Source organism: Telmatherina bonti, assembly GCF_933228915.1.
Source record: "Telmatherina bonti genome assembly, chromosome: 13".
NCBI classification, from domain to species: Eukaryota; Metazoa; Chordata; class Actinopteri; order Atheriniformes; family Telmatherinidae; genus Telmatherina; species Telmatherina bonti.
In genome coordinates, this window is record NC_136611.1 from 4,576,440 (window position 1) to 4,640,760 (window position 64,321).

At 44.5% G+C, this 64,321-nt stretch overlaps 2 protein-coding genes across 2 annotated transcripts in view; one reads left to right on the top strand and one right to left on the bottom strand.

The window, feature by feature from the left end:
- The window catches only part of LOC306764148 (GTPase IMAP family member 8-like), a gene marked incomplete at its 3' end in the record, with an annotated part of 29,239 nt that extends 13,414 nt beyond the window's left edge, over positions 1-15,825 (bottom strand). The window contains exons 1-2 of the mRNA XM_079251189.1: positions 15,778-15,825; positions 14,814-15,449 (exon numbers count right to left, since the gene is read on the bottom strand). Of these exons, the coding sequence (XP_079107315.1) occupies positions 14,814-15,449; positions 15,778-15,799 (658 nt within the window). The 5' untranslated portion in view covers positions 15,800-15,825. The remainder of the gene's footprint in view (positions 1-14,813; positions 15,450-15,777) is intronic.
- A 21,122-nt stretch (positions 15,826-36,947) lies between these two features.
- arid3c (AT rich interactive domain 3C (BRIGHT-like)) lies at positions 36,948-60,573 on the top strand (the record flags this gene model as incomplete). The annotated part of the gene is made up of 7 exons (XM_079251505.1): positions 36,948-37,469; positions 38,713-38,785; positions 47,153-47,336; positions 53,158-53,381; positions 55,763-56,035; positions 58,733-58,822; positions 60,419-60,573. The coding sequence occupies exons 1-7, from the start codon at positions 36,963-36,965 to the stop codon at positions 60,571-60,573; spliced, it is 1,506 nt and encodes a 501-aa protein (XP_079107631.1). The 5' UTR covers positions 36,948-36,962.
- Positions 60,574-64,321: the final 3,748 nt, after the last annotated feature.

Genomic DNA, 64,321 nt, shown 5'->3' on the forward strand with positions numbered 1-64,321 from the left:
AAGCAAAAAGAGCAGGTGAGGGATCGAGGTCCGGAACTCCGCGGGACCGATTTTAGTGTAAATAATCAGTTTCCCAAAGAGATTCTGGAGAGACGCAGGGTCCTGTTTCCCATCCGAAAAAAGCTCAGAGACGAAGGATCCCGTGCAGTCATCGCGGTGGACAAATTGTTCGTCAATGGACAGCTTTACCGTGACAAAAATACCCCCCCCCCCCGGCTCTACTAACCTCAGGTAATATCTATCACATATAATAATATCTATCATACAGCTAATCATTGTTAAATTTACATGTTAATCTGCTATAAGCACATTAATTATGGTAATTCAGAACTGTACATTTACTGCCAGTCTTTGTAAATTTGCTGTTGTTGTTGCTTTCGTTTTGTTCTGTTTTTGTTTTTTTGCCCCCCCCCTTTAGGGCTTTTGTTTTTGCTCTTTTGTTTGTGCTATTTCTTTTTATGTGTAGTTGTAGTTGTTTGCTTTTCTCACTCCTTTCCTTTCTAGCTGCTCTTTCATTCTATTATGCCATACCAACAATAATAGGTAGGGTACGCACGTACATCCACATGACACAGACACTAAATGTCATGCACATAACACACCTACAACACAGAGCACATTTAATCACATCAACACTCACCCCCAACTCTCACACACACTCTAAGCATGTGGACAGACATATAGGAACATTGTACACACAGATGAATTTATATACGCACACAATCTACACGCAGCATGCATGCATTAATGTGGGCTTGCACACACACAAACACACACATACTTTTATAGAAACACTTCAGTAGCTTGAGCATGACCACCCTGAGGTTTGTTACGTGGAATATACGGGGAGCTGGTTCCAGGGAGAAGAGGTTGAAGGTGTTTAGCAGATTGAATGATCTACAGGCAGACATTGTCCTGCTACAGGAGACTCATTTATTAAAAACAACAGCTAACGTACTCTCTACAGTACAGTTCCCTCACGTGTACTCGGCCTGCTTCAACTCAAGACAAAGAGGAGTAGCCATTCTGATAAACAGGAAAATTCATTTTACTGCTAATAATATAACTTTAGACCCAGGTGGAAGATTCATAATAATGACATTATCTATCCTAAACATGAAGTTATGCATTGCAAATATTTATGGCCCAAACACTGATGACCCCTCCTTTTTTCATTCCTTCTTCTCCTTACTATATGATCACCTTGATAATACACTTATCATTGGGGGCGACCTCAACATGACCTTAAACTCTGGGATGGACAAGGGGGGCGGAGCAGGGAAACACAGGGTCTGGCAGTCAGCAAGAGTTGTTAAACAATATATGGAGGATTTTGGTCTTTGTGATGTCTGGCGCTCACAACACCTCACTGCTAGAGAGTACACTTACTTTTCATCGGTCCACCACTCATACTCCAGAATAGACGACTTCCTCACTAACAGCTCTATGATGAACAGTATCTCAGAAACTAAAATCCATTCCATCACTATCAGTGATCACGCACCAGTATCATTTACCCTAATGAATAAGAAAACTAAACCATCTTATAGCAAATGGAGACTTAATACATCATTACTTAAAGATCCTGATTTTATCAGTTACTTCAAACGGGAGTGGTCTTTGTATATAGAAAACAATGACATACCAGGAACATCAGCATGTGTTCTTTGGGAGGCAGGAAAAGCAGTAATGAGAGGGAAAATAATTTCATTTTCATCACATAAGAAAAAGAAGGAGAGTTCAAAAATATCTGAACTAAAATAAAATCACTAGAAGATGCCTACAAGGCTTCTCCAGAAGAGCAAGTGCTGAATCACATAAGAAAGGCTAAACTAGAGCTGAATGAAATAATTAACCAAAAAACCCAGTTTTTGCTACAAAGACTTCGCTTAGAGAATTTTGAACATAGCAACAAATCTGGAAGATTTCTCGCAAATCAATTAAAAGCAAACAAGGAGAAAACAACCATCTCCTCTGTTAAAGATTCAAGAGGAAATATCCTCCATGATCTTGATGGAATAAATGACACATTTAGGGATTTCTATAAAACATTATATTCCTCAGAAACAGATCCATCAGACAACAGCATTGAGGAATTTCTCAGCTACCTCAATCTTCCAAAGTTACAACAGGATCAGGAAATGGTTTTGGACGCACCCATTTCAGTAGGGGAACTACATGAAGCTTTAAAACACATGCCCAGCAATAAAGCTCCAGGACCAGACGGTGTTCCAGTTGAATATTATAAAGAATTTTGGTCTATACTAGCACCCACTTTTTATAAAATGGCTTCAGAAATTAAGGAAAAAGGTTGAATATCTCAAAACATGAATTTGGCTAGTATTACAGTAATACTAAAACCAGGAAAAGACCCCAAACTCCCATCTAGTTATCGTCCAATATCACTAATGAACGTAGATCTTAAAATAATCAGTAAAGTGCTTGCTACAAGACTAGAAAAAATAACTCCACTTATCATACATCCTGATCAAACAGGATTTATCAAGGGACGACATTCCACCACTAATACACGCAGACTAATAAATCTAATTGATTATGCCACCATACATAACCTGGAAACTACAATAATCTCTCTAGATGCTGAAAAAGCATTTGACAGGGTGAACTGGAAATTCTTATTTGCAACATTAAGAAAATTCGGGTTTGGCTCATCGTTTATCGACTGGATAAAGATACTGTATAGCAATCCAAATGCATGCGTCAGGACAAATGATCAAACTTCTCACAGCTTCAGATTGCAGAGAGGCACCAGACAAGGCTGTCCACTCTCCCCCTCACTTTTTGCAATCTTTATTGAACCCTTAGCAGCTAGCATTAGACAAAACAAAGACATTAAAGGCATTAACTGTAGAAATATGGAGCATAAGACCAGTCTTTATGCTGATGATGTATTACTTTTCCTTCAAAATTCACAATCATCCATCTGTCTGACAATCGTACTCATCAATAAATTCTCATCAATTTCTGAATATTCCATTAATTGGTCTAAAACCACCGTTCTACCCATCAACTGTTCCTTCCATAATACTCCTGACACTGCTTTACAGTCAGGAGATATTAGATACTTGGGAATAAACATCTCACCCAGACTGTCAGACCTTATAAAGCTAAATTATGTCCCTCTACTAAAAACAGTTGAGGACGATCTCACACGGTGGAAATCTTTACCCATATCACTAATGGGAAGAGTTGCCACTATAAAAATGATGATTCTACCTAAAATCAATTATCTGTTTTCAATGATCCCCATTAAACCTCCCTCCACCTGGTTTAAATCGCTGGACTCTAATGTTACTAGATTTCTCTGGAAAGACAAACCACCACGGATTAGTCTAAAAACACTCCAGAAGACTAAAGATAGCGGTGGCTTAGACTTGCCTAATTTCCAAAATTACTTTATAAGCAACAGACTACAATACATCTCTAAATGGCTTAAACCTAGCTATCTAGATGAACCATGGCTTAATATAGAAGAAGCTATGTGTGAGGATATGGCAATTTCAGACCTGCCATTTATCAGCACAGCTGTCAAACGCCAAAAATGCTTTAAAAGCATTAATATCAGCTCCTCACTAATGGCCTGGTGGGAATTTCTTAAACTAACCAAATCCTTGCTTATTCCATGCAAACTTACACCTATTTGGAACAATCCCGACATCCAGCAAAACCGGAAAATGATAAACTTCCCTCAGTGGAAGAATAAAGGAATAAAACAGTTAGAACATTTAATAGAAAATGGGAACTTTCTCCCTTTTGATACAATTACTTCACGATATGAAATCAGCAGCACAAAATTCTTAGAATACCACCAACTTAAATCTATTATAGGTAAGAAATACACCCCTGATCAATTAAACTTGCAGCTACCTATCAGGGCTGCAGAATTCTTAAATCTCAATGCCCCGAAACTGTTATCCAAAATATATAGATTACTATCAAAGCTAGACGATTCCATATGTCTCCCAACTTCTAAATGGGAAGCAGACTTATCCAGTAACTTTGACCAAAATGAATGGTCACAAATCTGTTCAAATACATTTACAATGACTAAGAATTCAAACATGCAACTAATACAATTTAAAATTCTGCATAGAACTCATTATACAGGACACAGGATGTTCAGGATGGGTCTGTCACAATCAAACATCTGTCCACACTGCACTGGCAACACGACTGACAGCTACTACCATGCTTTGTGGTCTTGCCCACCTGTCCAGGAATTCTGGTTTCAGGTATGTAAAGATCTGTCAAATTGCTTCAAATGTAACATCCCTACAAACCCCAAACTGGGCCTACTGGGTCACTTGGGTGAAATTAACATAGAATTTAATTCTGCAAACTTAATCCTCACCAGTGTATGTATCGCAAAGAAAACTATCCTTCTAAACTGGAAAAGCAAACAAAGTCTGTGTATCCAGCAGTTCAGAAATCTCTTATTAGATCACATCAGTGTCGAGATGATGTCTGCCTCCTCAAGAGATCAGTCAGCTGAACTTTATTCCCTCTGGTCCCCTGTGATCAGCTCCATCACTTAGTATGGGGGGAGAATGTGACCTTATTGCGCTCGGGGTTGGTGGCCGGTTGGGGTTCTCTGGGGGCTGTGGGTCTGTGGTGGGCTCCTGGGGGGGATTTTGACTGCTCCATTGTTGGAGTGGCTAGATTTCTAGCCCTACTGTGGACCTGGATGGGCCAGCGGCTGGAGTTGCCGCGCAGCGGCGGGGCGAGGTCGCTGGCGGGGGATGGGTTGGCGGGCGTGACTCCATAACGGGCGCCTGTGCCGCCGTGGGGTGGGCTGGGCGGGGTCCCGGGCTCCGGTGCCCGGGGTTGTCCCCTGTCTCTTGGGGGTGGGGGGTCGGCTTGTGCCGGGGGGGGGCTGGGCTGACCTGGACCTGCCGCTGCGGCGGCGGGCAGGTACGTGCTCTGGTGCCTGGTTGCGACCCTGGGACTTGTTGAGTGGGGGGTGTTTGATAGTGTGGATGGGATGTGAGTGTGTATGGAGGGATGTGTGTAGGGGGTGTGCGTTGAGGACTGGTGGCGGTACATAGGTATGTGGATGTGTGTGGGTGGGGAAGTGTGATGATGCGTGTGTGGGGGGGGGGGGGGTGTCGTGGTGTCTGTGGGGGGGGTAGTGCCGTGTGTGTAGGGGAGTGGGGTGATGCGTGTATGTGGGGAGTGGCGGTGGTGCATGTATACGGGTGTGTGGGGGGGGGAGGGGGGGCGTGCTGTCTGTGTGTGTGTGGGGGGGGGGGGGGGGGGGCGGGGTTGTATGTATGGGGGAGTGGGTGGTGCATGTGTGTGGTAGGTTGGTGGATAAGTGTAGATATGATGGATGGGAGTGGGGGAGATTTGGATGTGACGTGGGGGTCAGGAGGATGGTTTTAAGGGTGGGCTGAACGGGTGGCTGGGTGGACCTGAATGTGTCCGGAAGTGTGTGTGTGTGTGGCTGTAGGTGTGTGCTGAGACAGTGTGAAGTGCCGATGTGTGGACAAGGGGGGACTTCATGTCCCCAGGTGGGGGTGTCCTCTGTGAGTGAGGGGGCGGTGGACAATCGGTCTGGGATTCCCCTTCTGCCGCCCCGCCTCCTCTTTGTCCTCGTGCCCCCCTTCTGCATGTGGTGAGTTGGTCCCCTCTTGGGTCGGTGATGACTCTCTGGTTAGAGTCGCCGAAGGCTCTGGTTACGGGGATGGCTGTCCCCGGCTTGTCCTGGTCCTTGGGGGGCCCTGGGAGTAGGGGGCGTGCCCAGTGCCGCGGGCGGCTCACCTTCTGGAGGAAAGCTCACTTTCCTCCAGACTTAAATCCCTCAACCCCTCTTCCTCCCCGCTCCCCATCACACACAGGCAGGGTATTGGGAGGTGTGCACGTGGCGCTGGGTGGTGGGAAAGGCCATCAAGGTGGTCTTGATCGCTGCACCCAGCCTCGGCTCACCTCCCAGTTTTAATTACACTTAGACACCAAACACCAAAACACTGACGACTCACATGATTAGGGGGAAGAGCATGCGGTGTATGGTGGGCGGGGCTGCTTAGGTGGTCCCTCTCCCAACACCGCGTGGCACTTCCCTCAGTTTTAATTGCAACTAATACATACTTCACAATCAGTCATAAGCGGGGGGGAGGCAGGGACGATAGGGTCTTCTCATGCCCCTGCTCTCGGGGCTTTACTGGGGGGGGGGTACGGGTGGGGGAAGAGTGCCGTCCATTAGGCCTAAGTCTGGGCTGGCCTGGCTGTAGGAGGGTTGTCGCCGGCCCTGGGGGGGTGCTGGGTCGGCTGCATCTGTGGGGTGGTGGGGACGCTGGGAGTGGTGGGCGGTAATTATGGGGGCCCTGATCGGGGCCATCCTGTCCTCTGCCCCCTCTGAGGTATCTCACATGGGACATGATGGAGGGGTGAGGTGAGGATGTGTGGGAGTGGGTGTATGGGGTTACAGATGGATGGTGGGATGGCTGGGGGGGGATTAGGGTTGGGGATATAGGTGGGTAGGGGATAGGGATGTGTGAGGATAAGTAGATGTGTGTGTGGAGGGGTATGTTGGCGCGTGGGTTGTATTGGGGTGTGCCTGTGTTGGAGGAGTGAGGGTATGTGTGTGTGTGTGTGTGTGTGTGTGTGTAGGGGGGGGTGTATATGCGGAATGGGATGTGTGAGTGAGGGTGAAGTTTGGAGGGGGGCTATGGGTGGTGGAGGGGTGTTTGGTGGGGCATGTGTGGTTGGGTAGAAGTAGAGGGATGGGGTGGCGGGGTGTGAGCGTGTGTGTGGGGGGGGTGAGCGTGTGTGTGTGTGTGTGTGTGTGGGGGGGGGGGTGTATATGCGGAATGGGATGTGTGAGTGAGGGTGAAGTTTGGAGGGGGGCTATGGGTGGTGGAGGGGTGTTTGGTGGGGCATGTGTGGTTGGGTAGAAGTAGAGGGATGGGGTGGCGGGGTGTGAGCGTGTGTGGGGGGGGGGGTGAGCGTGTGTGGGGGCGGGGGCGATTGGGGTTCGTGTGACTTGGTATGGGTGAGTGAGTAGAGGTGGGGTGGGGTTGTATATGTGATGGATGATGTGCATGGATTGCAGAGGGTTGTGTGGATGGGGGTTGAGAGGGGAGTGCGTGTTTGGGGGGGGGGGGGGGGGTATGCATGTATATGTGTGTGTGGTTTGGTGGTGGGGGGGTGGTGTCCTGTACCCGGGGGCGCAGCTGGTGCGCTGGGGTGCGACCTGGCTGCCGCTGGGTGGCGGTCTGGGGATCCTGGTCCTCCGTCGGTGTGGGCTGTGCCCTCTGCTTGCGGGGGCGGGGGGCTGCTCACGGGCTCTTGGGGCCCTGGGGCCCGCGCTCTGTCTGCCCTAGGTGGCCGGTGCCCGGCGGGATCGGCCCTTGCCGGCCTGGGCCTGCTGGGGCCTGTTCCCCCTGACTGCGGGGGACTCTGGTTGGGCACCTCCTTCGCCACCTCCTGGGCAGATGCATGGCTGGCTCTGGAGTGGGGGGGTTGGGATCTGTACCTGGGGGTGACTGTCGGTTACCCGGGTCTCTGGGTTCTCCTGGCCTTCCTCTAGCTGTAGGCGGGCGGGGTCACATTGGCATGATCACTCTTCTCTAAACACGTTCCACTCTGAATGTTCTGCATGAATGTTCTGCATGTGTCACAGTCACTGAGTCATCCAGCAAGTTTATTCACTAACAGCAGGTAGCTCTCTTTCTGTCTTTTTGACTTAACTTGCTAGTTTCTGGTCTTCATGATTGTCAACGGTTTTGTTCTCCACGAATCTAGAGTTGGCTTGTGTGGGTGTATATATTTATGTGTGTGGGTGTATATATTTATGTGTGTGTACTTATGTGTATGTGTATGTGTATGTATGTATGTGTATGGATATGTATATATGTATGCATATGTGTGAGTGTATGTGTATGTATGTATATGTATGCGTATGTGTGTGTATGTGTATATGTATGTGTATGTATGTGAGTATGTATATGTGTATATATGTATATATATATATATATATATATGTGTGTGTATGTATGTGTATATGTATGTATGTATGTATGTATATATGTATATATATAATGTATGTGCGAGTGTATATACATATATATGTAGGTGGGTATGTATGTGCATATACATGTATGCATTGATCTCTTTCTTTTGTTTTTTTTTTTGTTTTTTTATGTTCTCTTTTCTGTTCTCTTTCTGCCCCTTTCCTGTCCTTTCCGGTCGGGTCCAGCAGCATAAACTCTGTAATACAAGCTATTATCCAAAACAAATTGAAAAATAAAATAAGAATCAAGAAATACAAGGGGATCATTACATCTACAAAAGTTCCCCTTGGCAAAATAAATTTGCTCAGCAGAACACAGCATCCAGAACATCAGTCTGCTTGCTTAAATGCTGGACAAGACAAAAAAAAAAAAAAAAAAAAAAAAAAAAAAGGAAATGTTGAATTCAGCTCTGCTCCACTTCCTTATGGGATTCCACAGGGTCGATTTTAGAGCACTTGTTTTTTTTTTCTTTGTATTTGCTGCCACTGGGATCAATCCCGAGAAGGCATGACGTCTCATTTCACTTTTATGCTGATGATAGTCAGATATACATGCCTCTTAAAAAGAAAAATGCTTTCTCCATTGCACCTCTTTTAGCATGTCTGGAAGATATCAAAGCCTGGTTGGCGCTAAACTTCTTATATCTTAACCAGGGAAAAACTGCTTTTTCCACATCTGGCTAAAGTCAAACCTTTTCTTGTAAAACCAGTGCTTTAAGTGGGCCAGTATGCACCAGTACGCAGTACCGGCACTTTTAAATTCTATCCCTTTGCACACCGGGACTATTTTTTATAGTGCACACCGAGACTTTTACCGCTTTCTTCAGCAATCAATATACCCTCCTACGACTTCACCACATAGCTTTTAAAAATAAAAGAGAAAAAAGTCGCCTCCAAATAAATGTATTGTTCAGACCAGTTTAGACGCACAGCGCTTGCTGTAGCCTACAACGTCACGCTGCACTTCACGTTGTTCACTCGCTTCTTTGTTTGCATTGAAGTGGACGTGCTTTGAATGAGAGGAAAGGCGGAGAAAAAAAACCCATCGCAGCTGTCATGTTAGCCTGGCTCCAAAAGGGTTTGAGGACACGAACTGGAGCAGAGCTGAGTGATGACAGTAGTACTACTAACAGTCATTTACTACAGTAGTACTACTAACAGTCATTTACAACAGTAGTACTACTAACAGTCATTTACAACAGTAGTACTACTAACAGTCATTTACTACAGTAGTACTACTAACAGTCATTTACTACAGTAGTACTACTAACAGTCATTTACTACAGTAGTACTACTAACAGTCATTTACTACAGTAGTACTACTAAACAGTCATGTACTACAGTAGTACTACTAACAGTCATTTACTACAGCAGTACTACTAACAGTCATTTACTACAGTAGTACTACTAACAGTCATTTACTACAGTAGTACTACTAACAGTCATTTACTACAGTAGTACTACTAACAGTCATTTACTACAGTAGTACTACTAACAGTCATTTACTACAGTAGTACTACTAACAGTCATTTACTACAGTAGTACTACTAACAGTCATTTACTACAGTAGTACTACTAACAGTCATTTACTACGGTAGTACTACTAACAGTCATTTACTACGGTAGTACTACTAACAGTCATTTACTACAGTAGTACTACTAACAGTCATTTACTACAGTAGTACTACTAACAGTCATTTACTACAGTAGTACTACTAACAGTCATTTACTACAGTAGTACTACTAACAGTCATTTACTACGGTAGTACTACTAACAGTCATTTACTACGGTAGTACTACTAACAGTCATTTACTACAGTAGTACTACTAACAGTCATTTACTACAGTAATACTACTAACAGTCATTTACTACAGTAGTACTACTAACAGTCATTTACTACAGTAGTACTACTAACAGTCATTTACTACAGTAGTACTACTAACAGTCATTTACTACAGTAGTACTACTAACAGTCATTTACTACGGTAGTACTACTAACAGTCATTTACTACGGTAGTACTACTAACAGTCATTTACTACAGTAGTACTACTAACAGTCATTTACTACAGTAATACTACTAACAGTCATTTACTACAGTAGTACTACTAACAGTCATTTACTACAGTAATACTACTAACAGTCATTTACTACAGTAGTACTACTAACAGTCATTTACTACGGTAGTACTACTAACAGTCATTTACTACAGTAATACTACTAACAGTCATTTACTACAGTAGTACTACTAACAGTCATTTACTACAGTAGTACTACTAACAGTCATTTACTACAGTAGTACTACTAACAGTCATTTACTACAGTAGTACTACTAAACAGTCATGTACTACAGTAGTACTACTAACAGTCATTTACTACGGTAGTACTACTAACAGTCATTTACTACGGTAGTACTACTAACAGTCATTTACTACAGTAGTACTACTAACAGTCATTTACTACAGTAGTACTACTAACAGTCATTTACTACGGTAGTACTACTAACAGTCATTTACTACAGTAGTACTACTAACAGTCATTTACTACAGTAATACTACTAACAGTCATTTACTACAATAGTACTACTAACAGTCATTTACTACGGTAGTACTACTAACAGTCATTTACTACAGTAGTACTACTAACAGTCATTTACTACAGTAGTACTACTAACAGTCATTTACTACAGTAGTACTACTAACAGTCATTTACTACGGTAGTACTACTAACAGTCATTTACTACAGTAGTACTACTAACAGTCATTTACTACAGTAGTACTACTAACAGTCATTTACTACAGTAGTACTACTAACAGTCATTTACTACGGTAGTACTACTAACAGTCATTTACTACAGTAGTACTACTAACAGTCATTTACTACAGTAGTACTACTAACAGTCATTTACTACAGTAGTACTACTTAACAGTCATTTACTACAATAGTACTACTAACAGTCATTTACTACACCAGACAGTGAAGGTCCGATGCTGCAGACTAAGCGTACAGCTGGTCAGTATTTTGAGTTTTTGAAGATTATTTCTAGATTAAAGATGATATTGCTAAGTGTTATGGACCAGGCCTGATGCTGGGAAAAACATGTTTCACAGAGGAAAAGTGTAATAGTACTACACTAATAAATTAAACTGGTAATAAGCTAAATAAGTCTAAATATAGAACTTTGTTTTTAACCCTTTCATGTATAGTGGCCCTGTAGTGGGCACCTATTTACAAACTCCTTTTTTACATATTTTATTCATTAATGAGGATGGTATTTTTGTAAATAAACCACTTCAGTAGACGTTAGTGGGTCATCTAATACGTTTCCACTCACTAGAGAATAAATAAATATATGATGCAATTGAACATAATGTTTGTAAGCAACTTTGCCATTGCAATAAATAGGAAATGAAAATGATACAGCAATATTTTATAGAAGATTTCCATAATATAATTATATGTTCTATAACTATTTTGTGGCGTACATTAAATCATACAAAATTCTAAATATCACTAATTAACAAAAGAGTATTGCATATATGTAGAGGTAAAATACTGTATTTAGAAAAATGTTGCATTGTTCTTTTTTTTTTTTTATTAATTCATGCATGAAAGGGTTAATGAACTTTAAGTTTATGTATTTACTTTTCAGTGTTATTTTTAATGTCCAACAATGAGGCTTGAAGTTCATAAAAGTGTCTCCATGGCACTTTGAATTTGGCAAATGTGGATTTGATTTAGAACTTGCTTTGTTAGTTTTATAGCACAGAACTGACAAAAACAATTCATCTACAGATCAATTTATAGATCTACATGTAAGTATCATCCATGTTTTTGTCCCATATTTGCACGACAAACTGACAGCGAGTCATTAAGGGAGTACCACCACTTGTTTTGTTCCACTTAAAGCACTGTGGTAAACAGTAATCCATGCCTTCATTAAATCTCGGCTGGGGTAAACCAGTCCTCCTTTGCATGTCTCCAGTTGGTGCAAAATGTAGTTGCACGCCTCCTAACTGGAGAATGTAAAAGGGAGCACATAACACTTGTTCTGGCCTCCCTCCATTGGCTGCCAGGGAACTACAGAATTAATTTTTAAGATTCTTTTATTTGTTTCTAAATCTTTAATTGGTCTGGCCTCCCTCACCTCTCTGAGCTTCTCCACCCCCACACTCCTGCTCGGTGCCTCAGGTCAGCTGACCTGCTACTCCTGGATGTACCGAGATCCAAACGGAAGCTCAGTGGGGACAGAGCTTTTTCTGTTGCCGGTCCTGAACTGTGGAATGAGCTCCCCCTCCACATTAGACAAGCTTCCTCACAGTTGACAGCTCCGCCCCCCTCTTTCACTCAAGTGTCCAAGGCATGTGGCCGCAGGTCTGAGGTTACGACCACAAAATTGATCACTGAACTGCGGCCCAGGGAGTCCTGATGCCAGGTGTACATATAGACACTCTTATGTTCAAACATGGTGTTCGTTCCATGACGAGCACAGAAGTCCAATAAGAAAAAACACCATTTGAGTTTAGAGGGGGGACCATGCCTCCCAATCACTCCCCTCCAGGTCTCATTGTCATTGCCCACGTGAGCATTGAAGTCCCCCAGCAGAACAATGGAGTCCCCAGAAGGAGCACCCTCCAGCACTCCCTCCAAGGACTCCAGAAAGGGTGGGTACTCTGAACTGCTGTTCGGTGCATAAGCACAGACAACAGTCAGGACCCGTCCCCCCACCCGGAGGCGGAGGGAAACTACCCTTTCATCCACCGGGGTAAACCCCAACGTGCAGGCACCAAGCTGGGGGCCGATGAGAATGCCCACACCTGCTCGGCGCCTCTCACCATGAGCAACTCCAGAGTGGAAGAAGGTCCAGCCCCTCTCGAGGGTACTGGTTCCAGAGCCCAAGCCATGCGTCGAGGTGAGTCCAACTATATCTAGCCAGAACCGCTCAACCTCACGCACAAGCTCAGGCTCCTTCCCCACCAGAGAGGTGACGTTCCACGTCCCCAGAGCCAGCTTCTGCAGCCGGGGATCGGACCGCCAGGGTCCCCGCCCCTTGCTGCCGCCCAGCACACATTGCACCCGACCCCTACGGCTCCTCCCGCAGATGGTGAGCCCACAGGAGGTGGGGCCCATGTAACCCTTTCGGGCTGAGTCCGACCGGGCCCCATTGGCGAAGGTCCGGCCACCAGACGCTCGCTCTCGTTCCCCACCTCCAGGCCTGGCTCCAGAGGGGGGCCCTGGTGACCCACGTCCGGGCAAGAGAACCTTTCCACCCATGGTTGTTATCATCATAAAAGTCTTCGGGCCTCATTTAGTCTGGTCCCTCCCCTAGACACCTGTTTGCCATGGGTGACCCTACCAGGGGCACAAAGCTCCCGACAACATAGCTGCTAGGATCTTCAGGATGCACAAACCCCTCCACCACGATAAGATGACAGCTCGGGGAGGGCCAGTGTGTTATAGTTTGGTTTCAATTATTTATTTTATTTACTATTTATTCATTTTGTTTTATTGTTTTAATGTCTTATTCCTTGTATGACCTGTTGTTTTCATTTTTTTTATTTATTTGCCTTTTAACGTTTTTATTCTGTTATTTTGACTGATTATTACGGCACTTTGTTCCAACTCCGGTTGTTTTAAAGAGCTTTATAAATAAAGTTGAGCTGAGTCAGAGCTCAGCCCCATTTTATACACTCGGCTGGTAGGGCCCACCCAGTAGGTGGGCGTGGACTATAGTTTACAGTGCTAGGTGCATGCGCACACGGGGAAAAACCAACTAGCGATAGCTTGAAAGGGTGAAGCCTGTATGAAATGGAACTTACCTGTTGGCAAGCTCCGCCCACCTGTGATGTACCGGTCTGTACCTTTACTCCTGTACGTTACAGCGGTAAGTTCTGAGGATTGAATGGAGTAGTAGCTCCATCTAGTTGACAAAAGACGCAATGACATTATTCTGCACAACTCCAACAGTAGAGGTGCGAGGACCTTCATCGCTGCTTTGTTTATTTTATCCTCGTGTCTGCTGATCGGGTTTCTGACGTCCAGGAAATGTTGCAGTTTTTATGATTTATCACTCTGGAGGGAGAATCTGATCACAGACAATCTCATGCGGTGGAATTATGCGTATAGTGTGTAGTGGATAAATTCCACGACAAAGTTGTTTCCCAGTGATGGATGTGGAGCTTAATGCTGCATAATGTAGAGTTCTGTGTAGTTTAGTCATGGCTGGTTTAAATGTGGGCTGCACGGTGGCGTAATGGTTGGTACTGTGGTCACTGGTTTCAGCCTGAGCTGATGGGAGGCTTAAAGAGTAACCTTTGTCTGTGACCTGCTGACCTGTCCATATGTTCCTGCCTCTCACTCAGTAATAGCTGGGATAGACTCCAGCTTCCTGAGACCCTTAATTGGACCAAGCAGTTAAACAAATGGATCGATGGTTTAAATGTTTAGGATTTTAACTTTGAACCACCAGATATTTTACCAAACTGATACAGGAAAACCTTCATGTAAAGTAACAGGAATGGATTTTATTTTCAGTCATGAAGAACCAACAGATGAGTTTGGGTTTAATTTCTACATGACATGCTGCAAGCATCCGTCTGCAAACTCTGAGATGAATGTACTTACTGTCAGGTGACGGTATCCCTCCAGAGTATAGAGGTCGGTGTGTGTTTCTTGCACTCAGACCTGGTAACGTGAATTAAAGAACAGATTGATGAAAAAAACCAAAAGATTTGTATGAACATCTATTTAACTTCATTTCTGAAATTTGCTTCTGGACTCACCAAAACCTTGAAGTGCAGTCGAGCAGGGACCTGGTTTTACCATCTCTGTCTGGCTTTGAGGATCATCTACTAAATGTTCCATTGTTTCCTGAAACTCTTCGTAACTCACATGTTCTCCATTGTTCTCTTTTGCAATTTGACCAAAGCGTGTCAGCAGCTCCGGACGTTCAAGGTTCTCCTGCATCAGATATCTGTACCTGCATCTTCTAATCATCTCCTTTAATAGAGGAGTTTGTTTGTAATCTTCCGTTAAAAAAAACAAGCGTTTCTGTATGGATCTTAAAATCAGAATCAGGGAATGATCAAATGCCTGATCACTGAAACTGCTGAGAAATCTGCAGAGAACGTTCTTCTGTTCTTCAGTGAAACTTTCAGGCTGCAGAACCAACAGGAACACATGAGGTCCAGGATCAGAGAGTCTCATACAGTTTTCTGTGAACTTTGTCAGTGTCTCTTTTGTAGGAAACCGCAGATCTGGAGCGACGGTGACGACTATCTTCTTATTTTCCACTGGTCCACTGACTCTGGACCAGGACTCTGGTTTTGTGTTGAAAGCATCCTCTCCCAGTATGAAGTTTCCCACTGAGTTCCTGTCAGACCAGCTGCCTCCCAGCAGAACAACCCTCAGCTCCGACACTGGAAGCAAATAAAACACGTTAGCTGTGAAACTTAAGAAAGAAAAAACAGAAACAACGACAACTGTAATCACATCTGAGAGAAGATCAATATTTTATCAATAAGTTTACATATGCCTTTTACTTCCTCTCATCTACACCTTTTCAGCTGGTTAGTAAAGTATATTAACCTGCCAGCAAGGCGTATTGATCCAGAACACATTGATGACATTCCTGTTTATTTCCTGAGTGGATGAATCATCATCATCATCATCACAGACCTTCATCATATGAAGCTTTTCATGGATTTGCAGCAGAAATTTTCACAAAACAGACTCAGTTAAACTTACTGTGAGGTGGTAGAAAGTCCATGCTCCAGCTGCGTTTCAGAGGCTGCACACCTGTCAAGACAGACGTGATGTTTAACACAACACACACATGCATGAAGCATGAACAGCATCTCTGTAAAACTGTCTGTCTGTGGAAATGAAACTTGGATTTAACAGAGTGAATTTACTGTTTTCTGAATATTACTCCACACAGCTTCAGGTAGAAGCACCTTCAGGAACATACATGTACATGATCATATAAGCACAAATACGTGGTTTATTGCTCATGTTTCTGTTGCCTGCTGTACTGGACCACACAGACATGTTCATCATGGATTACAGCTGTTAAAGACAGACTGCAGAACTTCTGCCATTTTCCTGTCAGTGCCCCCCGTCGACGGCTAGCTCCGCCTCCATCTTCCATCCTATCAGACCTGTTAGATCTCCAGCTAGCAGAAGATGATCTTACGATGACTCTTTTTTGTCACTTTCTCTCTTTTAATCTTATTGTTTCTTTGCTGAATCAGCAACGTTGCATGTTCAGAACAGCCAGTTCCTTATTATACCATGAAGCCAAACGTCACATCGCCTCCCAGATGTAAAAGTTGTATAGTGTTCGTTTCTCAGCCTCAGAGGTCAGAAAGTTCTGTGATGTGTCTTTATATCTGGTACTTTGGGTAAAATTCTCTCATTCTGACCTCTGGGTGTTCAACATGGCCAAGAATTCTCCTGGATGTGAGAAATTAAAGCTACAAAGCTACAGCCTGATGGCTAGGGTCATACAAGGTCTTCTCAGACAGGACCGGCCTCTCCGGGGTCGACTACAGAAGCCGAGTCCTCTCTCAGCATCACATCCGGATGTTGGCTTTATAGAACAGATATGAGCATTGCTGCAGAGTGGTTGTGTCTCAATTCGTTAGTGCATAGTGTGCACTACGCACTTTTCTCTCTAGTGCGCACTACGGTGGGTAAGTACTGTCCCAAATGGAACATGGACATAGAGCACTAACCGGTAGTGATGAACTCACATTTGACCACAATTCTTCTGCCACCAAAAGTAAAACAAAGCGCTAAATTACGAGAATGAATTTGTTTCTCTTATGAAACTCCATCGCATTAAGGGTGACGAAGGATCCTCCTCCGATTGGCTAAACTGGTACGTATATTTATGTATTTCTACCGTGTATGACCCGCCTGCATACCAGAGTGTGTACCTGTTGCCAGCCTCGCATCATTGTTGGCTTATCGTTTCAGGGACGGTTCGTCCCACTAAATTCTTTTTAGGCATTTGTAAAGAATAAATGAACAAATCCAGCAAACTTAACTTCATGTATCATATCATCATATATTATGGCCTACACTATAGTGATCTAGCTCAGTTGTTAACTGTACAAATCAACATCAGACTGTCATGTGTCTCTGCATGTCTCCCACAGGCTTATTAGTATAATAAAGTTTAAATCAAAACACTAATAAAACAGCTTTTAAATATGCAAAGATATTTTCAGTGGAAAAAATGTCCTTTACATGAAACACATGTGTTTTAACTGGTGTTTACTCTGATGCTGTGCACATCTGGCAACAGGAAACGGATTATAAATGATAATGTAGGGAATGTAATGCTGTAAAGAAGATGCTCAGACACAGAGATGCAGCAAAGTTGTTACAGAAACATTTTATTGAATCCTTTATTGAATCTCCTCCTGCTTGTAGCAGTCCATCTTCCTCATGACGCTCCTCAGGCAGCCTGTCTGAACCCACCTGCAAGCTCGCTTCACCTGCTGCCTGTCAGAAGCCAGGTGTGTGTGGAGAGGTCTTCCAGGATCCTAGAGACCAGGTGGAGGTCCGTCTTTCAGGATCCTAGAGACCAGGTGGAGGTCCGTCTTTCAGGATCCTAGAGACCAGGTGGAGGTCCGTCTTTCAGGATCCTAGAGACCAGGTGGAGGTCCGTCTTTCAGGATCCTAGAGACCAGGTGGAGGTCCGTCTTTCAGGATCCTAGAGACCAGGTGGAGGTCCGTCTTTCAGGATCCTAGAGATCAGGTGGAGGTCCGTCTTTCAGGATCCCAGAGACCAGGCGGAGGTCTGTCTTTCAGGACCCTAGAGACCAGGTGGAGGTCCGTCTTTCAGGATCCTAGAGACCAGGTGGAGGTCCGTCTTTCAGGGTCCTAGAGACCAGGTGGAGGTCCGTCTTTCAGGGTCCTAGAGACCAGGTGGAGGTCCGTCATTCAGGATCCTAGAGACCAGGTGGAGGTCCGTCTTTCAGGATCCTAGAGACCAGGTGGAGGTCCGTCTTTCAGGATCCTAGAGACCAGGTGGAGGTCCGTCTTTCAGGATCCTAGAGACCAGGTGGAGGTCCGTCTTTCAGGATCCTAGAGACCAGGTAGAGGTCCGTCTTTCAGGGTCCTAGAGACCAGGTGGAGGTCCGTCTTTCAGGATCCTAGAGACCAGGTGGAGGTCCGTCTTTCAGGATCCTAGAGACCAGGTAGAGGTCCGTCTTTCAGGACCCTAGAGACCAGGTGGAGGTCCGTCTTTCAGGATCCTAGAGACCAGGTGGAGGTCCGTCTTTCAGGATCCTAGAGACCAGGTGGAGGTCCGTCTTTCAGGATCCTAGAGACCAGGTGGAGGTCCGTCTTTCAGGATCCTAGAGACCAGGTGGAGGTCCGTCTTTCAGGACCCTAGAGACCATGTGGAGGTCCGTCTTTCAGGATCCTAGAGACCATGTGGAGGTCCGTCTTTCAGGACCCTGGAGACCAGGTGGAGGTCCGTCTTTCAGGATCCTAGAGACCAGGTGGAGGTCCGTCTTTCAGGATCCTAGAGACCAGGTGGAGGTCCGTCTTTCAGGATCCTAGAGACCAGGTGGAGGTCCGTCTTTCAGGATCCTAGAGACCAGGTGGAGGTCCGTCTTTCAGGATCCTGGAGACCAGGTGGAGGTCCGTCTTTCAGGATCCTAGAGACCAGGTAGAGGTCCGTCTTCAGGATCCTAGAGACCAGGTGGAGGTCCGTCTTTCAGGGTCCTAGAGACCAGGTGGAGGTCCGTCTTTCAGGGTCCTAGAGACCAGGTGGAGGTCCGTCTTTCAGGATCCTAGAGACCAGGTAGAGGTCCGTCTTTCAGGATCCTAGAGACCAGGTGGAGGTCCGTCTTTCAGGATCCTAGAGACCAGGTGGAGGTCCGTCTTTCAGGACCCCAGAGACCAGGTGGAGGTCCGTCTTTCAGGACCCCAGAGACCAGGTGGAGGTCCGTCTTTCAGGATCCTAGAGACCAGGTGGAGGTCCGTCTTTCAGGATCCTAGAGACCAGGTGGAGGTCCGTCTTTCAGGATCCTAGAGACCAGGTGGAGGTCCGTCTTTCAGGATCCTAGAGACCAGGTGGAGGTCCGTCTTTCAGGGTCCTAGAGACCAGGTGGAGGTCCGTCTTTCAGGATCCTAGAGACCAGGTGGAGGTCCGTCTTTCAGGGTCCTAGAGACCAGGTGGAGGGCCGTCTTTCAGGATCCTAGAGACCAGGTGGAGGTCCGTCTTTCAGGATCCTAGAGACCAGGTGGAGGTCCGTCTTTCAGGACCCCAGAGACCAGGTGGAGGTCCGTCTTTCAGGATCCTAGAGACCAGGTGGAGGTCCGTCTTTCAGGATCCCAGAGACCAGGTAGAGGTCCGTCTTTCAGGACCCCAGAGACCAGGTGGAGGTCCGTCTTTCAGGATCCTAGAGACCAGGTGGAGGGCCGTCTTTCAGGATCCTAGAGACCAGGTGGAGGTCCGTCTTTCAGGATCCTAGAGACCAGGTGGAGGTCCGTCTTTCAGGACCCCAGAGACCAGGTGGAGGTCCGTCTTTCAGGATCCTAGAGACCAGGTGGAGGTCCGTCTTTCAGGATCCTAGAGACCAGGTGGAGGTCCGTCTTTCAGGATCCTAGAGACCAGGTGGAGGTCCGTCTTTCAGGATCCTAGAGACCAGGTGGAGGTCCGTCTTTCAGGATCCTAGAGACCAGGTGGAGGTCCGTCTTTCAGGATCCTAGAGACCAGGTGGAGGTCCGTCTTTCAGGATCCCAGAGACCAGGTGGAGGTCCGTCTTTCAGGACCCCAGAGACCAGGTGGAGGTCCGTCTTTCAGGACCCCAGAGACCAGGTGGAGGTCCGTCTTTCAGGATCCTAGAGACCAGGTGGAGGTCTGTCTTTCAGGATCCTAGAGACCAGGCGGAGGTCCGTCTTTCAGGATCCTAGAGACCAGGTGGAGGTCTGTCTTTCAGGATCCTAGAGACCAGGTGGAGGTCCGTCTTTCAGGATCCTAGAGACCAGGTAGAGGTCCGTCTTTCAGGACCCCAGAGACCAGGTGGAGGTCCGTCTTTCAGGATCCTAGAGACCAGGTGGAGGGCCGTCTTTCAGGATCCTAGAGACCAGGTGGAGGTCCGTCTTTCAGGATCCTAGAGACCAGGTGGAGGTCCGTCTTTCAGGACCCCAGAGACCAGGTGGAGGTCCGTCTTTCAGGATCCTAGAGACCAGGTGGAGGTCCGTCTTTCAGGATCCTAGAGACCAGGTGGAGGTCCGTCTTTCAGGATCCTAGAGACCAGGTGGAGGTCCGTCTTTCAGGATCCTAGAGACCAGGTGGAGGTCCGTCTTTCAGGATCCTAGAGACCAGGTGGAGGTCCGTCTTTCAGGATCCTAGAGACCAGGTGGAGGTCCGTCTTTCAGGATCCCAGAGACCAGGTGGAGGTCCGTCTTTCAGGACCCCAGAGACCAGGTGGAGGTCCGTCTTTCAGGACCCCAGAGACCAGGTGGAGGTCCGTCTTTCAGGATCCTAGAGACCAGGTGGAGGTCTGTCTTTCAGGATCCTAGAGACCAGGCGGAGGTCCGTCTTTCAGGATCCTAGAGACCAGGTGGAGGTCTGTCTTTCAGGATCCTAGAGACCAGGTGGAGGTCCGTCTTTCAGGATCCTAGAGACCAGGTGGAGGTCCGTCTTTCAGGGTCCTAGAGACCAGGTGGAGGTCCGTCTTTCAGGGTCCTAGAGACCAGGTGGAGGTCCGTCTTTCAGGACCCCAGAGACCAGGTGGAGGTCTGTCTTTCAGGATCCTAGAGACCAGGTGGAGGTCCGTCTTTCAGGATCCTAGAGACCAGGTGGAGGTCCGTCTTTCAGGATCCTAGAGACCAGGTGGAGGTCCGTCTTTCAGGATCCTAGAGAGGTGGAGGTCCGTCTTTCAGGATCCTGGAGACCAGGTGGAGGTCCGTCTCTCAGGATCCTAGAGACCAGGTGGAGGTCCGTCTTTCAGGATCCTAGAGACCAGGTGGAGGTCCGTCTTTCAGGATCCTGGAGACCAGGTGGAGGTCCGTCTTTCAGGACCCTAGAGACCAGGTGGAGGTCCGTCTTTCAGGATCCTAGAGACCAGGTGGAGGTCCGTCTTTCAGGACCCTAGAGACCAGGTGGAGGTCCGTCTTTCAGGACCCTGGAGACCAGGTGGAGGTTCGTCTTTCAGGACCCTGGAGACCAGGTGGAGGTCCGTCTTTCAGGACCCTAGAGACCAGGTGGAGGTCCGTCTTTCAGGATCCTAGAGACCAGGTGGAGGTCCGTCTTTCAGGATCCTAGAGACCAGGTGGAGGTCCGTCTTTCAGGATCCTAGAGACCAGGTGGAGGTCCGTCTTTCAGGATCCTAGAGACCAGGTGGAGGTCTGTCTTTCAGGATCCCAGAGACCAGGTGGAGGTCTGTCTTTCAGGATCCTAGAGACCAGGTGGAGGTCTGTCTTTCAGGATCCCAGAGACCAGGTGGAGGTCCGTCTTTCAGGACCCTAGAGACCAGGTGGAGGTCCGTCTTTCAGGATCCTAGAGACCAGGCGGAGGTCCGTCTTTCAGGATCCTAGAGACCAGGTGGAGGTCCGTCTTTCAGGATCCTAGAGACCAGGTGGAGGTCCGTCTTTCAGGACCCTAAAGACCAGGTGGAGGTCCGTCTTTCAGGACCCTAGAGACCAGGTGGAGGTCCGTCTTTCAGGATCCTAGAGACCAGGTGGAGGTCCGTCTTTCAGGACCCTAGAGACCAGGTGGAGGTCCGTCTTTCAGGATCCTAGAGACCAGGTGGAGGTCCGTCTTTCAGGATCCTAGAGACCAGGTGGAGGTCCGTCTTTCAGGATCCTAGAGACCAGGTGGAGGTCCGTCTTTCAGGATCCTAGAGACCAGGTGGAGGTCCGTCTGTCAGGACCCTAGAGACCAGGTGGAGGTCCGTCTTTCAGGATCCTAAAGACCAGGTGGAGGTCCGTCTTTCAGGATCCTAGAGACCAGGTGGAGGTCCGTCTTTCAGGGTCCTAGAGACCAGGTGGAGGTCCGTCTTTCAGGATCCTAGAGACCAGGTGGAGGTCCGTCTTTCAGGATCCTAGAGACCAGGTGGAGGTCCGTCTTTCAGGACCCTAGAGACCAGGTGGAGGTCCGTCTTTCAGGATCCTAGAGACCAGGTGGAGGTCCGTCTTCCTAAAGGCTCTGGAAGGAGGTGAAGTACATCCACTGTCCTCCACAACATCTGCATGAGCAGCTTTGACCTTCTGGAGCCAGATGATGATGAAGATGATGATGAAGATGTCAGGAGGGCAGCTGGGAAACAACCAGCAGGAGAACCAGCAGCATCTCCAGGAACCGTCTGTGAGACTGATGAGAGGCAGAGGATGGTAATGATGTGTTACTCCCCAGATCATGACTGCATTTATATCTAAACAATAAATAATTTGGCGAATGGGAAACAAATTGTGTTTCTCTATATGATGAAGATCTACAATGAACTTCTCTTTACATTTTTCTAATATAATTAAATATTTTGTAATGATTAATTTATTACCATACACAAAACACACAAAACATTCAGTAAATATTACATGACACCAACTACAACGTAAACTAAACACACACACACACACACACACACTCGATGGATTTTCAATCAGAGACAGACGAGGTGGAGCCATGCAGGAGAAAGTTACACACTTTGCACTCTAATAATCATACCAACTAAATTCACTACTATGTTTATTTTATATCTATATTTTCTCGTTCAGTCTCAGCAGTTCAGATCTGACGATACGATGCAGATTTATGGCATCGGTGGTAACCATAGTAACGGACCGCTCTCTAAAAACTGGCGCTATATCGGTATTAATAGTTTACGTTCTAAACACCACAATGCTTCATCTGGACGTTCAACAAGGATGAATGAACATACAGAACCTGTAACATTCATCATTTATAACACATATAACCTGTATACGTCCACTACAGCGGATAAAAACTGCTAACAGTGTGCTAACCTACGGTGCTAACTACCGAGTCTGACAAATGGTCAGATCCATAACTGTCGTCAGGGATAGATTAGCAGGTTGCAGTATACATCACTATCATAACGGAATAATTTAATACTTACATTTATACAAATGAATCCCCGCCTGGACCGGCGTTAAACTCCGCCATTATTTACCTGGTAAACTGATGGAAAGTCCATCCTCTTCCGCTACGTCAGCAAAATGGCGTCGATTTAGTGCGCGAAGTGTCCGTCGTTCCACACTGCATTTATGGGTGGGTTTAGGGCAGCATCCGGGTACTTTCAGTGCACTGAGGTTTTTGCACAAAAGTCAGTGTAAACGCACTACGCACTGAAACATAGTGCGCAAAGTAGTGTTAGTGCGCTGATTGAGACACAGCCTATCATTTATAAGCTAACGTTATTGCATCAGCCAGGCTAGGATTTTATTTCCCGCTCAAAATTATTTTAAACAAGTACAAATTTGTACCTTTTCAAATTTATTGGGTACATTTCTTTCAGCGCTGTAAATGAGAGCTATAGCTAATTAGTCTGCGTTGCTAAGGGACTCACGTCCGCTGTTGATTCATAGCAACAGGAACCGGGTCAAACACTGACTTCTGTTTACCGGACTGAAATACAGGAGTTTCAGTTGACATTGTGGAGAAAACCAATTACCGGTATTATGGCACAGCTCTGTCACTCACCTATAGTCGTTGCCATGATTATGGAGACTGTCCTTTGGTCATGCTAGAAGGCGTGAAAGGTGTGAACGTCCACAAAAGAGATTCATTTAACCAAAAACCCACTTGATGTGACAAAGAGTTAAAATAACATAGATGTTATATACAGTCCTATTTGTATGTAACTACCCATTTAAACAACAAGTCATCTTAACAATATGTCATGTATTGTTGTTTTTAAATCAAAATGGCAAGGACCTCAATGCACAGTCAAGTAAAATGAGATTTTTGGGGAAACATTTGACTGATGTAGATTGTTTTAAAGTTTCCTTGCTTTAATTAACGACCTAATTTATTCTTATATTTAGATTATGGTGAGATTCTTGATAAGCCCTTATCGGGTTTCCAACCTCCCCGGCACTGTAGTTAATATTACTTTACACATATTGTCCATCTTTTAAACTTTTCTTTCTTTTTTATTTTGTTTTCTATGAATGTTCTATTGCTTCTTTAAAGTGCAAATAAAGTGGACACCGATCCTTATAGATGTTTGTTTTATTATTTTTAAACATTGTTGGATAGTTAAACTGCTGCCAATAAAGTAATCAGAACAATAGACTCATGTCTTTTATAAATAGCACCACACTTTAAAGCTAAAATGGATTATTTGGTTTGAGGAGAAAAAAAAAAATTTGTGTTCATACTAGTTATCATGCATTGTATGTCCAGAGTTTCTGTGGTTTTATCTTTTTAATAACGTTTTTATTTCCTTACAAATTTGTATTTCAGACAATGATGTTGATGGAGAGACGGTAGACGGTGGACTAACAGAAACCATGATTGCATATCTCTTTGACAAGTCCTTCAAAAAGCAGGTGAAGTTCAGAGACTTTACAAACCGCTACAAGGAAGTCATCCTCACTTTACAAGTAGTCAACACAGAACAAAATACATCTGAAGCTGCTGTGTCCCCAGCAAACCAGAGGTATTATGTACTAAATGTATCCATTTGCAGCTGCATAACAGTGCTTACAAAATGGCAGAGACAATACTGTTCTCCTTTTTTATATTGCAGTTCTGAACCTATTTATCGCAGACTGCCTGCAGTCATCTTGGTTCCACAATTTCCTCAAGATGTCCAGAGCCGCTTAGATGCTAAAGAACCAGTCCACAAAGAACAGAAGTACCGGAACAAAATAATTGGTGCTCTTTATGAAATGCTGTCACAGTACACAATGTAAGGGTTCCTTTCTAAATATTACACAGTAATATCAATAATGCCATAGCAGAATGAAATCAGACTTTGCATGCATTCAAGCTTAGCCTGGACTTCTGTCTTCACAATTGCCATTTTTATAATTTCCAAAAGAAATGAATTCATCTATGAAAGTTATTAATTCATGGCCAGTCATTTTGGCTGTTCTAATACATATAACATGAAATTTTGAAAGGGCATGAATGTGTTCCTTTTCTTTTTTGTTTTTCTTTTTTGTTTTTAACCCCAATTTATATTAAAAGTTCAACCTCACCTACATTAGTCAAACATACACAATGGTGATCACAATAGTAACTTATTGGAGTTTAAGGGCAAAAATGTCCCCAAGACTAGACAAGAATTATCAAAGTAATGTGGGTTGTTTTGTCATGTTTGATACAGGTATCCAACCCACTCAGACTACATCCAGGTCATTAAAGCACTGATTGTGAAGTATCCATTTCTAAGGGACGTACATGGAAATGGTTACGTAAGTACTTCCTCTTGTTTCTTCTTTAAAAAATGACATTAACACACAGTATGCAAAATTAATTATATCCATTTGGACCGACTAGCATACCTGGCACAGTCAACTCAAGAGAAAATTCAAAGCAGAACGGGCTCCACTAATCAGCAACGACGAAGTAAAACGGGTCAAAGAGAAGTTTGGACAAGCAAGGAATCTAAAGACCACAGAAGAATCCACATCTTCACGTCCTAAACGACTGAAGCCATCTCTAGTAAGTCCTCACGCTCAGCCTCTCCAGGGCGAAGGCAACTCATTTAGTCATACTGTATCACATGAATAATCATGAGATATCTTCTTTGATGAAGGAATCGTGCATCATGGGGGAAGATGCTGCTTCAGTTGAGGCTCGTATCAAGGTGCTGCTTGATCAGTACAAAAGGCTACACCCTGACATGACGCTGGTGAAAGACCACATGATGAAAACATTTGCATGGAGACGAAGAGAAATAGCAGAAGGAATGTCTACTGAGGATCTCTTACAGAGATATCCATTCCTACGGACATCTGCAGGGGTAAGATCTGTTTAGCTGATTAGGATGCAACTAATGATTATTTTCATTGTCAGTTAACCTGTTAATTATTTTCTGCATTCATTGATTACTTAAGATTTTCATAATCTTGTTCATTTTCCCCCAAGTCTTGCTTGTAGCGGATGTGAGCCCCTTGCAGTAATTAGCTGATGCCTGATTTACCTTAGCTGATTTACCTGATTAAGCCATCGCTTGTTTTGGTTTATAAAATGTCCCAATTGCCATAATTTAGACGTTGGTATGGATGAACAATTGCTTTTTACTTTTAAAAAATCTCAAACTCTTTGTCAAAATACTTGGAAATTAAGTACTCAAGTATTCCATTAACTGTTGCAGCTTTAAATCTGATGCCAACTTGAGCAATGGATGGGATAAATGAAGGCACTTGAAATTTATCCCAGGCTGCATGTTAAACTTGAGAAAGTTTGTTTAAAATCTTTATAAAATGTTTTGTCTACTTAACTTAAATTTTCAGCTGTGCAACGAGGTTGATGCTTTGCATCCCTCTGCAGTCAACCTCTGCCAACACTTCAGAGAGAACTTCACCTGTGTTCTTTCAAATATTCTTAAACTCATCAAGGATTTGCCACTAAAGAAAATCTACATGGAGGCAAGAGAGGACGCACTGGCTGAAGACATTACAGGTGAGGATTTGAACACATGCAAATAGTCAGTTTTGCTCCATAATCTTGTAATTTGTGTGAAGTCTCTTCTAAAGAGAATGGCAACAGTTGCACAGAACTATCATAGCATGTATAATACAACATTATTATAATGTGTTTAGTTTCTTTCATGACCCAATGTACCGTTGAGACTTTAATGCAGTAGCCTGTCTGTGGAAATTTGCACAATGTTATTAGTTGAAATTTGGTGACGCGCACTCACAGTAATACCATCTGTATTGTCATGTTTTTTGCCATCCTGATTTCCTGGCGCTCATCATTGGTTACTCGATCCACCTGCTGGCTTCCTAATTGCCTGTGCTTTCTCATTCAGTTCACCTGGTTTCCTTTTCTCTCACTGCCTACTTAAGCTCCCTCCAATCCCTCCTTCTCTGCCAGATAATAATCAGACCTATGTCTAGTTGTGTTCCAGCGTTCTACGGATTGTTCCTCAGTTGCCGACCTTCTGCTTTATGCCCCTGGATTACCCTCCTTGCCTTGCCCTCGACGGACACCGCAACTTTCACTATCTGTCTTGATGAAGTAGAGCACACAATTCTTGCTGCGTTAGCAACAATTTCATGTGACAACCTCTCTGCTCATATGATTGGACGGTTTTCAATGTCTTTCAATACTGGCCCAATATGTCCTTTTTGTATGGCCTCACATTCAGAGATACAACAAAAGTTTTGTGAGGACAGTTATGTTCTTAGAACAACTGAAGTACATAAATACCACATAGACTGTGTGAAAAATGACAAAGACAGTGCTGCTTTGTACGGTGTCTATGGTAATTGTACATTTGATGCACTGTCTTACTTTGATGTGACAAAGTGTCTTCCACCGGATGTAATGCATGACTTGCTGGAGGGAGTTATCCCTCTGGTAGTGTAGCTCATCATTTGTAAAGCTCATAATGAAAAGCACATAACCATAGCTGAAATCAACGATCAGCTGAAACATGTAAATATTGGGAAGAACGACAGACCAAACAAACCAATCCCACTGACTGAAAAGATTCTTAAAAATTCTAACATAGTAGGATCTGCCAGTCAAAAATGGTGCCTATTCAGGCTTTTTCCTTTTTTAATGGCTCACCATATTCCACCTGGTAGTCCATATTGGGATGTGTTCTTACTGTGTTCAGATATTGTGGATATCATAATGGCTCCCAAAATAAGAAAAGATGAACTTGCTCTTTTGAGCTTACTGATTCAAGAATTCCTTGAGAAAACTACTGAAGTCTTTGGAAAGGTTTTAACACCAAAGTGCCACTACCTTGTTCACTATCCTAGACTAATATTGATGTATGGTCCTCTTCGCCTTTTGTGGTGTATGAGATACGAAGGCAAGCAACAGTATTTTAAATATAGCCAGCAAATGTCATGTCTGGTGGCACTTAAGTCTTATTTTCCAAGCACTTCCTGTTTTATTTTGTATCACTTACCGGTTTCTCGTTTCAGATCCCTACCCTGCTCACTGTGTCTTTGCCTGTGTGATTACCTGCTCCGCCCCTCATGTTCCACCTGTATCTACTTGTCCTTCCCGCCCTCGTTAGTATTTAGTGTCTGTGTTTCCTCTGTCCTTGCCAGATTGTCTTTGTTCGTGTTCAGGTAATCACACTCGCTCCGTGTATTTTATGTGTGTCTTCTTGTCTGTGTGCATTTTGGGGGTTTTTGACTTCTGTCTTTGTTCGTGTTCAGGTTCAGCCTGCCTGTGTTTTTCTGTGAAGACTATTAAATTGGAGCCACGCATTTGGGTCTCTGTGCTTATTCGTGATAGCAAATGCAGGAACTTTGTAAACATTACTGCAACTCTGAGCAATCGTCATCAAATGAAGCAATGCTGGGAGTTTTCTTCAGATCGGTTGCAAGGTGACTTTGAACATGCACTCAGCAAAAGTGTTTTTGTGCCATTTTCATCTCTGCCAGGTGATTTACAGAACACTTTGGAGTTACACAAAAGTTTTCAAAAATGTGCAGTTTCAGGATAAAGTGCTTCAGCGTGTGTTTGCTTTAACTGTCAGTTGTGTCAAATCTGCCACTGAGGATGTTTTTGTAGTCGGACATGTACACACTGAAGCACATTCTGAATGTTGACACTTGTTGGGTGTTGTGTGGGAAACTGTTATTTCCTTGCTCTTTTGACAGTCATTTCCATGCTTACCAAGTAACGGTTGACAATAACTGGATTCTGCTCAATCCGGGAAATGAGTTGGACTATCAAGCCCTAGATACATATGTAGTTGATGATAGACTGTTTGTTTCTTTGCGGTATTCTGTGTAAATATTAAGTGATTGTTTAAGACTTTTTCTATAAAATGTATTGATGTCAATTTCTGTGACATTGATGTGATTTTATGTTCTTGTGATGAAAATAAAGTCACAAAGCAAATATTGTGGTCAGTTGGGGTACATTTTTGTCTCTTTGAAGTCCAGAATAGATTGTCGCTTGGGGGGGGGGGTACCCTTATAAGTACCCTTTTGTACCATTTTAAATGGGAATATTTCTGTACTATAGTTTGAAGGTACATTTATGTCTGGCAGGGTACACAATTGTACTTTAAGTTGTACAACTTGATAAGGTACAAAAATAGACCAAAACTGAAGGGTACAGATATGTCTCTCAAAAGAGTACACCCCCAGCGACAAGCATTCGTACCTTTTTAGGTACAAGCTGGTACCTCTATTTCTGAGTGTGTAGCTTTCCTCCACATCTGTTATCCTGCCCTCTGGGAGTGCAATGCCCTCCATATGGATTACCTTCTGTCTCTTTGTTATCATTCACCCACATTTCTCCAGTCCGAATGACATTGAAAGAAATGTGGCTGAATGGCCACGTGTGTGTGTGTGTGTGTGTGTGTGTGTGTGTATAGGGCAGCAGATATGTGTGTTTATTGTTATCTTTTCTGTTTTACCAAAGTAAAGACATCTGTAAAGCCGACTTTGTGTCAGACTGAACTCACCTGGTTCTGCTGCAGCCATGATGTCCGATCACATCAGAACAACCCAACAAACGCTGCTTTCAGCAACCTAACAGAAGAAAACGGTTCCAAAATGACTCAAATGAATCATTGTTTATACTTTAAATATGTTTCCATCCCAACATTTTCCTCAGTACTAACCAGCTAATATTAATGAAACTGTAAGAAAATTGTTTTTTCTCATGTTTAAAGCTCAAATTAAATACAATAGAGGGTAACTCCGAGATTGGACAGTTATTGATAATGTTTGTTTCCTGATTTGTAAATCGGAAGCCTTTTTAAATTAACCCATAACTTATTTCTGTCTCCTGGCATTGACAGCCTTGGCCTTCTTAAGCCTTGCAAAGTCCCATCAGACCCAGCTGTGCAGGTATTCTTCAGTTCAATCGTGTCTGTAGGTTTTATAAAAAGGAGTGCACATAGATACCTGATAAGTTATCGCTGTAAGACTTTCCCCGAGGATTTTTTTTTAACCAGTTCAGGACCAATTTCAACAAAATAACTGTTAAAACTCCCGGTAAGCTGAAAAATATGACTTTTCTCTGGGAGCACATTAGGTTCCAATATTTCAGGTCGGAACAACCTCTGGAAGCAGAACTTCATGTTCTTACATGAAACTATGAGGTTATAAACGCGTGTGTCGCGCGCCACTTCCTGTTTCTTTATCAGACATGGCAACGTTCCGTCTCTGTTCGGGTCAAAGTCTTCTGTGACTATGATTTACTTTAAATCAGAGTCGCAGGAAGAAAACAAAATTCTTCCAGAACTGATTGGACTTAACGAGACGTTACTAAAGGAAATAAACATTCTCATGTTTCCTGATCAAACGAATCGATCCATTGATGGAAAGAAACTGCTTATGTTGAAGCTGCAACGATCTTTCTATTAAATCTTCAATTATTCTCCATTTAACCTGCAGACACACAGAAAGCACCATCTCTGATAATAAAATCTGTTCTTCAGTATTGATCACTCACCGTGTCGCGCGACTCGCTGCCAGAAATCCAGAAAGATGAAAGTGAAACTTTCCGATTTGCGTGTTCCCGTGTATGTGCACGCGCGTGTAGGCGTGTGTTAAACAACCAGCACTTTTATTTAGTTTCTCACCCTGATGTCATCATATTTATTGTAATTTGCTTCATTAAAATCTGAGCAAATGAACTAAAAACATCCAGATGATGATTTCAGTGTTTGTCCTCTTCCTCATGCCACTGATTGATGCTGAAAACACATCATGATGATTTAATTTATTTCATCAGCTCTAAACGTTGTTCAGCTGCTTCTGGAACTGAAGATAAAACTAGATGCCATCTGATCAGCGCGAGCTTTGTACACCTGAGACCTTTACTGGTAATGTTAACATACAGGCTGGGTCGCCGCTGCCAACGACTCGGTTTGGTCATCCTAACAGGTTCTGATGGGTAGAACTGGATCAGGTCGTCAGAAAGCCTTTTGTAAGTTCCCCAGGTATTTTGGAGAGAGTGAATCAGCCCAAAGGTTGATCTAAAGCAGGACTGCCTCCTCATGACAACATTATTCCTTACCTGAAACACATTTATTTATAAAAAGCAGCATTAAATTGAACAGAAATGTCACTTTGAGAAAAGGCATGAAGCCACATTTAGCAGTTTTTATCCAGTTTGTTAAAACTTTTATTTTGTAGTTTTTCCTGTTTTGCCTTGTCTCTGTTAGTTCCCCTGGTTTCATTTCATCCATTTTACCTGAGTCTAGTTGTGTCTCTGTATTTATACCCCTCAGTAAGTATACACAAATATGTGTATATATTCATAAACATGTATATACATATCGTTTATTCTGTAAGTATTGATATTTCATTATTGTAGTGTTTAGCTAGGTCAGTTTTATTTCCATTTATTTGTTTACATCTCTCCAGTATACCTGTTGTTTATTCATGTTAATCTGATTATTGCCACTGTAACAGAAAATTCCCACACAGGATGAATAAAGCCCCTCCCTCCCCGAGCCGTCACCTTATCATGGTGGAGGGGTTTGAGTGTCCTGAAGATCCTTCTGGGGACTCCATTGTTCTGCTGGGGGACTTCAATGCTCACGTGGGCAATGACAGTGAGACCTGGAGGGGAGTGATTGGGAGGCATGGCACCCCCCCCTTCTGAACCCAAATGGTGTTTTGTTATTGGACTTCTGTGCTTGTCATGGATTGTCCATAATGAACACCATGTTCCAACATAAGAGTGTCCATATGTACACCTGGCATCAGGATTCCCTGGGCCGCAGTTTGATGATCGATTTTGTGGTCGTATCATTGGACCTGCGGCCACATGCCTTGGACACTCGGGTGAAGAGGGGGGCGGAGCTGTCAACTGATCACCACCTGGTGGTGAGTTGGCTCAGATGGTGGGGGAGGAAGCCGGTCAGATCTAGCAGGCCCAAACGTGTTGTGAGGGTCTGCTGGGAACGTCTGGCTGAGTCCCCTGTCAGAGCGAGCTTCAACTCCCACCTTCAGCAGAGCTGCGAACATGTCCCGAGTGAGGCGGGGGACATTGAGTCCGAATGGGCTGTGTTCCGTGCCTCTATTGCTGAGGCGGCCAGCCGGAGCTGTGGCTGTAAGGTCGTTGGTATCTGTCGTGGCAGAACTCGTTTGTGGACACCATAGACATCATATATATATAGACGCCGCCTAGTATCACGCTGTCTATACGAGCTGACGTCTCATCTCGCCGCCATCTTGGATGGGTCTCCAAGCGCCTCCAATGCATTTATTTGTCAGGTGTTGGTCCAACCACAACAATAATTTCACAAATATTCCCCTGATTTTTCTCAGTTTAGTTTGTTACATAACATAACATAAAAAAAAAGTGCTTTTATGCTAAAATATTTTTATATGCTATTTCATTAAGACATAAGGGAGCTACAATATAAGTACATGTATAAATGAATTTCATATTAACATGTTTAATTGTTTATTTATGCATTTGGATTTGTCTCTTTTTTTATCTGGTCAAATGAATCATTATTCAACCTCGTGAAACGTAATTCCACATGATCTGCTTTCAATATTTCGCCGGTTATTGCAACCGTACAGACAACAAATAAAGACAAACAAATAAAGCTGGTAAAAACAACCTCCTTGGCGGAGGTAATTATGCTGCCATGTGTGGCAAGAAGAGAGGTATATCGGCTCTCGTCGTTTGCGACAATGCCACCTTGGGAATTTCACCCAAAGAATTATTTAACAGAAGGCACACAAGCTTGTCCACTAAAAATATCGGAGACTTGCACCAATTAAAAACTTGCAGGCGAGGCTGTGGAGAAAGGGGGGTTAAAACCAAGGGGACATCTCAAACTAAAATCACCCCACACACAAACAACTCACCATCACGCACGCAGTGCCACCGTAACCGCAAGGTGCAGAAGACAACACACAAAAGGAGATTTCGCCACCTGATGGACCCGACCGCTAACATCAGCTCTCATCTGCTGTAAAGAAATAAATATATTGTAGTGAGCGGGAGCTGCTCTGGTGATTAGGCGAGTGGCAGCACCTGGGGTAGAGCAAGCAGAGGTGACAAAAGGACTGAGTCAGTGTGTGTGAGGTGTTCTGGGGAGAGGAGCTTGGTGAATGCTATCGGGTGATTACCCAGCCAAGCAACCGTCTAGTGCTCAGTGGGCCTGGTGGGAGGGTGCCGACCGCAGCTGTGTAGGGCTGCCGGCGGCGAAGACAGTTAGGGGGACTGTAGGGTGAGTTCACCATCCAGGCAGGGATAGGAGGAGTCAGGGAAATAAATAGGAGCACGCTGTTCCACTCCCCAGCCAGAGGAGAGGTACTCCTGCCGTCAGTGGAGGCCTCATTGCGCTGGGCCGGCATCTGCCTGTGACAGCTAATTGCGTCGGACCAGCGCCAAAGCTCAGACCCCGTGGGAGGGTCTCGACCCAGGGGAAAGCTAAGTAGTCTTTTTAATTCTATACATTGTATGAATGTGTTGTGTGAGTGTAGGAAAGTTTTAATGGTGTTGCTTGCATCCAGTATTGGACCGTGTAGGAGTTGTTAAATTAGGAGTTGGATGCTGCCGTGGCTTGCCCTACGGTGAGACCAGGGATGGGTGGGTCCTAAGAGTTCCCTCCGTATTGGTGAGTCTGCTGTGTGGGTGTAAAAGTGGGGACCTTCGGTTGTAGTGCTGTGTTGTGGAGTGGGTGGGTTTGAGGCGTTGCCTTGTGGCTCCTCCCATTGTGGCCGTGCACTAAAGGGAGCAAGTGACTGGCTCGAATACAACTGCTATCGAACTGCTGTCTATCGAATCCCATACAGGTCTGAGACTGGTTGCCTTATGAACTATACAAAATAAAGGTTGTGTTCGTATTACCTTTTTTGCCTCCTTATTCATTCCGCCGGGACCTCTGCCTAAGTGCAGGAATATTACAATATAAAAAGAAAAGCTTCACAATTACTCACACTGAGGTCAACAGCGAACTAAAAAAAAGCCTCCATCAATGGTGAATTAATTAAAAAAAAAAAAAAAAAAAGATGAAAATGTTGTAAAATAAAAAAGGACAACACAACACATTAACAGAGTCAGCTTCCTCACAAAAGGTAAAGCTGGGGGGGGGTCGTCCTTACAACTGGACAACGCAGACCATTCAAATTCCTCCCCGCAGGCATCAGCCTGCGGACTCCTCTCGATTCCGTCCAAAGTATAAAAAGACAGAGGCAAAGCAGCAGCCGTGTTCCAGCGGCCCACTTCACGAGCCACAGCCCAGGAACTTGCTTGTTAGGCTATTATCAGCCAGGCCTCCAGTCCCGATCAGACATCTTCCCAGTCACCCAGAGAGCGGAGCAAAAAGCTTGATGCTTTTTCCCTTGGTGAAAAGACCAGTACGGAACTGATCAGCAGGGGTGAAGGAGACCCACAAAGGGATTTATCTGGAGGAAGGTCAGCCAGCAGAAGTGTGCACTCAGGTATTTTCAGAATGATGCTGCTGTGTGCAGCACTGCCTTTATACCAGTCAGCCAGGTGCTAATCAGACTGATCACCAAGTGCCAATACCTGGAGAGGTTCTCTCACCACACATGTAAAACTCCCATTGTGAAGCATCAATGTCATATATTTCCATAAACTCCTCATAGGAGTAAAATTTAATTTACCATTTGAATTCAGTAGATTACTCAGTTTTAACATTATTTATAAACAAATTATGTAGAAAAGTGTTTTGTTTGTGTGTAATATTTGTTCCACAGAAAACAGTTTTGTGGGGAAACTACGCTGATTCTGCAGCAAGACTCGAAAGCAGAGACCCATCCAATATGGTGGACTCTCCAGCGCTCAATGAGGCGTCTATGTATATGATGTCTGGACACCATCAGTGAGGGATGCCATCAAGCTGAAGAAGGAGGCCTATCGGGCCTTCTTGGTCTGTGGGACTCTGTAGGCAGCTGATGGGTACCGACAGCCGGGCTGTCGCCAAAGCAGACACTCGGGCATGGGAGGAGTTCGGCAAGGCCAAGAATGACTTCCAGACGGAAGTCCACCATCCGGCGGCTCAGGAGGGGGAAGCAGTGCTCCGTCAATACTGTGTACAGTGGAGATTCAAAGAATCCCAAAGCTATAAAAACTACAACCGTAATCAACAAATATTATAAGAACTTGTTTTTTAGTTGTAAATCTTGAAAACAATTTGTAATACTTCTTTTTGAGCTCTTCATTCTTTTTTCTGCTTTTATTTCCTTCTATTAAGAAAATTCTCTCCTTTTCTGTATGTACCCCCCATGTTCTGTTCTGTTAAATTCTATCGTCACTGTTTAATAATGTAAACTTTAGAAAAGTTGTAAAACAAAAATGAAGACCATGTTTTCAGCCATGTTGAATTGAAGCAGAGCTGTTGTAATGCAGAGTGTCCACCAGGGGGCAGAAGTGACGTGGAAAACTTGCATGAAAGGACGAGGCGCACCTGGAGCGCATGATGTTATGTGTTATGGTGGCTTCATAAACTCTGATAATAAAGTTTATAATAAATAAATAAAAAAAAAAAAACCCAAAAAGCTACTTATTGGTTCTCCAGCAAACAGGAAACTTCATGTCCAGCAGCTGAAGTTTCTGATGAAGAAGGAAAGGAGGAGAGCTGGTGTCCCACAGGGTCCGTGTGGAATCTGGAGAAGGTCAGCGCGTTCACGGCGCGTTCACAGCTTGTTCAAGGTGCGTTCACGGCGCGTTCACAGCCTCTAAAAGTTCAAGTTAAACAAAAGACTTGCTGCTGCAAACAGAAACAGGTCATTAGTGAAGCGGCTGTGATCCGGTCCTCCATCTCTGGAGGGTTCCCATCGACAGGAGGGATAATCCGTCTCCAGGTGTCTGATAATCCCTGGAAGTCCAGAGTGTCTCCGAGACGTGAAGGGACTGAGGGATGAGGACACCTGGACAGGTAATGAGAGAGGAAGAGGAGCTGATCATGGTGTTTGATCAGTTTGATGCTAAAACAACTCAGACTCTTCCAGGTGAACTTTATTTACTGTTGTTTCAGTGTTTATTGATCAGCTGATTAAAGCATCCGGACCATGAATGGACCCGTTCTGGTCCAATCCCAGTTTGTATCTAAACCTCTTCATCTTCCTCATCCTCAGACAGGTTGTGTGTGTGTGTGTGTCTGACATCACGTGTTCTGTTTCACACCTTTCAGACTTTATCTGTTTGTGTTGATGTGTTATGACCAGGTGATGTCTCGCGCAGGATTTTAATCTCATTTTCCAGGATGAATAAAGTTAAACTTCCCTCATGTTAAAGCTCCGGGAGCCACAGAGTTTACCTGAGCAAGACCGGGTCTTCATACCTGCCATGAGATGAGGAGGTGGAGCAGGAGGTGGAGGAGGAGGTGCAGGAGGGCTGATCTCTGTCTCTCCTGCCAACACTTGTTGCCAGAAACAGCTCAGAGTCCAGTTTATCAGCCTGCATCAGTCGGCAGAGGACTCGGATGTTGGACGGAACCTGGAGTGAGAGTCGAGTCTGATCTGGGTCGGAACCTGTGAGGAGATGGTAGATAACGGGAGGATGAGTACCACGTCGTCTTTGGTAAGAGTTTTTATTTCTCTCATGGTTCCATAAACTTTGCTTCTGGCCTGGACACTGTGAACACAGTGAAGTAAAAGCTGACTTCTGTTCTTCTGACTTCTGACAGCAGAGCTCTCTGTCGGCCGCCTGCAGCCTTCCAGCCCCGGCTCCCTCCGCACCCTGCGGCGGCGCGGTGCGCGGCGCTCCGCGGCCGCAGGCGGCAGGAGGAGGCATGAAGCTGGAGGCGGTGATGGAGAACCTGCAGCGGCAGCAGGCGGCAGGAGGAGGCATGAAGCTGGAGGCGGTGATGGAGAACCTGCAGCGGCAGCAGGCGGCGCGCCTTGCGCTGGAGGAGAAGCTCCGACAGGCGGAGAAGGAGAAGGACCTCCGCTCCGTGGAGTCCCAGATCCAGCAGCAGGCTCTGGCTTTCCGACACTACCAGGCGGCGATGCGCAGCGCTCTGGCCGCGGGGGTCGGCAGCTCGTCTGGGGGGATGATGCTTCCGCACCCGGAGGACGAGGACGGGACCTCCAAACCGGGTTCCAACAGGAAGGAGCGCGAGGAGGAGGAGGAGCTGCATGGCATTGAACTGATGGGAGAGGAAGAAAGTGATGATGCTGGGCCGAACCGACACCAGCACCGAAGGTCCGCGCTCCGGGGAGCGTGCCCGTCTCCCAGGAGCGGTTCGCTGCAACTTGTGGCCAGAGTCCCAATGACCCCTGTCCCAGCTTCACGCGCCCAGTCTCCACAGAACCAGAACCCCCACGAGTGGACCTACGAGGAGCAGTTCAAGCAGGTAAGACCGACTTAGAACTTTCTGCTTCATTCTGAGAGTTCTGTTCAAAACCAGAACCAGAACCACCTAACAACCGATCAATAACCCGAAATAAGTGCATTCGGCTCCGGACACAATTTGGGTCGGTACCGGTGGACAAACCGGTCTATGTTTGAGATGTGACCCGGTTCGGTGTGAGCTGGACTTACTGCTTCTACTGGTGGAGTTCTTGTTCGTCCCGGTTCCATGGACTAAGTTTTTACTCTGGATGATGAAACGAGTCTGGACCTGCTCAGATGGTTCGTCTTGCTTTCAAGAAAGAATCTGATAACATGTTGAAAATTAGTTTTCTATAGATTATAACAACTCAGAAACATTAAAAACCACAGAACCTTCAGACCATAACAGCTTCAGAACCTCCAGGAACCTCAAGAAACAACAGAACTTCCAGACACAACAGTACCTCTGGAACCTGTAGAACCTCTAGAAACTGTAGAACCTGCAGAAACTACAGAACCACCAAAAAACTCAGAACCTCCAGAACCTGTAGAACCTCCAGAAACATCAGAACATCCAGAGACTGTAGAAACTCCAGAAACCACAGAACCTCCAGAACATGTAGAACCTTCAGAAACCTCAGAACCTCCAGAACATGTAGAACCTTCAGAAACCTCAGAACCTCCAGAACATGTAGAACCTTCAGAAACCTCAGAATCTCCAGAACATGTAGAACCTCAGGACCTTAAACAGCATTAAAACCTCAGAAACCAAAGTTCAGAAATTCGGAACCATAAAACTTTAGAAACTTGAGAACCTCAGAAAACTTAGAATTTCAGAAGCCGCAGAACAACTCGGGGTCCACAGCTTTCTGGTTGTTGCACAAAGGTCCATGTTTTTGTTTATGGTCCTGATTCACAGATCTGTTGAGTTCTGGTTCTGTTTGGTTCTGTGTGAACAGGGCAGCAGTTTTCTGGATTTGCATCTATTGTTCAGGTCATCAGTGTTCAGACAGAACCAAACCAGAACCATCTGAAGTCAGTGAACGCACCACAGTCCCAAAGTTTTTACAGTTTTTTGGTCCTGAAAACGTGTTGAACATCATAAGTCCACCAGACCACTGGTTCAGGTCCGGATGGAGGTTTTCCCACCTGGTGTTGGAATTAATTTCTGGATCAGGTTCTCGACTGTCACAATGATCTTCAGAAAACTGGGACTCTTCTTTGTGGAAAACATTGATTTAACTTCTTCTGTCCTTGTGTTGCAGCTGTACGAGCTGGATGATGATGAGAAGCGTAAAGAGTTTCTGGATGACCTTTTCAGCTTCATGCAGAGACGAGGTGAGTGATCTTCATCATTCTTTCCCTTCTCTGTTACATCAGGGCAATAGGATGGTGGTCCAACTTAAAGAAAGGAGAATAAACAGAAGCAAAAAGAGATACCAGATAGAAAGTAACAGCCTCAGATGTTCAGTCAAAGCAGAACAACCACACAAGCACCTGCAACATCTGGACTAGAAGATGCTAGCTGCTCTAGGGCCATAAGATGCTAGCTGCTCTAGGGCCATAAGATGCTAGCTGCTCTAGGGCTATAAGATGCTAGCTGCTCTAGGGCCATAAGATGCTAGCTGCTCTAGGGCTATAAGATGCTAGCTGCTCTAGGGCTATAAGATGCTAGCTGCTGAAGGGCTATAAGATGCTAGCTGCTCTAGGGCTATAAGATGCTAGCTGCTCTAGGGCTATAAGATGCTAGCTGCTGAAGGGCTATAAGATGCTAGCTGCTGCAGGGCTATAAGATGCTAGCTGCTCTAGGGCTATAAGATGCTAGCTGCTGAAGGGCTATAAGATGCTAGCTGCTGAAGGGCTATAAGATGCTAGCTGCTCTAGGGCTATAAGATGCTAGCTGCTGAAGGGCTATAAGATGCTAGCTGCTGAAGGGCTATAAGATGCTAGCTGCTCTAGGGCTATAAGATGCTAGCTGCTGCAGGGCTGGTGGATAAGGCTTTCAGGCCTCAAACAATCCTTAAGAAAAAATCCAATACTTAAGTATCTAAAATGAACCTCCAGAGATCAGCAGTTGTTGCATCTGACAGATGATCTGATGAATTTGGACCGGTTTGTTTCTGCCAGGAATCTGGTTTTTATCCATTCAACAAAACTTCATCACGGAAGACAGATTGCTGTTTGAGGAGAAGCTGCAAAAAGCAAACAGCTGCTAAAAAAAAGTGTTTATTTACATCAATGAACATAAATGGAACACCTCTGATGTACTGATGGACGGTTCAGTCAGCCAATTAGAAGTTCAGGTTGTTTTTCAGTTTAATCTCCACAGATCAGCTGGTTGTTCTAGTTGATGAAGACATCTGGCTGACAGTGATGTTGTTCTTCTATCTGAAGTTCAGGGATTAAACATGACAGAAAAACACCTTCCGGATATGTCTGATGCAATCCAGAGAAGAACCTTTCAATCCTTCTCATCTGAAACTGCCGTTTTAATATTTCAGAGCGGAAAGTGGATTTTATCTACCTTAAAGTCAGCCAGCGACGGTGGAAAATTCCTGCAGAGAATTTAAAAGCTTGAGCGGTTTTTACTCTCAAGTTTTCTGATGTTGTAGAGAAAACATGAAATCTGGATGTTATTTCTGTTCTGATCACACATCAACCCGTCAGAAAGGTGTCTCCAGCTGCAGAGAATCTGGTAGACAGATTAATGATGGAGTCTGATGGTCACTCGGGTTTGGAGAGTGTATGGATTGCTGTTGGAGCGTTCAATTAGAGATTGATTTTGGACTTAGTGTGGACATCGTCAGTGCTGATCAGCAGTGGTTCACCTCCACCTCTGACAGCTGATCAGATCAAACTGATCCGGATTTCTGTCTGTGTTTCCTGAAAATACTCATTTTCCCGCAGGAGCTGGCAAAGATTGGACTGCCGACCAGCATTCCTAGTAAAACCACCAAACATAATGAGCATAATTTCACAGATGATTTAAGATGTCAAAAGCATGTTTTAATTTTCTGTATCCTGCCCAAATTACAATTATAAAATAAATTCAGTATATCTTCAAAACTACAACAGCTGGGTGTATCATCTGGTCTCTCCAGAAAGCTGAGACATGTCAGGTTACTGCAGACATGTCAGAATCAACATCTGTGTTACTGTGTCAGAGTAAATTTATCTGGAAAACAGTAATAAATCTAGTCTCCCCCTGAGAGAAATAATGTCAATAAAAGCAAGAAGATAACAGAACAATTCATCTATAGATGAGTAAAGTCATCTTATGGATGAGTAAAGTAGTCCTACAGATGAGTTAAATTGTTATACGGATGAGTAAAGTAGTCCCAGTGATGACTAAAGTATTCATAGTGATGAGAAAACTAGTCCTACAGATTATCAAAATAGTCCTACGGATGAATAAAGCACTCCTAGTGACGAGTAAAGAAGTCATAGTGATTAGTGAAGTAGTTTTACGGATGAATACAGTATTCCTATGAATGAGTAAAATAGTTCTACAGAAGAGTAAAGTAGTCCTAGCGATGAGTAAAGTAGTCCTAGCGATGAGTAAAGTAGTCCTAGCGATGAATAAAGTAGTCCTACGGATAAGTGAAGTAGTTTTACGGATGAGTAAAGTAGTCCTAACGATGAGCAAAGTAATCCTACTGATGAGTAAGTAGTCCAATGGGTGAGTAAAGCAGTCATAGCGATGAGTAAAGTAGTTCTATGGATGAGTAAAGTAGTCCTAGGGATGAGGAAAATCCCACAGATGAGTAAAGTATTCTATGCTATGAAGTGAAGTAATACCTGATGAGGAACTGTTTTACAGTAGTAGTGAAGCCCAAGATAGGATATGATCGAAAGAGAGAATACTTAATCTCCATTGAAACTAGCAGGACTTTCATTTCTATAGAAAAGAGCAGGAACTTCCTCTCCATAGAAATGAGCAGAAACTTCATCTCCATGGAAACTAGCAGGACCTCCCTGGTTCGTTTCAGGCAGATCACAGAAGACCCTTTAACCCTTTTTTTTACACCACGTGCACTCCGAGCAGGAGAGTTCTGTGATGAAGTCAATCACAGAAATTTCAGAACGATACGTGAACCAGTTGTAAAATGTGGAATATGGTGGAACTTGCACATCAGTGGCTGTGATCTTTTATTTCCACCAGTTTTAAAGCTTTGCACTGAGATAAACGAACCATTAGACATTGATGCTCCGTCATCCAGGTGGAGATCAAAGTAGAACTGCTCCTCCATTTTCAGAGAAACCAGATAATATGGATCAAACATATTAGGTTTGCCTCCTGGACACCTTCTACTGGCAGGAGAGCTTAGGAAAGACCAGGACATGTTGGAAGGACTGTCTCTCCGCTGGTCTGGAAACGGCTTGGGGTCCCCCCTGGACAAGCTGGTCTGGACTTCTTTGCTTAAACTAAGCAATGGATGGATGCATGGATGGTCGATGGATGGATGGTGGACAGATGGATGGATGGATGGACGGATGGATGGATGGACAGATGGATGAATGGATGGATGGTGGACGGATGGATGGGTGGATGAATGGATGGATGGTGGACGGATGGATGGGTGGATTGTGGACGAATGGACGGATGGATGGATGGGTGGATGGATGGACGGATGGATGGATGGACAGATGGATGAATGGATGGATGGTGGACGGATGGATGGATGGATGGATGGATGGATGGGTGGATTGTGGACAAATGGACGGATGGATGGATGGATGGGTGGATCGTGGACGAATGGATGGACAGATGGATGAATGGGTGGATGGATGGATGGTGGACGGATGGATGGATGGATGATGGATGGACGGATGGTGGATGGATGGATGGTGGACGGATGGACGGACGGATGGATGGATGGATGGACGGATGGATGGATGGATGGACAGATGGATGGATGGATGATGGATGGTGGATGGATGATGGATGGATGGATGGATGGACAGATGAATGGATGGATGATGGATGGTGGATGGATGGATGGATGGACAGATGGATGGTGGATGGATGGATGGATGGACAGATGAATGGATGGATGATGGATGGTGGATGGATGGATGGATGGACAGATGGATGGATGGATGGTGGATGGATGGTGAATGAATGGATGCAGGGATGGATGGATGGATTTACATAAAAATTCTAAGGTAAACACACGAACAGTGGATGTGTGCGCAGGGTGAATAAAATTTGTGGCCGAACCACAAAAGAAACAAATATATCAACATCTTCCAAACAGCAGCGCAAAATAAAATCTTACTCCGTCTGTCTGAAACATTTTCTTCATCTGGAATCAATAACATCTTAGTTTTAAAGTAAATAAATAAAAGGAATAATGACAGATCTGCTGGTTGAGACGGAGAGTCTGTCAGCCTGTCAGTCTTCTGACGGCTGTAATCCGATGTCTCTGTCAGGTAGAAGCTTTTGTGTGTTGATACATAGTCAGGAAGATTTACTCCTGCCTCTGGGATGTGCTCATTAATGGATCATTATCTCCGATCCACCATCAGCAGCTTTTTTATAAATTAGTCCACTGTTGTTACTTTTTAGATTTTGTGAAAGAAGAAACTAAAGTTATCCTGAAACGTCTTTCTGGGCTGCAGGCATCTTTACTGTACATCCCAGACCATCCTCATCAATCTGTCCTCCCATACACTTCATCAGGTCCACCTTCTAGTTCTGGTCAGCTAGTGGGTGAGGTCAGACCACCACAAGGCATGCAGGGGATAAACCAGGGGTGTCAGACTCCAGTCCTCGAGGGCCAGTATCCAGCAGGTTTTTGTTGTCTCCAGGCTCCAACACACCTGACCAAAATCCATAAATATGTTGACAAGAAGCTGCTGGATCCATTTGATCTGAATCAGCTGTGTTGGTAGAAGGAAACAACAAAAACCTGCAGGATACCGACCCTTTAGGAATGGAGTTTGACACCCCTGGGTTAGACCAAATGTGTCCGCTTGCTTTGGTCATGTGTAGTAACGTTTTTCTGTCTGTCAATCAATGGATCATATCATGTGATGCCAGTAGTGCCACCATAACCCGTAGACTGTACCATTTCCCTGCAGATCTACAGCTGCAGAACTCAAAAACTAGTGCGGGTTGGTTCAATTTTATGGGACCATTTTATAACAGAAACACACAAAATAGCAAACCTGAGCTGAACCGCTCAGTGGAAACAAGGCTTAAGAGACCCAGAGACCCCCCTCCTCAGGCTATATGAACTTGATCCATTACATTTTAGAGGTTTTTTACATGTTTGGATGGACTGGCGAGCTGTCCAGGGTCTCGCCCAGTGACTGCAGGGATAAGCTCCAGCTTCCTGCGACCCTTATCGAGCTAAATAGTTTGGATAATGAATGAATAAAATAACATGTTTGTGGTTATTCTGTAAAACTCTAGAACAGAGGAAGTGCTTCTTCTCTGCTGATCATCCAGGCCTCCATATCAGGGACAAACCACCGGCTACTCGCCCTGAATCTCCAAACGTTGGTGATGTTAAATAATTATACCTAACTCTTGTCTTCATTTAGGGAGTTGAAGAGAAGTAGATAAACAGTTGGTTTTTCCTGTGTCCTTGCATTAATCGTTCATTTCGTGGGTTAAAAGAGCAAAGTCAATGAGGAGGAGAAATTCTCATCCCATTATCGGCTCGGAGGTGCAAAGTTAACGGCTCAGCGATGAAGCCAAGCATAAAGATGATTGCTGCACTAATAGAGGCCCTGATGCTCCACATTGTTCTAATTACAAAGTCTTCTCCGAGCAGCTGAGGAATTAAGAGAAGAAAACTATTTGCTGGCTGTCATAATGACACATGGCCTGAAGAGAAAGCCTCCATTCTCACTCTTTTATTCTTTATATCTCTTCAGGAATCAGAGAGACAAATACATCAGCTGCAGTATTGAAGGCACATAAATCTTGTTTTAAGGCTTGTGTTTCCTCAGATTCTGTCAGACAAAGGCTCAGCTTTTAATTCATGACCCCGCTCTCCGCTGTCTTCTACAGCATGGTGGTTTTATAGACGAGCTGCGAAACATCCTTTGTTTAACAGAATGCGGACCATGCTTTCATTTACAAAATCACAATCAAGGTTTATTGTTATCGCACAGTTTTATACAACAAGCTGTGCTTCAGTAAAACGTCAGTTTACATCATTAACTCACAGATATTTGATTAAAAGGATGCTGTGAAACTAAATCGTTTAGAAAAACTGCAGTAAAAGTATGTGTATAAATATATCATTTAAAAGATTAAAAAACATGATAAACACTGAAATAATACACTTAATATAAATGATATAGTAACCCTACAGAAGGAGAAAGATGGATATGGTGGGGAATCGGATACAGTTACAGAGAAGATCAGCAGCTTGGTGTAAAACCTGGTTGCCAGGCTGGAAGTTGGAGTTTGCAAGGAAATGTCCGCCAGAGTAGGTAGGAGTGTCCATTTAGAGCAGTCACTGGTATTTCCTCCAGTCTGATGGTTTACTGGCCAATATCAGGTTTTTATGTCTTTAAGACATTGTTTTAATCTAACAGTTTGAGTGGTTTAATCAGGCTTCATGCAGAAGTAAACCTGGACATCTTCTGCATAGAAAATAGCCTCAGTGAAGTACGTATAATGTTAAAAGTATTGGTCCAAGTACAGAACCCTGAGGAACTCCATGACGTCCCTCTGGTCTGTGAGGAAGACTCATCATTTAAATTGGACTCAATCAGATAAATATGTTTTAAACCAGCCTGATCCGGTTCCTTTAAGCCAAATCAAGTGTTCAAGCCTCGGTAACAGTCCATGATGTCGGATCCAGAACTGACAGCAGGAGTCGGTACATCCGAGATACGTCTGAGGAAATAAACGGCATCAGGCTGACAGGAAATTAGATAAACAACATTCCAGAGTCTCAAGTCGGGTCTTAGGATGCTGAATATTCCACTTCACCAAGTCCCAGTCCCAGTCTCAGAGGACATGTTGGACTACTCAGATAACAGCGTCTCTGATAGGAAAATTGTAAGGATGGTAGGAACTGCTGTCCAACCTGGACAGGTGTCCCCCCCCCAGGTCAGAGACAGTGTAGCTGCTGTCCAACCTGGACAGGTGTCCCCCCCCAGGTCAGAGACAGTGTAGCTGCTGTCCAACCTGGACAGGTGTCCCCCCCCAGGTCAGAGACAGTGTAGCTGCTGTCCAACCTGGACAGGTGTCCCCCCCCAGGTCAGAGACAGTGTAGCTGCTGTCCAACCTGGACAGGTGTCCCCCCTCCCCCCAGGTCAGAGACAGTGTAGCTGCTGTCCAACCTGGACAGGTGTCCCCCCTCCCCCCAGGTCAGAGACAGTGTAGCTGCTGTCCAACCTGGACAGGTGTCCCCCCTCCCCCCAGGTCAGAGACAGTGTAGCTGCTGTCCAACCTGGACAGGTGTCCCCCCTCCCCCCAGGTCAGAGACAGTGTAGCTGCTGTCCAACCTGGACAGGTGTCCCCCCTCCCCCCAGGTCAGAGACAGTGTAGCTGCTGTCCAACCTGGACAGGTGTCCCCCCCCACCCCAGGTCAGAGACAGTGTAGCTGCTGTCCAACCTGGACAGGTGTCCCCCCTCCCCCCAGGTCAGAGACAGTGTAGCTGCTGTCCAACCTGGACAGGTGTCCCCCCTCCCCCCAGGTCAGAGACAGTGTAGCTGCTGTCCAACCTGGACAGGTGTCCCCCCCTCCCCCCAGGTCAGAGACAGTGTAGCTGCTGTCCAACCTGGACAGGTGTCCCCCCTCCCCCCAGGTCAGAGACAGTGTAGCTGCTGTCCAACCTGGACAGGTGTCCCCCCCTCCCCCCAGGTCAGAGACAGAGTAGCTGCTGTCCAACCTGGACAGGTGTCCCCCCTCCCCAGGTCAGAGACAGTGTAGCTGCTGTCCAACCTGGACAGGTGTCCCCGATGCCAGAGAATAAACTGCAGAGGTCCGAATGCTGAGGTTCAACACCCCCCCCCACAGTAAAAGAATTTTCCAGGTTGATGGACGGCCATCTCAGACCGGTCCAGGTATTGTGCTGTGAGGAGGACATCAGTCTTTTGTTTAATAATGTCTTATTCGTTGGGTTGCCATGGTGGGGAAATGAAGTGGTAATTACTGTCCTTAATTGATGCGACTTCACCTCCTCAGACGATTCTTCACAGCTTTCTTTCTCCTCACTGTAAAGGCCCCAGCGCTGCTGTTTGCACTATATTTCTGCAGCTATTGATCCACATTATGGTAAATCCAATGGAAACAATGGACCTCTGTCAGCAAAATGCAGGTTAATTATCTCAGGTCAACCTCTCTGGAACTGTCACAAAGACCTGCTGTCCTCCTTTATCTGCAGCATTAAATTGCAAACAGAAATTATCGGAGTGTCTTGATTTTCTGAGTAAGGAGGCATTTTGTATTTAAAAAGTTTTAAACAAGCCGGGAATAATTTATCCAGGATTCTGCTGCTTCCCCACTTTTCCCTGAAATATTTTATAGCTGACAGAAGTAATTAAACGCGGAGCCGTTTCTATAGCAACACACTCAGAAACTTTCCTTGAAAGTTATATTTTCTGCTCTTAACAAAGCTGTCAGGCGTTTGAGTGGCTGGAGATAAATTGGCCTTATAAGAAGATGCAGCAGCGTATTGACGGGAGGAACCAAAGTTAATGGAATTGATTGTGGATATTGTGTTTGCTTTCTGCAGGGACTCCAGTGAATCGGATTCCTATCATGGCCAAGCAGGTGTTGGATCTCTACATGCTCTACAAGCTCGTCACAGAAAAAGGTGGCTTAGTAGAAGTCATCAATAAAAAGATATGGCGGGAGATTACTAAAGGCCTGAACCTCCCCACCTCCATTACCAGCGCGGCGTTCACACTCCGAACACAGTGAGTAAACCTGGACATTCCAGCTGGAGTCAGAACGGATCTATCAGGAACATCACGGTGACAGATGTTCCTGGTTCGGTCAGAGAAATGATCAGATTATTCTGCATTAAGTTAAACTTTTTTTAAAAGGTCTCAAGTTTATTTTATTCATATAACATCTGATCTAAAAACATGGAAGAAGGAAATAAACTCCATGTAAATCTGCTCTGCTGTGCAGAATAAATAACTGGTGCTCATTAACTCCAGGCTTTATCGGCTGCTGAGACGTCCTCCACCATCACACCATGGAAGCATCCCAGCAGGGTGATTTCATCCGTTAGATCGGAGGAAATAACTCTTCCTCTGCTGTACGCTCACATGAACACGTTTACTGTCCTGATCTGATCACATGGTGCACACAGCATCCCACATGGACAGTCAGGACCTTCAAGATGAACTAATTGTTGCGTTTAATATCGAGATCAGTAATAAAACATTTTATTTATACAACACTTTTCATGAACCAAGCTACTTCACAAGAGAAAAGGAAAGAAAACTAGATGTAGACGATAAAAAGCAAACTAAGTAAAGAAGAAAGGAAACGTTTCATGTGAGACAACCAGAAGGAAGCAGGTGAGTACTCATTCGGGATTAAAGGTTGCTGGTTCAGCATGATGTTTCAATTCAATTCAACTTTATTTATATCGCGTCAAATCACGGCAATACCATCAAGACGCTTTACAGACAGAAAAAAAAAGAAAATAATGAAAGTCAATTCAAAATAGCCTATATAAGGAAACCAACAGATTGAGTTGGTGTGTTTATTTCTGACCTCAGACTGGGCCAGGTCCAGCAGAACCTTCAGAACCTCTGACCTGGAAAAAGAACCAGGAAGTGGTCTATTAGACCTTTTTTTAATCTCAACTTTATTTCTTGTATTGACATTTTGCAAAGAACAAAAACATAAATTTAAAAAAAAAGAAAGAAACTTCAGTTTCAACAGTCAGCGTCTTTGTGAGTCAAAATATGTGCAGTTCTTTCAGTGCTTAAAGGGTCCTTATTGCTTTTTGGTTTTTCACATTTTGTAATGAGTTGATATATAGTTTCAGTTCTACAAGAAAGACATTAAAGTAAGGTTTGTAGCCATTCCATTTCCATTTGTGAACATGGTATTTTCCAATTATTATTAACAATTGAATAACGTAGAGCATATCTTCTAATAATTCATTCAATGTTACATAAAGTACAGCATCAAAAGCATTTAACTGAATATTGATACCTGTTGCGGCAAAGATCAATTATATGAGGGCCGCTGTGGGCTAAACTCCGGGCTCTTTGTCCGACGCGCGTTCCAATAAATTCCAATATACTTCTGTATTAGCAGCGACACATTTATTCTTTCCATTAAGTTCCATGATTATTTCCAACACATGAATAAACGTTACACTGACTATACAGACTCCTCCAGTATGTGTGATGCGATACGCGGTCAACAAAAAATGGACTACCTCCAGCTCACCCCACTTCCTCATCCATTCATCTAAACATCGGTGAGTTGGTACCTTTCAAACTTTTTGACACACACATACACACACCCACTAACACGCCCACTATGCCGATGCTGATGCTGAATGTCCTTTGCCACCTCATGAATATCCACACATACTATTATGGCTCCTACATTCCGGCCCCTGAAGAATCTTCAACATGCAGGTAAAGAAGTCCATCCTGATGATTACAGTCCATCTGCTTCTTGGAGAAGACACAGCTTGGTAACAGGTCTTTTCAGTAAGCTAGTCTTTGTCTTAATCCAAACTTGACGCACAAGTCCTCCCTTATCAGGAACAGTCTCCACAACTCTGCCAATCATCCATGAGTTGCGAGGTGCAGATTCATCCAAAACGACAACGATGTCACCTGGAACCAGATTTCTTCTGATGCTCTGCCATTTCTGCCGTTCCTGAGGCTGAGGCAAGTACTCCTTCAACCAGCGCTTCCAGAACAAATCAGCCATATACTGTACTTGTTTCCATCGACGACGAGCATAGACTTCATCCTTGGAAAACACTCCTGGAGGCAATGAGGGCTTGGACTTCAGAAGAAGTAGATGGTTGGGAGTCAAAGCTTCTAAATCATGAACATCAGTGGAGGCTTTGGTAATGGGGCGACTATTAATGATAGCTTCAGCTTCACACAGAACTGTATGAAGACCCTCCTCATCAAGACTCTGACCTCAACACAGAGTTTAGAACCTCCCGTACAGACTTTATCAGTCGCTCCCACACTCCACCATAATGCGATCCAGCAGGGGGATTAAAATTCCACTTAATTCCCTTCTGAAGCAGAGTGTCGTTGATTTGAGAATGATTCCATCTTTCTACTCCTTCTCTTAGCTCACGCTCTGCTCCAACAAAGTTGGTTCCATTATCTGAATGCAGCTCCAACACCTGCCCAAGCCTGGAAAGGAACCTTCGGAGGCCATTAATAAAAGAGTCAGTGTCTAAAGATGACAACACTTCTAGATGCACAGCTCTTATTGCCAAACAGGTAAAGATGACTCCATACCGCTTCACCATGCTTCTGCCTCGCTTGCCCTTGTAAGGACCAAAACAATCAACTCCAACGCGAGTAAAAGGTGGTTCATCTGGACGTACTCTCTCCAGTGGAAGATCTGCCATTTTTTGCCATCCTGGTGTAGCATGTAGTCTGCGACAAGTAATGCACATAGATAGAATCTTCCTAATCGCAATACTGGCACCTGGAATCCAGAATCTTTGTCTTAGCTCAGCCAGCATGTGGTTGCGTCCACCATGACCTGTCAGTTGGTGCACATATCTTAGAACAAGTTCAGAAATGTGTAGATCCTTGGACAAAATAGCTGGATGTTTTGCTTCAGCTGGCATGGCTGCTCTACTGAGCCTTCCCCCAACTCGTAGGACACCATCTTCTCCCAGAATGGGATTAAGTTTGTAGAGATGGCTTGTCTTCTTCACACTTCCTCCTTTCTGCAGACTTGCCACTTCCTGTGAGTATCTCTTCCACTGACAATAACGAAAGATAGCAGTTTCTACCTCCTCAAACTCCTCCAGTGACAAGGAACCAGATCCAGCATGCATCTTGTCCAAACCAATCTCTGTCAATTGTTCCTGGATTGTCACGCCAACACCAGAGTTTGTCTGATTCACTTTCAGCTGCCCCTTTCCTCGAACAAGTGTCAACAACAATGATTTGAACCTGAGTACCCAACCAACCACCCTTTTCAGTTTGACCCAACAAGAAAAATGGTCAATGAAACTCGTGAGGGGATCCACCTGCTTACTGACATCTGTAATATTCACAGTCACAAAACTCTGTATCCTCTGGAGAGAGCTTACTGAAGCCATCAGGATGTTGTGGCCATTTCTTTCCAGGCTCCTGCAAAAACTTAGGTCCTGCTACCCAAGTACCAGTCTTCAAGAAAGACTCCATACTGGCTCCTCTGGATGCAATGTCTGCTGGGTTACTGTGGGTATCGACATACCTCCACTGAGATGATGAGGATAAGGTAAGTATCTCTGCGACTCGATTTGCCACAAAAGTTTTGAACCTTGATGATTCATTCTTGATATATTTCAAGACAGAGGTACTATCTGTCCAGAGCACAGACTCTTGCAGGTCCATCCTTAACTCTTTCCTCCAGAGTTTATCCATTCGACTTGCAACCACTGCTGCTGTCAATTCCATACGTGGTATGGTGATGGGTTTGAGCGGAGCAACACGTGCCTTCCCCATTATGAATGCACAGTGCACCCTTTCTTTACAGTCATGCTGTAACAAATAGGTCACCGTCCCAAACCCCTCCTCACTTGCATCACTGAAGTGGTGCAGCTCAGCGCTTGCAGTTACCCCAAAGTCCAGAGGTTTTAAGCATCGCTCGACTCTAAACTCTTCAAGCCGACAAAGTCCTTCCAACCATTCTATCCACTTCTGAGCAACATCTTGTGGCAGAGGATCATCCCAACCAACTTGCCTTCTACTCAAGGTCTGAAGGATTCCCTTTGCTACGAGTACAACCGGTGCCAAAAATCCCAAGGGGTCAAAGATGGAGCTTATCATAGATAAAACTCCTCTTCTTGTCAAAGGTCTGTCTTTAAGTTTGACGTTAAATTTGAACAGATCAGACTGGACACACCACTGCACACCCAATACACGCTCCACTGGCAAATCATCACTGTCCATATCCAAGGTTTTCATCTCTGTGGACCTTTCATTCTGTGGTATGGCAGCAAGAACGTTGCGTCGATTGCTAATCCATTTAAGAAATTGAAAACCTCCTTTGTTGCAAAAAGTACGAAGTCCACGATACATTACAATTGCCTCCTCTTCAGAGCTCACTGAAACCAAGCAGTCATCCACATAAAAATTATGAAGCACAGCATCTGTCACATCTGAGCTGAACAGTTGCTGGTTATCCTCTGCACATTTCCTCAATGCAAAACTTGCACAGTTTGGAGATGATGTAGCACCAAACAAATGAACAACCATCTTGTATTCCACGAGATCTTGCTTGTAGTCTCCATTTGGCCACCACAGAAATCTCAATAGATCAGAATCAGATGGTGGTACTCTGACCTGATGAAACATAGCTTCGATATCCCCCATGATGACCACAGGCTCCTTCCTGAACCTGGTGATGACACCAACCAACGAACTGGTGAGGTTAGGACCTTGTAAAAGTAGAGCATTCAATGAAACTCCTCTAAATGTAGCACCACAGTCAAACACAACCCATATCCTTTTCTTCTTAGGGTGGTAGACTCCATGATGTGGTATATACCAAATCCTCCCATTATGTAGTTCAAGATCTTGAACTGGAACTCTCTCAGCATAACCCTTAGAGATGATGTCATTCATGAAATGCTTGTAATCAGTATGATACTGATGGTCTTTGACAAACCTCCTCTGTAACATCAAAGCACGCTGTTCTGCCACTTCTTTATTGTTTGGCATCTTTAAATTCATCTGCTTCAAAGGTAAACCAATGACATAATGACCCTCTTCCAATTTGACTGACTCTGACTGACTCTGTCTCTGTCAACTCACCGATGTCTAAACATCGGTGAGTTGGTACCTTTCAAACTTTTTGACACACACATACACACACCCACTAACACGCCCACTACGCCGATGCTGATGCTGAATGTCCTGTGCCACCTCATGAAAATCCACACATACTATTATGGCTCCTACAATACCCATCTTAAAACATATATATTGTTCCATCTCTGACCAGAATCGTTTGGTATGAACACAGTGGGAAAAAAAGATGAATAATAGTTTCCTTGTTCAAGTTTCATCAATACCTTTTTTTTTTTTTATGGTTTTTTAAGTATTTATTTTACAGGATAAATTTGAAGCAAAATCTTATAGGATACCTCTCTCATCTTATTATTGATACAGTAATTATGAATTATTTTGTTAGCTTTCCTCCAATTAATCTCACCCATCGTAGAATACCAGGAGAATTCTGCAGCAGGTGGAAATGAACAGGTCTGATCTGTTGGCTATTACACTGTTTGCTTGTAATTTCAAAACCCTTGATATGTTCTGCTAGACCTGACCAAGAGAGAGAGGAGAGGTTGGACTGGGCCAGGTCCAGCAGAACCTTCAGAACCCCTGGACCTGACCCGGAAAAAGAACCAGGAAGTGGTCTGCTAGACCTGACCAAGAGAGAACGGAGAGGTTGGACGGGGCCAGGTCCAGCAGAACCTTTAGAGTCTTTGGATCTGTTGGACCTGACCCAGATGAATAAGCAGGACATGGTTGGTTGCTAGGCAACATGTGGTTCCCCTCGCCTCTGCAGGTACATGAAGTACCTGTACCCGTATGAATGTGAGAAGCAGGGACTGAGCTCCCCCGGCGAGCTGCAGGCCGCCATCGACAGCAACCGGAGGGAGGGCCGGCGGCAGAGCTACGGCTCCGTTATCTTCAACTACTCTCCAACGGGAACCCCCAACCTCCAGACCCATTTACCCTTGATCCCTCACAGCAGCGGCCATGTTTCCCAGGCACCTGAGGTGAAGACAGGTGAGACCGGTCGGACGATGTGTTCAGCTGCTCTGCTGATTGGTTCAGATGATCAATCAAAGCTGTTAAACGTTACTTTATTTCATCTGATTTAAACTCTCCATAAGATACTTCTCATCCATATATATTAAAGTACTGTAATATAAAAACAGAAGTATTTTCCCTCAGCTCCAACAGGGGCGGGAAACTCCGGTCCTTGAGCGCAGCAATCCTGCACGTGTTAGTAGTTTCCCTGCTGCAACACACCTGACTCAGATCAGTGGCTAATCAGTAGACTTGTGCAGAGCTTGACATGAAACTCTGCACAAGTTGGCTGATTCAGTCTGATGTGCATCAGGTGTGTTGCAGCAGGGAAACTACTAACTTATGCAGGACTGCAGCTCGAGGGTCGGAGTTTCCCATTCCTGCCCTAGAAGATCCCACTCTTCGTTAAGTGTCCATCCTGATTTACTGATAACAAAGTGTTTTTATTTTGGTGAGATAGTTTTTATTTAGTTTTTACAAATTAAAAACCTTATTTTATGTATTTTTTAAATTAATGACTATTATTTGATATTTAAATGAACCAAAAATCACAAAAGACAAATGAAATAAGAGCAGTCAGGAGGAAAGTATGTCATTCTGGTTATCAACCAGAAGAGGGGTGGGGCGTTTGTCCGGGACTGGGAATGAGGACCGTTAATGCTCACAGCTAAAAATGCACACCCCACGGATACATTCAGATTTCCAGACAGGGTCATTGTCAGAAAGCTTAGAGGGTAATGGAAGGGTCATGGTAACATAGGGGTCGTGGTAACGAAAGGATTGTGGTAACGGTAGGGTCATGGTAATGGAAGGGCCATGGTAACGTAGGGGTTGTGGTAATGGAAGGGTCATGGTAATGGAGGGGTCATGGTAACGTAGACGTCATGGTAATGAAGGGGTTGTGGTAACGGTAGGGTCATGGTAATGGAGGGGTCATGGTAACGTACGGGTTGTGGTAACGGTAGGGTCATGGTAACGTAGACGTCATGGTAATGAAGGGGTTGTGGTAACGGTAGGGTCATGGTAACGTAGACGTCATGGTAATGAAGGGGTTGTGGTAACGGTAGGGTCATGGTAACGTAGACGTCATGGTAATGAAGGGGTTGTGGTAACGGTAGGGTCATGGTAATGGAGGGGTCATGGTAACGTAGGGGATGTGGTAACGGAAGGGTCATGGTAATGGAGGGGTCATGGTAATGTAGGGGTTGTGGTAATGGAAGGGTCATGGAAATGGAGGGGTTGTGGTAACGTAGACATCATGGTAACGTAGGGGTCGTGTTAATGGAAGGGTCATGGTAATGGAGGGGTTGTGGTAACGAAGACGTCATGGTAACGTAGGGGTTGTGTTAATGGAAGGGTCATGGTAATGGAGGGGTCATGGTAATGTAGGGGTTGTGGTAATGGAAGGGTCATGGTAATGGAGGGGTTGTGGTAACGTAGACATCATGGTAACGTAGGGGTTGTGTTAATGGAAGGGTCATGGTAATGGAGGGGTTGTGGTAACGAAGACGTCATGGTAACGTAGGGGTTGTGGTAACGGAAGGGTCATGGTAATGGAGGGATCATGGTAACATAGGGGTTGTGGTAATGGAGGGGTCATGGTAACGTAGGGGTTGTGGTAATGGAGGGGTCATGGTAATGGAAGGGTCATGGTAATGGAAGCGTCATGGTAATGGAGGGGTCATGGTAATGTAGGGGTTGTGGTAATGGAAGGGTCATGGAAATGGAGGGGTTGTGGTAACGTAGACATCATGGTAACGTAGGGGTTGTGTTAATGGAAGGGTCATGGTAATGGAGGGGTTGTGGTAACGAAGACGTCATGGTAACGTAGGGGTTGTGGTAACGGAAGGGTCATGGTAATGGAGGGATCATGGTAACATAGGGGTTGTGGTAATGGAGGGGTCATGGTAACATAGGGGTTGTGGTAATGGAGGGGTCATGGTAACGTAGGGGTTGTGGTAATGGAGGGGTCATGGTAATGGAAGGGTCATGGTAATGGAAGCGTCATGGTAATGGAGGGGTTGTGGTAAACTGAGCGGTCGTGGTCATGGAAGGGGTCGTGTTCGGTAACAGGTTTGTAGGTAAGCGGGTTGAGGTTAGCAGAAAATGTGACTTGTGTTGAGTTATTTTATCATGACAACAGACAAGAAGGCTTGATATCTCGGTAGAGGACTGTAGTTGTGATCAGCTTAAAAGGAAAACAGAATACTGACTCAAATCAAAAAGTTGATGGTAGATCATCGGTCAACTGCTGTAAAGAAAAGTAAAATATCTTCACTGCAGGATTTCATTGTCAAACTGAAGCCGAAATTTAAATAAGGGCAAAAACCACTCTAAAACTGGAGTTTTCTTTCCAGAAGAGTCCATGATGGCCAGCTGCTTGCCCAGCAGGATGATCCTTCCCATGGCCCCCAGCAGCCACCATGCAGCAGCCATAACCTCCCAGGCTGCTGCAGCCCAGACAGCAGCTCTGGAGCAGCTCAGAGAGAAGCTGGAAAGAGGCGAACCGCCACATAAGAAGATGATTGTGGTCACAGAGGAGCAGCAGAAGATCATGGAGCATGCCTTGCAGCAGAAGCTGCTAGCAATGGCCACCCAGCTGCCCCTGAACATCAAACTTAACAACATAGGTGAGATCAGTTCTGAAGGTTTTACTTGGCTGCTCAGCTGTCCTGCATCAACTGAATGTTTCTGCAGCACACGAGGAAGAACATTCCTGAACATCCACCTAGCGCAGTTCAGGGATCGCCCCACCAACCAATCAGAAGACACTTTCATTTTCAGAATACAATGAAGAAAATCACTTAATTCTAACATAATACCTTGTTTGGAGCTTCTAGTTTAACCCTGGAAACTCCACAAAATTTTTCTGTTTTTTCTCCACCTGCTTTTAATATTTTAATTAATGTTTTATGTAAACGTAATGTGGAAGCTGAATCACTTCAATCCCCGTCAGCACACAGACATGATGTTTCCATGCAGACGTGATGTTTCCATGGAGGCGTGACGTTTCCATGGAAACTTGATGTTTCCATGCAGACGTGACGTTTCCATGCAGACGTGATGTTTCCATGCAGACGTGACGTTTCCATGCAGACGTGATGTTTCCATGGAAACTTGATGTTTCCATGCAGACGTGACTTTTACGTGCAAACATTGTTTCCATGCAGACGTGATGTTTCCATGCAGACGTGACGTTTCCATGCAGACGTGACGTTTCCATGCAGACGTGACGTCTCCATGCAGACATGACGTTTCCATGGAGGCGTGACGTTTCCATGCAGACGTGATGTTTCCATGGAGGCGTGACGTTTCCATGCAGATGTGATGTTTCAGCCTCAGCTGTCAGATTCTGAGGCTAAAATGATGTAAAATGAATGTATGAACAGATAAAGCAGCATAAGGAGCAACCAGAAGTTTGTGGAAATAACACACAGATCAGCAGTGAACAAGCCTTTTCTTATGTGCATGACATTCTCTCACGTTTGAAACACACACACACACACACACATACTGTTTCCATGTTTCCACACGTCTTCCTGCTACTATCTACCTGCTGTCCTCACTGCAGCACCTCCATCTCAGCTGCATCCCAAACGTCTTCTTGGCTTTATTCCAGCCATAGAGGATCATTATTTTCCTGCTTTTCTCATCACTTGTTGATCTTTGGCTGATCCTGATTGGACGTTACCGTCAGTTTAAGCTCTCTGATTGGTGGAAAGTCTGACAGGAAGTGTCTTCATAGTGATAGCGATGAAAATGTGATAAATGGTGTTATCATGGATTTACCATATAAACACTTCATGTTGTGTTTGGATTGTAAACGTCCTGGACGGATAGAAATGCTGGAAAACATCTGTAGATCAGCTGGAGGGTCACATGACCATCACAGTTACACACTGCCGGTCCTGAAACACTGATGGTGACAGAAGACAGATGTCAAACTCTGAAATTTGATGTTTCGCTGCTCCAACACATTAGATTCAAATCACATGGGTTGTTGTTGCTTTTGTCTACTTTGTTGATGACCTGATGACATTTAAGTCCAGTGTGTTGGAGCAGAGAAAAGGCAGAAGTCCTCAAGGACTGGAGTTTTGGCACCCACACTAAAAGTGATAGAATACAAGGATGTTGTGGCTCTGGTGGAGTTTTAAGGCTCGTTAATGGTTGATGCAGAAACAGATACGCAGACAGACGGAGAGTTTTGTTCGTCCCCGGCGTCGGTTTAACACGTAATCTGTTCCGTCCTCAAGGAACTTAGCTATCCGTCACTTTACGCAGAAAACAGAGAATACCACCAGAAGTCACAGGGGCAGTGTTGGGTTATGTAGCTGACATGCAACCAGTAAAAGGAAAAAACCAGAGAAGAAGACAAGGCAGAAACCAACAAATTAAAAGCATCTGGAAAAGACACAAAAGAAGAGAGAGCACCAAAAAAAACAAAAACAAAAGAAAAAAGAAAACGTTGATTCTTCTTCTGGTGTTTTTTGGCAGCTAATAAACTTCCTCGCGGTGCGTTGCCACTACCAACCAGTGTCAAAATGTGGACACATGAACTCAGCACTGCCCCTAGTGGAGGGACTGACGTTACAACCGTGGCAACGCAGAAGATGCATGGAAGTGTTGGAAACCGACATTTACGTACGCAAGGGAGCAAAAATGCACTTTTAAAGGTTAAGAAACATGGAAATGAGCATGTCAGGTGTGTGAACTATGCAGCAGACGAGACTGTCTGAGATTCTGTAATCTGAACGTAATGCGTCATACATGTGTGACTCTGGTCCATCAGCTGATGAGACGTCATACATCAATGATGCCTTAATGGTCGAGTCTAAAGGAAGAAGAAGAGGCTGACCTGCTCATGTGTGACATCATCTCTGTCTGCTTCGCTGCTTCTCTCGGATCAGTCATAATAACAGCTTCTGGTGTGTGATGGGAAATGAGGCGAATGTTTCTCAGGTGTGTGCTCCTCCATCGGTCCCCAGATGTTTCCAGATGCTTTTATTTGTCGCCGGCTCTCTGAGACGTGAAAGTTCATGTTCCTGTTGTGTTTTTTCTGGGAGAACATCCCTGCTGCTTCATAAAGAAACAGATTTCTAGTGATTGATGAACTGAACTAGGCTGTCCAGCTGTGACAGGACTCGTCTTTGGTTCAGAAGGCTGTAGCATCCCGACACATCCATGTCCTTTTATAAAGTCTTTAATAAAGCTCTCCTTATCCTGTCACTCTCCGAATCATCACCAATACTGCTCCTGCTTCTTCTGTTCCTTTTCTAAATGCTCATATTGAGTTTTCCTGTCTCCCTCTGTGCCTCCTCTCTTGACAGATGATAGACAAGAGACTGCATTGAACCTGTCTACCAGCGGCATTAGCAGCATCAACATGTCAATAGAAATAAATGGAGTTGTCTACACAGGTAAATAGAGGCAGCGTTTGCTGCTGTAATTGCAGGCAGGAAATTCAATAAGTTATAGCAGCACCCTGGTGCTTAGTCCTCCACGCAATTTGATGTCTTTGCTATAAAATCCATCATGATGAAGTGGCAGCCCGATAGAGTTTAAAAGTTAAATATCTTAAAATTGGGCCTGTGGATCCGAGGTCGATGGGGCTCGCTGTCTTCTGTCTGTGCTGAGCAGCTACCAGCAGAGTAAGAATTTGGCAGCCATCACATCTTTTCTGAGACGTCTTTTTTATTTTTTACTTTTGATTGCTTTTTATTCTTTTATCTTTTATTTCTTCAACTTCTATTATTCAGATCTTACTCTGCATGTTTTTCAACGTTTTACGTCTTTATTCAGCACTTTGTTGCAGCTGCCATTGTGTTAAAGTACTTTATAAATAAAGTTGAGTTTATTTATACAGAATCACTTCACAACAGTCCAATTCTCTGCAATCCAAATACACCGCCTGTCCATAAAAAATCTCAGCCACTGCAATCTGCTCGGACCTCCTTCGTCTCTGATTCCTGCATCATTCCCCGTGCCATCGTCTGCCGAAGCCTCTGCAGCGTCAGCAGGTTTATTTCCATCCAGAGCTGCATTAATGTTTCTGCAACATCTGGTATTGATGATGGGAGAGTCCAACCAGCTCACAAAGCCTCTTCCAGCTCATCCCAATGGTCCTCCAGGGGGTTCAGGTCTGAACCGATCCATGTGTAAAATGATGTCTCCTGTTCCCTGAACCACTCTTTCACAATCCGACCCCATGAATCCGGGTGTTGTCAGCTTGGAATATGGTTGTGCCAAAGATGGAATAACCTGGTTATTCAGTAGATTCAGGTAGTCAGGTGACCTCCTGAGCCTAGACCTGAACCTAGACCTGAATCGCCACCAGATCTTCAGGCTTGTACAGTAGGCGTTTCACTTCATCTGCCTCTCTTTTCGCCCTTCTGCTGCTGTTTCTCTTCCATCTGATTTCATCAAACGTTTAAGCCAGGGGTGTCAGACTCCAGTCCTCCAGGGCCGGTATCCAACAGGTGTTGGTTGTTTCCCTCCACCAACTCAGCTAATTCAAATTAAATGGATCCAGCAGCTTCTTGCCAACCTATTTATGAATTTCGGTCAGGTGTGTTGGAGCATGGAGACAACAAAAACCTGCAGGATACCGGCCCTGGAGGACTGGAGTCACCTGTGGTTTAAGCAATCACCATCATTCGGGATGTTTTTCCCACATTTCTTCCTGGAAGACGATGGTTCTTTACCATCCTTCCAGTTTTTAATGCGTTGGACAGTTCTGAACCCAGATTTAGTAGTTTCTGCTTCTCCTCTGATGTTTTCTCTGATCTGACGCTTCGGAAACAGACTGACTAAATGGCATCATCCATGCAGGAATCATCAGGCTCTTACCGGTTAAATCTACATACTGACTTTCTTTTGGACAGGCTGTGTATGATCCAATTAAAACTAATTCCTTCTAAAGATGTGTTGGGCAGAAATGTGGAAGATATGTCAGATATGTTAATGAATCATTTTCAGAGGTGAAGCCTTGACTCCAACTTCCTCTTTCCTTTCAGGAATCCTGTTTGCTCGGCAGATGGCGATCGCAGGGATGGCAGGACACCACGGGAAACACAGCAGCTGTACGAATCAGGGAAAGTCCAGTCCTCCATATTTCCAACCCTCGTCCTCCTCATCGTCGGTTCCTGGACACAGAAACTCCTCCCCATGACCTCCCCGTCCAATCGCTGCTCAGGATGGTCACCCACCCGAATGAGTAACTGCTGCTGGACTGGATGAGAGGAGGAACTCCTCTTCTTCGCCCAGTTAACAGGATGCCATCTGAACAGCTCATTTTCAACATCAATGAATTTTAGTCACTGCTTCCAGCGGATACCAAAGAAGAAGAAATGTTTGCTGCTTCATGTCAACCCCGACCCAAAGTCTACAGCATGAAAACACTTTTATTCACAGGGTGGTCTCTACAGGTCACTCTTATCACACCAAAGACTGATGCGTATCCATGGCAACAGAGCGAGAGTTTCATCTCGGTCCATCAGCCTTCTCTCACACATACGTTGGAAGGAGAAACCAACTGGAAACCAGATTAATGACCAGCTTCACCAGTCTGTTAAACTGGTTTTACCCAGTTAGTTCAGACCATCAAACACCAGTATGAACCAGTTTGTTACAGCTCGCCTGCAGCCTCATCAGGGCCAGTTTTCTGCCAAAGACAACAGATAATACATGTGATCTGTTTCTCTTCTGAAGCTACTTCAATTCAGTTCTTATGTTAAACCAAAGAAGGGGAATCGTACCGACACGCATCTACCTCATTTATTATAAAATGTGCCAACAAACAGGGATGGAAGTCCGATCCAGTTCCATAAGAACCTCTTCATCACGTTGTGTTTCATGTGTTTTGTAACCCAGAAATAAAACAGCTAACACTAAAGATGTTGAGATTCAGTGATGCTGACTGAAACCAGTCTGCATTAACATGAGGAGGAAGATCATTGTGTGCTTTAAACAGAGGTGGTGTTGCTTTAAAAACTGGAACAACAGACCACATACTGGATTACTGATGGGTTAAAACACCCTGGATGAAGACCAAGGAAGAGGGGACATCCGATTCTTCCATCTGACCATCACACCTTCATTCTACACAGACGTAGAAAAGCTGAACAGTCCATCTGAGACCAGTTCACTGTTCTAAACCTGACGAGTTGGACTGAAGATCAGGCAGGCGCCTGGTCGTCTTCAGTTGTCATGCCAAACCGCCATGGTTCCTCTTACATCCCTCAGAACCTCCGTCGTACCTGATACAGTTTCGGTCCTAAAAACATCCGTCTGTCCATCCATCCATCCAGCCATCTGTCCATTCATCCATCCATCCAGCCAGCCGTCTGTCCATCCATCCATCCATTCAACCACCCACCCATCCGTACGTCCATCCATCCATCCATCCGTCCGTCCATCCAGCCATCCATCCAGCCAGCCAGCCGTCTGTCCATCCATCCATCCATCCATTCGTCTGTCCTTTCATCCATCCGTCTGTCCATCCATCCATCCATCCCTCCCTCCCTCGGTCCATCCATCCATCTATCCATCTGTCAGGAACCAGACCCATTCTCAATCTGAGCAGTTCCACTAGAAACCATGGGGGGCAGTGCTGCGCAGAACAGCTGACGCGTATCTAGTAAAATTGAACTAAAAAAAAAGCAGAAGCATTAGAGGTCTTTTCAGACCATGAGGACAAACGTTATCGTGATCTCCTCCACCGTGTTTGTTATTATCTGAAACTGAGCTGAACTTTGAACCTCTGGTGGACGTGTTGCTAACAACCATGCTAACATAAGGAAAGCATGGTCAGGCGACAACATGTGACGGATCTATTTACGTACATAAACAGAGCATAATCGAGGCTCAACGTGTATAAAATGGATAAGTGATTCGTGATCAGGTTGATTGGTTAGCTTCGTTCGGCAGTGTGAACACAGGAAGACGATGAAGAAGAACATCAGTCATCAGGGACGAGATGTATGAAGCTATAGATCTGGCAGGACCAGACCAGGACCTGATGCAGATGATGATTCTTCCTCACTGCCTCATGCTGAATGAGACGCTTCACATCATCCTGATGTTTACATAAACAAAGAGAAACAAACATGTTTGTATTAAAAAACAATTTCTGTAAACAAAATTGTTTACTTTGTATTTTAGCTGCTTGTAGTTTTTCGTAGTTCAGCTTTACTGAATGTATTTAAATGTTTCATTCCTTTTGTCGGAGGAATCCAGGTTTTGTGTGAGCTCTGGATGGAGGAGCTCAGGGGTTAAAGATGCTCTGAAGAAGAGCTCAAGAACTTTCTGTTTTGATGTTTCATCTGTAGAAAATGTAGAAATAAAATCATGTTTTCAACGTTTCAACGTTTTTGGTCATTACCCAAATAATAAGTCGTTAGCAGGGCTTGTGGATGGATCCCAGAAACAAAGCAGACTCAAACCACCGACTTCAGGCTTTATTAAGCGGCTAACTTTGGACTGGATGCATCTGCAGGTAGGTAAGTCCAGAAAGCTGAGAAATTTGAGATCAGTACAGACATGTTAGAATCAACATGCGTGTTCCTGTATCAGAGAAAATTCACATGAAACAAAGTAGAAACTGTAAATATCTCCTAAAAGCTCCAATGAGTAAAGTAACCATAGGAAGGGGTAAAGTAATCTTAAGAAAGAGTAAAGTAATCCTAAAAAACAAGTAAAGTAATCATAGGAAGGAATAAAGTAGTCCTTGGAAGGAGTAAAATAATCTTAGGAACAAGTAAAGTAATACACGGAAAGAGTAAAGTAATCTTAGGAAGGTGTAAAGTGATCATAAAAAGGACTAATGTAATACTAGGAATAAGTAAAGTAATAAACGGAAGAAGTAAAGTAATCCTAGGAAGGAGTAAAGTAATACTAGAAAATAGTCAAGTAAAGGTAGGAAGAAGTAAAATACTTCTAAGAAGTAGTAAAGTAATCCTAGGAAGGAGTAAAGTAATACTAAGAAGGAGTAAAGAAAAACTATGAAAGAATAAAGAAATCAAAGGAACAAGTAAAGTTATCCTAGAATGAGTAAAATAATACTAGTAACGGGTAAAGTAATCCAATGAAGGAATGAAGTAATCCTAGTAAAAAGTAAAGTAATACTAGGAATCATTACAGTAATCCTAGCAACAAATAAAATAATCCTAGGTAGGTGTAAAGTAATACTAGGAAGGAGTAATGTAGTACTAGGAAAAAGTAAAGTAACACTATGTACGAGAAAAGCAATACTAGGAATGAGTAAAGTAATCCAAGAATGAGTAAATGAATACCAGGAAGAAGTGAAGTAATCCTAGGAACAAGTAAAGTAATACCAGGAAGGAGAAAAGTAATAGTAAGAAGGAGTAAAGTACTCTAAAGAAGGAGTAAAGTAATCCGAGGAAGGAGCAAATTAATAGTAGGAAGTAGTAAAGTCCTTCTAAAAAAAAAAAAGAGTAAAATAATCCTAGAAACAAGTAATACAAGAAATAAGTAAAGTAACACTAGGAATGAGTAAAGTAATCTCAGAATGAGTAAATCAATAATAGGAAGAAGTGAAGTAATCCTAGGAACAATTAAAGCAATACTAGGTATGAGTAAAGTATTCCTAGGAAGGAGTAAAGTAATCCTGAGAATGAGTAAAGTAATCCTAGGAAGGAGTAAAGTAAAACTAGTAAGGAGTAAAGTAATCCTAAAAAGGAATAAAGTACTCCTCAGAAGGAGTAAATTATGTTTTTTCAGCTGAAAGAGTATCATGTAATTTTCAACAGTGAATTTTATATATTAATACTTCAGTCTCTGCTTGTTTCAGGGACCATTGTGGTTTTTCCTCCAACAGGAACATTTAATCTGGTTTCAGTGTTTAAATCTCCAAACAGGAATATGTTTAATCTGGTTTTAAAGAGGAGGAAAGTCTTCCT